Source organism: Dama dama, chromosome 21 (genome assembly GCF_033118175.1).
Source record: "Dama dama isolate Ldn47 chromosome 21, ASM3311817v1, whole genome shotgun sequence".
Lineage (NCBI taxonomy): Eukaryota > Metazoa > Chordata > Mammalia > Artiodactyla > Cervidae > Dama > Dama dama.
Window position 1 is genome coordinate 73,834,058 of NC_083701.1, and position 55,097 is coordinate 73,889,154.

At 40.4% G+C, this 55,097-nt stretch overlaps 1 protein-coding gene across 1 annotated transcript; it reads left to right on the forward strand.

Moving 5' to 3' along the window:
- Positions 1-284: 284 nt before the first annotated feature.
- SLC7A13 (solute carrier family 7 member 13) lies at positions 285-29,930 on the forward strand. Its single transcript, XM_061122767.1, is given in 6 exon segments — positions 285-471; positions 5,052-5,109; positions 13,819-13,907; positions 16,628-17,185; positions 23,504-23,632; positions 29,908-29,930. Coding segments are annotated over 6 exon segments (1,044 nt in total).
- Positions 29,931-55,097: the final 25,167 nt, after the last annotated feature.

Here is a 55,097-nt window from a genome sequence, read left to right on the forward strand (position 1 = left end):
AGCTCAAGCCATCTCCTTAGACAAGAAGGGCCACTTAGTATACAAACAAGAGAAACAAAACAGAACATCTTTTCCAGTTTTTACCAAATTCCAGAAAGGTAAAATAATGTATTGAAACACCATTTCTCTGTCCATATAAGTCTGAAAAAAATCTGAACACACAGTAATTTAACCAGAATCCAAAGTTCAGGGGCAAGACTGCGGAAAGCTCTCTCAGTTGAAAATCACTGTTTGTAGAAGTAAACCTTTGTTCCTGGTCTGTAAATTATTAAAACAAGTAAATAATGAGCTCCCGGGCGTCCTCGTTAGGTCTCCTTGCAGGCACTGACGCGCTCACCCCGCGCAGGCTCCAGCCCTTGGCGTGCGGAGGCCTTGCCGGCCCCAGGGCTGCGCGCGCATCCTCGCGCCACCTGCGGTCAGCCCTTCCTGCCGCCTCCTCTAGAAGTCCAAATTTGGGGAGCTCAGTGGAGGGTAGCGTTCTTGCTCTAGAAGCTTGTCTAATGCCTGTTCCTTTCTCTTCTGTATAATTCACTTTGATTTTTGCCTCAAAGTTCTTATTTTGCCCGAGGCAGAAAACTTAGTCATGTCTAAGTAAAAATAAATTGTTATTTTCGGTCCTTTAGCTTTGAAGCTTGATTACATTCACCGTGTTTCCCCCTGTTCAGCCTTTTCCTTTCTCCTGGGTTGAAATATTAAATTTTAAGCCCCTTTTAAATTTTTAGGAGCTTATGCAACTGCCTCTATGGGTAATTTGAGAGAAGGGGCCTGACCTCATGCAGGTCTTGATTTATTAAGTCCTACAGTGGATCCTTGCCTTCCATGTAATTTATCCTATTAGACTCTTGGCAACAGCACAGTATGATGCTTTCTCAAATGGCAACCTGGACAAAATGTGGCCTTGTCTTGGCATCCGTTCTGCTTCATACCACTGGTGGTCCCTGACCCTATTCTAGCCCTTCTGTTTTGAGGATGGCCCACAAAGGGCCTGTTGGTTGTGTATCTCTTTATCCCAGTTGTAGGACCATTGGCAAAAGGGAAACATGCTTTCTCCCAGTTACTGTTTACGCCACAAATGAGACCCAAAGGACCTCGCAGACCCCTTCTGCACGCCACAGGTGTCTCTGGCGGATGTGTGTGTGTCTTGCCCCCCCAAGTATGTCCCACTACCACCCCTACTTTCCCACAAACTTGATGTTGAGACACTCAGTTTCCAGTGAGGGGAGGAACCATACTTCATACGTGCAGTTCTGGTGTCTGTGAATTCAGTTCAATTCTGACACTACATACCTGGAGATAGAATCAAATTTCAAGGTAAAGATCCAGCCCCAGGAGACTGCTCTCCATTTCAGATGCCAGTTGCAAACCCAGGTTTTACCTGTATTTGTGACTAACTGGCTGCAAACAAGAGGTTTATACAACCCTGTCCGTCCTTGTTTGGTTGCTCAGCTGTGTCCAACTTTTTGCAACCTCAAGGATGGCAACACATCAGGCTTCCCTGTCCTTCACTATCTCCTGCAGTTTGCTCCAATTCATGTCCACAGCCCTCTTTTTGGGTTTGGTTAATTTGCTAGACAGCTCACAGAATTCAGGAAAATCCATTTACTCATGAGATGACCAGTTTATTACATGAGTCAGCAACCTGGTGAAGAGATACATAGGTGGGGTCCCAAACAAAGAAACGTCTGTCCTTTTAGAGCTTGCGACACAGAGCTATGTGGAAGAATTCTGGCTTCTCCAGAATGTGGAAGCTCTTTTTCAAAATGCCTGCACTACCTTACACTGTCACTGACAACATCAGAAGGTTCTTATTTGTCCACATCCTTGCCACCACTTGCTAATGTCAGTCTGATTTATTAGAGCCATTCTGGTAGGTGTGAAATGACATTTCATTGTGACTTTAATTTGCATTTCCTTAATGGATGATGGAACAAGGGATTGGTTCAAAATTGGTAAAGCAGTACGTCAAGGCTGTAAATTGTCATTGTCACCCTGCTTATTTAACTTGTATGCAGAGTACATCATGTGAAACACTGGGTTGGATGAAGCTCAAGCTGGAATCAAGATTGCCAGGAGAAATATTAATCACCTCAGATATGCAGATGACACCACTCTCATGGCAGAAAGTGAAGAGGAACTAAAGAGCCTCTTGATGAATGTGAAAGAAAAGAGTGAAAAAGCTGGCTTAAAACTCAACATTCAAAAAACTAAGATCCTGGCATCCAGTCCCATCACTTCATGGCAAAGAGATGGGGAAACAATGGAAACAGTGAGACTTTATTTTGGGGGGCTCCAAAATCACTGCAGATGGTGATTGCAGCCATGCAATTAAAACACTTGCTCCTTGGAAGAAAAGCTAAGACAAATCTAGACCGCATATTTAAAAGCAGAGACATCACTTTGCTGACAGATGTCCATATAGTCAAAGCTATGGTTTTTCCAGTGGTCATGTACAGATGTGATTGTTGAACCATGAAGAAGGCTAAGTGCTGAAGAATTGATGCTTTTGAACTGTGGTGTTTGAGAAGACTCTTGAGAGTCCCTTGGACTGCAAGGAGATCCAACCAGTCCATCCTAAAGGAGATCAGTCCTGAATATTCATTGGAAGGACTGATGCTGAAGCTGAAACTCCAATCCTTTGGCCACCTGATGCGAAGAGCTGACTCACGGGAAAAGACCCTGATGCTGGAAAAGATTGAGGGTAGGAGGAGAAGGGGATGACAGAGGATGAGATGGTTGGATAGCATCCATGGATCAATGGATATGAGTTTCGATTCAATTCAATGGATATGGGTTTGAATAAACTCCAGGAGATAGTGAAGGACAAGAAAGCCTCGAGTGCTGCAGTCCATGGGGTCGCAAAGAGTCAGGCACGACTGAGCGACTAAACAACAACAACGGATGATATTTTTGAGCATCTTTCCGTGTAATGTTTTACATCAGCCATTCATGTATCTTCTTTCATTAATGTATGTTAACATGTTTAAACATTTTTGATGGATCATCTTCTTCTTATTGAGTTGTCAGCATTCTTCATGGATATAAGTCCTTTATTGGGCATGTGTTTTGAAAATGTTTGCTTCTTGTCTTTTGCTTATCTTTTCATTTTTGTAATGGTGCCTTTTGAAATCCAAAAGTTTTAAATTTCGATGAGGTCCAATTTAACAATTTTTTTTTTTAATTTTATGGATTATGCTTTTGGTCTTTCCCTAACACGAGGTCTTGGAGCTTTTCTTTTACATATTCTTCTAAAAGTTTTATTGTTTTAACTCGTACATTCAAGTATATAATCCATTTTGAGTTAATTTTGTGTATGTTCTAAGATGAGGTTCAAAATCGATATTTTTTGTGTGCATCTAATGAATCTAGTCCCAGTTCCGTTTGTTGAACAGGTTATCCTTTCCTCCCAATGAATTGCTTTGCCATTTTGTAAAACAAATCAGTTGACTGAAATATAAGACTTTATTCTCAGGCTCTCAATTCTGTTTCATAATCTACATACAATTGACCTTACACAACTTAGAGATTAGGGGCACTGGCTCTCCTCACATTTAAAAATCCACATAAATTTAGTCTGCCCTCCATAACTGAGGTTCCATCATAATTGCATCTGTGGATTCAACCAACTGCAGATCATGTTGTGCTGTATTATGGTACTTACTGTTTAAAAAAAAAAAAACTGCCTACATGTGGACCCTCACAGTTCAAATCTGTGTTTTCAAGGGTCAATTATATTTGCATGTCTATATGCCGATACCAGGCTAATACTATTGGCTCAGATGGTAAAGAATCTGCCCAAAACACAGAAGACTCTGGTTCAAGCCCTAGATTGGGAAGATCCCCTGGAGAAGAGAATGGCAACCCACTCCAGTGTTCTTGCCTGGAGAATTCCATGGACAGAGGAGCCTGGCAGGCTACAGTCCATGGGGTCGCAAAGTCAGACATGACTAAGAGACTAACGCGCACACACATATGCCGTTACCAAATTTTCTGATTATTTTAGCTTTTATAGTTAGTTTTGAAATTAGAAAATATGCGTTCTGTAACTTTTTGTTCTTTTCAGAATTATTTTGGCTGTCAGGTGTTTTGCATTTTCATATAAATTTTAGAATTTTTCAGTTTCTGTAAGAAGTTTTTTGATAGGAATGTGTTGAATCTATTTGGGAGAGAATTATCATCTTAACAATACTGAGTTTTCTAATCCATAATCACAGAATGCCTATTTATTTAGGTCTGGGGCTTCCCTGGTAACTCAAACAGTGAAGAATCTGCCTGCAATGCAGGAGACCAGGGTTCCATTCCTGGGTCAGGAAGATCCCCTGGAGAAGGGAATGACTATCCACTCCAGCGTTCTTGCCTCTTGGACAGAGGAGCCTGGCAAGCTACAGTCTATGGGGTCACAAAGAGCTGGACATGACTGAGTGACTAACACTGTTTTAAATTTACCTCAGCAAAGTTTTATGATTTTCAGTGTATGCTTTGCACTTTTCTTGCTAAATATATTCCTAAGTATTTCATTCATTTTGGTGCTATTGTGAGTGAAATTGTATTCTTAATTTCGCTCATGTATCAAAATACAATTGATTTTTGCAAATTGATATTATATCCACCAAACCTGCTGTACCTTTTGAAAAAAATTAATGGACTTAATTTTTTTAGAGCAGTTTGAGGTTTACAGAAAAATTTAGTACAGGAACTTCCCACCTACCCCTCCTCCCAGCACTCTCCTCTACCCCTTCTACACAGTTCACCCTATTATTAACATCTTGTTAAATATGTTAAATGATACTAAAAATTGGCTTACCATGTGACCCAGCAATTGCTGGATCTAGTGCTAGAGATACACTTGATGAGCCAGTATTGCATTAAGGTTCACTCTATGCTGTATGTCCTATGAGTTTTCACAAATGTATCCACAATTACAGTGCCATACAACTTGCTTCACTGCCCCCCAATTAACCTCTGCAACACCTGTTCATCCATCCTTCCCTCCTTCTGGAATCCTTGGAAGCCACTTATCTTTTTACTGTCTCAGTAATTTTTGCCTTTTCCAGATGCCAACTGTTATGCCTTTGTTCAACTAGCTTTTGTTGAGTCTCGTGATGACAGATGGTGAGCCCTGGTTCAACAACAGGCCACAAGGGAATTGAAATAGAGAAGTTTATTGCTCATAGATCATGGAGGAAGTACACCGCATACGCTGGGGGAGCTCATGTGGAGGTCAAGGCAGGGTGTAGGCAGAGAGAGGGACAGGATGTGGGGCATGGGCTTTTTTTAAGGTCCATGGGTGGAGTGCTTTGGGGTTTCCAGCTAAGCCAGATTGGTCAGTTCAAACCAAGAGGAATGGGGCTTTGATAAGCTCCAAACCTGTCTTATCTAAGGAACACGCAAGGGGAAGGCCCTGGGCGGAAGGCTGAAAGTTTATCACAGGGGCTTTTGGGGAAGTCATATTAGGAACTTAGATTTTCTTGTGCCTCTGCAGGCTGTTATCTGGGCAATGTTCTTGCATGTGGAGCTGATGTCAGTTTAAGGCCCCTGCAAGTTTCTTGACCCCCAAAATGGAGGTCAAAGCAATGCTACCATGGAGTAGCTTAGCTAAATTTTCAACAGTTGGACTCAAGGAGCCTGTAGTGTCTTTGAATTGATTTCTTTCACTTTGCAATATGCATTTAAGAAGTCTCCATGTTTTATCATTTATTTTAACTGCTGGTTGGTATTCCATTGTGTACAACATAATAATATTCCATTAATATTATCACAGATGTTTATTCTTTCACCCTTGAAAACATCATGGCTGCTTCCAAGTTTTATTTAAGCTATGAATAGAACTCTGTGTGCACGTCATTAATTTCAACTCATTTGGGTAAATACCAAGGTGTGCAATTGCTGGATCATATGGTAAACCAATGTTCAGTGTTTTAAGAAACTGCCAAATTGTCTTCAACATTGCTATACCACTTTTGCATTCCCACTAGCAATAAACAAGAGTTCTTATTGCCCACATCCTTACTAATATTTGGTATTGTTAGTGCTGTTGTCAGTAACTTCAGCTATTTAAAAAGGTGTGTAGTTTTACTTTAATTTGCAATCCCCTCATGATGTATGATGTGGAACATCTCTTCACATGCTTATTTGCCATCTGTATATCTTATTTAATAAAGTATCTTATCAGGTCTTTTGATCCCTTTTTGGTTGGGTTTTTTGCTTTCTTACTGCTAAGTTTTAAGAGTTCTTTCTATATTTTGGATACATGTACCTTATCAGACACGCATTTTGCAAATGTTTTCTTTCAGTCTGCAGTTAGTCTTTCCATTGTCTTAACAGTGTCTTTGCAGAGCCAAAGTTTTTAAATTAGGAAAAGTAAAATTTATCACATTTTTCCCCCCCAAATTGTGCTTTTGTTGTTGTGCCTAAGAAGTCATCACTAAGCCCAAGGTCACTTAGAGTTTTTCTTATGCTGTCCTTAAGAGCTTTGTAGTTTTGTGTTTTATGTCTAGGTTTGTGAACTGTTTTGAGTTAATTTTTATGAAAAATGTCTACTCTGTGTCTGGATTTATTTATCTTCTTCTGCATTTGATGTTTAGTTGTTTCAGTACCATGTGTTGAAAAGATTCTGTTTTCTCCATTGAATTGCCTTTGCTCCTTTGTCAAAGGTCAGTTGACTACATTTGCGTGGGTCTATTTCTGGGATCTCTCTTCTGTTCCTTTGATCTATTTGTCTCTTCTTTTGCCAGTACCACACGGTCTTGATTGCTGTAGCTTCCTTCTGTTTTTGATTTCTAACTTAGCTACATTTGTATGACTTAAGTCCATTTAAATTTATTAATGCTTATTTCATTACTTAACATATTATCTATCTTGTAAAATGTTCCATATGTGGTTGAAAATAATTTATGAATATTGCTGATGATGGGTGTTAGATTAAGTGGGTTGATGATATTTTTTAAGTTATACATATTCTTGTGGATTTTTGTTCCAGTTTTTCTATCAATTTTTTGAGAGCAGCTATTTACTTTTTTAATTATTTTTTTTTTTTTTGGCCACGTGATGTAGTCTGTGGGATCTTAGTTCCCTCGGCAGTGATCATATCCCAGCCCTTAGCAGTGACAGCAAGGATTCCTAACCACTGGACCCCCAGGGAATTCTCAAGAGCAACTATCATTGAATTTTCTGTTCCTACCTCTAATTCTATCGATTTTAGTTTCATATATTTGGGACTCAGTTGTTAGGTTTTTGTAATTATTATTTGTTCTTGTAACTCAACTCTCTTATTTATAAAATGTTTCTCCAGTCCAGTAGCAATTTTTTCTTAAAACTTTGTCTTTTATTAGTGTAATCTCTCCAGCTCTTTTTTTGCATACTATTTGTATTATATATCTTTTTCTATCTTTTAACTTATTTGTGTCTTTGAATTTTACTATCTTCTATATACCATATTTAATTGGATCATTAAAAAATTCCATCCTACCTGTCTCTACATTTTGGATCATAGCATTTAATTACATTTACTATAAATGCTGCTAAGGTAAGAGTTATGTTTGAAATTTTGCTATTTGTTTTCTATGTGTCTTTTTTATTCATCTGTTCCTCCGTTACTTCCTTCTCTTGTGTGAAATAGATATTTTCTAGTGTACCATGTAAATTCTCTTTTCTGCTTATTCTTTTTAAAAAGTTGTTTTTGTAATGTTTGCCCTGAGGATTACAACTGGCATCTTAACTTAAATCAGTCTGATTTAGATTAATATTAATATTAACTTACTTTCAGTAGCGTATAGAGATTTTGCTTTAATGGAGAAACTTGGCTTCATCTCTTCCTTTTTTCTGTGTGATATTATTGTCTTACAAATTATACCTTCAAACGTTATAAGACCATCAACAAAAATTTATATTAATTGCAGTATGTAGTTGTCTTCTAAATCAGATAGGAGAAGAAAAAAATTACAAAAATTGTGTTATATTGTATTTTATATTTATCTGTGTAGTTACCCTTACTAATAATCTACTTCTTCATGTTGATTTGAGTTTACCCCCTAGTGTCTTTTCATTTTAGACTGAAAGATTCTCATAGAACTGGTAATTGTGAATTCCCTCAGCATTCGTTTGTCTTGTAGTATCTTGATTTCTCTCACAATTTTGAAGAATAGTTTTCCTGAATATAGAATTCTTGACTGACAGTCTCCCCTGCCATTCCCAACATTTTGTATTGTTCCACTGCCTCTGGCCTCCATAGTTTCTAATGAGAAATTAGTGTTAACTTTACTGAGAATTTCATATAGATGATGAGTATTTTTCTCTTGATGGTTTCAAGAATCCTTTGTTTATGTCTTTCTAAGTCTGAATACAGTGTGCTAGGGTATAGGTTTAGCTAAGTTTATTCTATTTGGGACTCATTTGTTTTTCATCAGTTTGAAAGTATATTAGTCATACTGGATTAGGGCCCACCCTAATGACTTCATTTTAAATTAATTACCTCTGTAAAGACTCTATTTCCAAATATTGTCACATTCTAAGGTACCAGGTATTAGGACTTAAACATGTCTTTTGGAGTTACATAATTCAACCCATAATATGAATTTTATAGAATTAGACTAGGAAAGTGATTAAGCAATCATACACACACACACACCCCAGAAGCAATAACAATAACAACAAACTTTGGGGAAGAGGGATCTAATTTTCAGAGTTGTGACATTTATTTTATCTAAAATGTCCAGTTTCAACAAAAATTTATGTGTATTATGAAGGAACAAGAAAGACACAGAGGGAAAAGAAGACATGGGGAGAAAAGAGCATGGAACCGTTGTCTTGAATCTACAAACCAGGATATGCTATAGATTGCCAGAAATCACCTGGAGCTGGATGAGATGAGGAAGGATTCTCACCTAGAGTGGTCAGAGATTATGTGGCCCTCCTGAAATCTTGATTTTGAACTTCTAGCCTCCAGAACAATGAGACAATAAATTTCTGTTGTTTTAAGACATCTCAGTTTTGGTACTTTATTGTGGCAACCCTGAGAAACAAATAAAAATTTGTATTCCCCAGTGTGCAGACACTGAATTCTTTACTAGGTATGTTTAGTAGTCAGCTAATGACTCATCTCACACGCTAGCAAAATAATGCCCCAAATTCTCCAAGCCAGGCTTCAACAGCACGTGAACAGTGAATTTCCAGATGTTCAAGCTGGATTTAGAAAAGGCAGAGGAACCAGAGATCAAATTGCCAACATCTGCTGGATCATTGAAAAAGCAAGAGAGTTCCAGAAAAACATCTACTTCTGCCTTATGGACTATACCAAAGCCTTTGACTGTGTGGATCACAATAAACTGTGGAAAATTCTGAAAGATATGGGAATACCAGACCACCTGACCTGACTCCTGAGAAATCTGTATGCAGGTCAAGAAACAACAGAACTAGACATGGAACAACAGACTGGTTCCAAATTGGGAAAGGAGTACCTCAAGGCTGTATATTTTCACCCTGCTTATTTAACTTATATGCAGAGTACATCATGAGAAATGCTGGGCTGGATGAAACACAAGCTGGAATCAAGATTGCCAGGAGAAATATCAATAATCTCAGATACACAGATGACACCACCCTTATGGCAGAAAGTGAGGAAGAACTAAAGAGCCTCTTGATGAAAGTGAAAGAGGAGAGCGAAACAGTTGACTTAAAACTCAACATTCAAAAAACTAAGATCATGGCATCCAGCCCATCACTTCATGACAAATAGATGGGGAAATAATGGAAACAGTGGCAGACTTTATTTTGGGGGGCTCCAAAATCACTGCAGATGATAACTGCAGCCATGAAATTAAAAGATGCTTGCTCCTTGGAAGAAAAGTTATGACCAAATTAGACAGCATATTAAAAAGCAGAGACATTACTTTGCCAACAAAGGTCCGTCTGGTCAAGGCTATGGTTTTTCCAGTGGCCATGTATGGATGTGAGAGTTGGACTGTGAAGAAAGCTAAGCACAGAAGAATTGATGCTTTTGAACTCTGGCGTTGAAGAAGGCTCTTGAGAGTCCAGTTCCTTGGACTGCAAGGAGATCCAACCAGTCCATCCTAAAGGAGATCAGTCCTGGGTGTTCATTGGAAGGACTGATGCTGAAGCTGAAACTCCAATACTTTGGCCACGTCGTGCGAAGAGCTGACTCATTTGAAAAGACCCTGATGCTGGGAGGGATTCAGGGCAGGAGGAGAAGGGGACGACAGAGGATGAGATGGCTGGATGGCATCACCGACTCAATGGACATAGGTTTGGGTGGACTCCGGGAGCTGGTGATGGACAAGGAGGCCTGGCGTGCTGTGATTCATGGGGTCGCAAAGAGTCAGACACGACTGAGCGACTGAACTGAACTGAATGACTGATCAGAGATTCCCATAAATGATTGGGACCAGTAAGTTTTCTAGTCTTTGCTAAGGAGCCCTCTGTGTAGGTTAAGGCATTCCTTCTATGCTCAGGCAAATTATTCATCTAACTTAGGCTTCATTTCTAGTTTTCACAGGGCTTCAGCGTCAGACGAAAGTGAGAGCTTGGGGCCCTGTCAGGCCTTCTCTGGGCATTTGTACAGCCCTGGATGTGCACATGGTCTTCGAGATATTTGTGAATGCATCGGCACTTTTCAAAGGCCCTCTGGACGTCTCTTCTCCCGGATCTTCCTTTTAAATTTTAGGCTGGGATTTCCCCTGTCCCCCTTGCCGCCTAAACTGGCATTGCTGCCTTAGGCTGTTGCCGTGTTAAACAAAATTGCAGTTGATTGTTTTTGTTAGATATCCTGCTGAGAGTGCTTTTTTCAAGACCTGCATATGGAGTATTTTCAAGGAGCCAAGAGATAGGTCCAATGAGGAGAATGCTCTGGAGATGGTGCCTTTTGAGGAGCTCATGGTCTACCACTTTCCAATGACTGCAACACTGCTTATTGTTATGGTGGCAAGATTTCAGAGCTGTTGGTTTTCAAGGCTGGCTTGGAGCTAGGGAAGGAGGATGGGAATAGGCCAAATTTAAAACCCACAAACTCAACTGTATTAATTAAAGCTCAGAAGTTTTTCTTAAATAAATTCTCCCTAGATTGTGACAGTTGTTGACTTAGATTCTGAAGTACAGAAAAAGTTGATTTTGACAAATTTTTCAGTATCTTGTTGCTTTTATGGAAGAATAGACATATAGGGTCTTCAATCTGATAATGTGACTACCATACTTATATTTAAATCAGGGGTGAAACAGGGAAGCCTGGCGTGCTGCAGTCCACGGGGTCACAAAGAGTTGGCCGTGACTGAGCAACTGAACTGACTGATACATAAAAAGAAAAAATCTAGTGCGATCTGCAGAGATGTGGGTGGTCCTAGAGATTGTCATTTAGAGTGAAGTAAGTCAGAAAGAGAAAAATAAATGTCTTATAATATCATGTATATGTGAAATCTAGAAAAATGGTTCAAATGAACTTATTTGCAAAGCAGAAATAGAGCCACAGACGTAGGACACCAAGGGGGAAGAGGAGTAGGGTGAATTGGGAGATTGGGGTTGACGTGTATATACTACCATGTCTAAGACAGCTCAGTAAAGAGGACGTACTGTATAGCACAGGGGCATCTACGCAGTGATCTGTGGTGACCTAATGGGAAGGAAATCTGAAAATGAGTATATGTATGTATATGTATCCATGTAACCGATTCACTTTTGTGTACATCAGAAACTAACACAACACTGTAAAGCAAATACATTTTAATCAGTTCAGTCACTCAGTCGTGTCCGACTCTTTTCGAACCCAGGAATCGCAGCACGCCAGGCCTCCCTGTCCATCACCAACTCCCAGAGTTTACTCAAACTCATGTCCATTGAGTCAGTGATGCCATCCAACCATCTCATCCTCTGTCGTCCCCTTCTCCTCCTACCCCTAGTCCCTCCCTGCATCAGGGTCTTTTCAAATGAGTCAGCTATTCACATCAGGTGGCCAAAGGATTGGAGTTTCAGCTTCAGCATCAGTCCTTCCAATGAACACCCAGGATTGATCTCCTTTAGGATGGACTGGTTGGATCTCCTTGCAGTCCAAGGAACTCTCAAGAGCCTTCTCCAACACCACAGTTCAAAAGCATCAATTCTTCTGTGCTCAGCTTTCTTTATAGTCTAACTCTCACATCCATACATGACCACTTGAAAAACCATAGCCTTGACTAGACGGACCTTTGTTGGCAAAGTAATGTCTCTGCTTTTTAATATGCTATCTAGGTTGGTCATAACTTTCCTTCCAAGGAGTAAGCGTCTTTCAATTTCATGGCTGCAATCACCATCATACACTTCAATAAAAATTAATTAAAAAATTAATAAATCAGGAATTTACTCTACAAACAGTAAATTTATTCTACAAATAATTCTACAAATAGTAGAATTTAGATATTAAGAACATAAATTTTGGAGTAACACAGAGTCATATGAATTTCACAAGTCCCTTCCCTTCTATGAGCCTCTTTTTTTTGCATATCTGTACAATTAAGCTAATGATACACATTTAACAAGACTGACACCATTAGATCTGTCATCATGACAGATCTTCTCTTAGACTGCAATGAAAGAAAAAGAAGAATAAACAGGAAAAGCATTGTAAACCTTTCAGGATGGCATCTCACTATACAATTTAGTCTTTCAAAATGTCTCTTCTTTGCTTCCCTCTTCTCTGATTCTCTGCTTTTTGCAACTCCCGTTGCTGTTTCTTGAGTCACGTGTTGAAACGGCATGGTCATGGAAGTTTCTCACTTCGCTTTGCAGAGTTTTTGTCCAAGGGCTGAGCTCGCCTGCGTGCTGTGGGAAGGTGGTTCTCAGGGTGCCAGAGGAGCTGTGCCAGTGACCCCGATACTGGCTCACTCACCTTTTAATGGAGTAGCCCCACCTGGAATCTTGGAGTAGGGATCCCGTTTCAAAGGGCGCTTCCCCTGTATTTGGAGAATCTCTGATAGTCCTGAGAATGCCAGGAATGGGGGTTGACACCCCAGCCCTAGTCTCTCGTTTTACACACTTATGTTTCAGTGGCACAGACAGTTGTTGCTGTTTAGTTGCGACTTCATGTCTGACTCTCCTGCAACCCCATGGACTACAGCCCACCAGGCTCCTCTGTCCATGAGATTTCCCAGGTAAGAATACTGGAGTAGATTGCCATTTCCTACTCCAGGGGATCTTCTTGACCCAAGGATTGAACCCGAGTCTCCTGCATTGGCAAGCAGATTCTTTACCACCGAGTGACTGACATACTTGAATACTACTAAACTCAAGGGATACATGAAATGGCATATCCTTTTGCTCCTTGTATCAGTAAGAGCAATAGAACCTCTAGGAAACTGTATCTACATCTACATCTATTTCATCTATGTATAGATCTGTCTATAGCTCTCTATCTGTGTCAGTATCTGAATCTCTGTTTCTATTTCTAGCTATGATGGGATGGGGAGGGAGGTGGGAGGAGGGATCGGGATGGGGAACACATGTAAATCCATGGCTGATTCATATCAGTGTATGGCAAAAACCACTACAATATTGTAAAGTAAACTAGCCTCCAACTAATAAAAATAAATGAAAAAAAAAAAAAGAAAATGAAAAGGATTTGCTTGTTAAAGAGATTTGACTTTATTTAGTTGTGGAAGCTGATTATGTCGTCTCTAGTAAGACTGATTATGTAGTCTCTAGTCCTCAAGTCTGCAGCTGGAAGTTGAAGTTCAGGTCATCCAGAAGGGATAGTGGATGTAAAAGTGAAGGAGAACAAGAACAAGCTGGAGCTCACAAGGATAAACTGAAATCTGTCAGTTTTATTACCACTTACTTTGACAGTGTGAGTATCTCACCGAAGCTGAAGCCCTTCCTGGTGGAAGTAAGCATGCACCAGACCCAGAAGTTGGAACAGCCAAAGGAGGACTTTGGTGAGGGTGGGAGAGTTACAAGTTTCCTTACCACCTCATGCTGATGAGATAAGCCAGCAGATATGCAATTATTACAGCAAAAGGGTGGGCCATCATCTATAACACAATGTATACTGTAAAAGAAAAATTGCTTAGCATGCTGGTTACAAATGGCAAGGCAGATTTTATTTGAGCTACTGTAGTAGGGGAAACGCACTTCAGTCTAGAACTGAACTCGACTCCAAACACAGCGAAGGCATGTGGGGATTTGTAGCCCACGCACAGTGAGGGGGTCAGTGAATGGAGAAAAGCTAAGAGGAACCTGATTAGATAGCAGGAGTGTGGGTATTCTTGCTAAACTGTGCTCAGCAAACCAAAGGATGAGGGCTCAAAGGAGTCTCGTTTAAGTTTGGTCAAGGAGGGCTTCCTTGTCAGTGTGAAACATCAAAATGATTGCTGCTTCACTTCTGTTTTCTAAATCTTACTCAAGAATATTCCTTGTGGGGACTTCCTGGGTGGTCCAGTGGCTAAGACTTCACACTCCCAGTGCAGGGGTCCCTGAGCTTGATCCCTGGTCAGGGAATTAGATCCCACATGTCGTGACTGAGGAGTTCAAATGCCACAACTAAGACCCAGCACAGTCACCTAAACAAACAAGCAAAAATTAGGGGGAAAAAAAGAATTCTTCCTTATGGTTCATTTTAACTGAGAAATTCGGGAAATGTAGTTCAGCATAGTCAAATGTGTAGTTAACACATTGCAAACCTACCACACTGTTATGTGTGGGGGGTGTGGGGGGGGTCTTGCTTCTTTTTCTAGTCTTATTTTCCTGCTGTGAAATCCAGGACACGGGGAGTGGGCTCACTCACTGTCTCTCCTGAAAACAGGTAGGTAGGAGACTGAATGGCAGGATGTCGGCTAACTCTGCCCCCTGCTTCTGCTCTGTTTTTGCCTTTTTCTCCCCATCAGTTAAATTATATTTTACCCTCATTTAAAATATCTTCTTGTGATAAGAACATAACATGGGATTTATCCTCTTAAATCTTCAGTGTGCACTATTGTTGACTATTGTTATAATGTTGTCCATCTCTAGAGCTTATTCATATTACTTAGCTAAAACTTTATGACTTCTGATTATTAATTACCCACTCCCCCCTGGTCTCAGTCCCTGGTAACCACCATCCCACTCTTTGACTTTATGGATTTGACTATTTCAGACACCTCATTTAAGCACAATCATGCAATACTTGTCTTTCTGTGTGTGATTATTTCACATACTGTAATTCAATTTTTTTTTAATTTTTGTAATTCTATTTTAAGGTGAACATTCTGGTCTCCTTCCCTCACTTCTAAGTCCTTCTCTCCAGGACAGAAGGGGAGGCATACTTTCATTTGGGTTGTGAACCTGCTCGTATTTATTGAGATCTATATAGCATTGTTACTGGGCTTTCTGGTGAATCAGATGCAGTCTGCCAGAAAATAGCCATTTACTGGCAACCAAAGCAAAAACATAAACAATTTTATGTTCATTTACTCTTAAAGGATAATATGGAAATAATTTACATCTAAGGCAGGGAATGTCCTCTAAGCTTAAGAGACGTTAGAGGTGCTCAGGACGACGTTTTGCATTGTGGAGTCAACATATTTAAGAGCTTGCCTTAATCAGGCCTTGCTCAGATGTTCAAGACCCTCGCTCCTTCTGTGCAGGGGGTCAGCTCCTCCTGTCTTTCCTGACCTCATCTTTCTGCACGTGATCCAGGCCACCAGAATGGGGGCTGGTTAGGGGACAGGCTTATGTTGCAGGGTCTTTCACACCCTCACGTTGTTAATTTGTTTCTTAAAATGAATGAAAAGTAGATCCTTGGTCGCTTGAAAGCGTGATGGAAAAAATGGGAGGAAAAGCGAGTAACTTAAGTGAGAGGATAGTAAGTGACCCAACTCCTCAGTGTTCATGGGCTGAAGTCAACAGACACTGTCTTATGTTGAGATATTTATGAATAAACATTTCCATATTGTTTAGAGTTGTGGAAAGAAAGTATTACTCATTCAGTCGTGTCCAACTCTTTGTGACCCCAGGGACTGTAGCCCACCAGGTTCCTTTGTCCGTGGGATTCTCCAGGCAAGAATACTGGAATGGGTAGCCATTCCCTTCTCCAGGGGATCTTCCTGACCCAGGGATCAAACCTGGGTCTCCTGCATTTCAGGCAGATTCTTTGCCATCTGAACCACCAGGGAAGAGTTGTGGAAGCAACCAATAAGAAGAACCAGAACCATAAATACTCTTAAATGGTTGTTTCCAGAGGAAAAAAAAACTGGGAATATGTTTGGGAAGGAGTGAAGTAGAGTGGAAAACCCTTGCTTTTTGCTGTAATACCTGTCTCAATGACATTTTTCTTCCATCTGATCATATTATTTTGATGATAATTTTTTAAAAAGTCAAACTAAAACCCTTTCAAGTAATCTTACACTATTTTACCTGGATGCATCGCATGCATTTTGTTAGTGGTTGAACACAGGCTCTATTTAACAAAGGTGGAACAAAAAAGGCAGCACTCTTTTGTTTCAGAGAACCCATGAACATCATTTCTACCAATATAGGCAGGAAAAGTCATCAGCTGTCATCTATGTAGAATTTAAAAATTCTGTTACAATGGATAAAGAGAAGAAGACACAGTTCAAGAGAGTATTGGGATGTTGCTGGGCACGAGGTTTCTGACTGCTGACGTTTCTGACTTGAGCAGACGTTTTTGTGGCCCTCGAAGGGGTGTTGAAGTCCACGTGCATGAATCCGGGGTTCTCCCTGAGCACCCAGGTTGACTGGGCCCCGTGGTCCTTTATGACCCCTCTCCGCTCAGCAGACGTAGGCGTGACCTTCCCATGCAGTGGAGCTCACTACTGTTTTCTCAAGAGGTGCTTTGGCAATGTGATCTCTTTCCTGAATCTCTGGACCACCTTTCTGGGCCCAAGGCTCGCTGCCAGGCAGGCTCCGCTCCTTGCTGAGTACAGCATCCAGCCTTTTTATCCCAGCTGCTCTGCTCCAAAGCTGGTGAAGAAACGTCTGGCGCTAGGAGTTCTGAGTTCTCGTGGTGTGAGAGAGGTGACTCGGCTTCAGATAGACAGCGTGATGCTGAAAATGGCCACGCACGGCCTTCTTCCCTAAGTGCGGTAGTGTTGCCGGTGAAAGGGAGAAGGGAGAAGGGAGAAGGGAGAATTATTTCAGAACTCTTTCAATGCTGACTTTCCAGAAGCCTCCCAGTTGACAGAAGCCATCTTCCAAGGATATTTTGCCTATTCAGATGGGAGATGATTTATGTATCCAGCAGGTAACCCACAATACCTTGAGAAAAACAAATCTCAAGCCATGACTTGTTGCATGCAATATGAAGTGCACATCTTTTATTATACTTTATGTCTTATTTAAATTAAATAATTTTTTCTTCTTTATTGTTTTCTAAATCAGATCAGAATATGCCAGCTCTGCATTTATCACCAACTCTTAATTTCCCCCAGTTATTCCGAAGTACTTATTTTCTTGAATAACTTCTCTTTTTCATCTTTCTTTTCTGGGACAGCAGATAGGGGACCTATGTGCCAATCTAGTTTTTATTCTATTAATGGATGAATTCTCAGAGTGTGGAAATAGTCCTCTTTCATGAAACTGTGAATCTAAGAATAATCCAATGCCAGACTTTGCTTGTGTTATTGGTGGGTGTGACACATTCAGGCTTTTAAGTGTTTTTAAATAGAACAGAATCATAGATTTCCTTGATTGCTCTAAGGTCAGATTCGGTACTCTTCCCTTCAATGTCCGGATACAAGTTCTGTCTCCATTTTCAAAGTCAGCCTCTCCCCTTGACCCCCACCTGTATGCTTTCCCTCTCACGTCCTCAGGAAACATTCACACTTACTACATCATGTTTCTCAACTTCAACCTTTTTATCGGTGTTTTTCTTGGGCATTTAAACATTAAGCAGACTCTCTACTACTGAAAAAAATGTTTCCTTAATCTTAGGACCCCCTGTAGTCACTGATGTGTCCATCATCTATTAACTGTCTTGTCAGCAGGTATTTTTTTGAAACATGGATGATTTTTAAAACCCTGTATTAGTGCTGTAAGATCAGTAAGATGTATTCTTTCCACCAAAGAGGTCTGCAGCAGTAGAAGAGGCTCTCCCTAGATTTGTGGCCTGACTTCTGCCACTTCCTAGTTGTGGTAAGTGTCTTTATCTCTCTGCACTTCACCCTCCTTCATCTGAAAAATAGGCAATATTGTTTAAAGTCACCATGATTCTGTGACTTACGAACAAGTGATGATATGATAGTATGTCATAAGTGGCTGTAAGGGAACAATACTTACAATGGAAATTCTGTGGAAGGTAAAACCACCTTCTGCTGTCTCATCAAGTGGAAAAGGTAGCAATTTTAATGGGAACCCCCCCCCCCCAAATTCCAGCAGTAGAAAAATCTGGGTGAAGCTGTGGAGACCAGAAGTGTGCAGATGTGTGTAAGACATGGCACACAATCTTAGGTAACTGCTAGATTGTTTCCACCTCACCAGCTTGATAATCAATCCAGTTGTTAGGTCGAGCACCTAGAGTGAGGAAGAGCAAGATGACATAGGATTGGAGACGGATGACGGAGAATGTCAACTTTTAGGAGGTAGATGGAGAAAGAGGATTTGATAAAGAAGCCAGAGGCAGTCTAGAGAATTATGAAAGAAAATCACCAAGTTTCCAAAGGAGAGACTGTAATCCACATGGTGAAATGCTTCAGAAGCTGAAGAGTGTGAGAAATGATCAAAAACAATTTTATTAACCAAGAGGTCATTGGTGGATTTTGAGCATGAGAGGAAAGTCACTCAGCATTGAATTTAACATTGAGATATTGAGAAAAGAAAACTATGAGAGATCAGTGTTTTATAATTAAATGGGCCACTGCCATTTGAGAGGATAATGAGCAAAACTTTCTTTTCCTCTCTCTCTCACACACATTGTCCTTTTCTCTTTTAAAAACAGGAATCTTTGGCTTCTGTTTGTGCCAATTTCATCTTGTTTCTTTGCCAATGGTGTTTCATTGCTAGACGACTCTGCTGTAAACAAATTAACAAAATTTGCTAACCTATCAACTATTACAGAACTCTTCAAAACCAGCGAGCAGTAAACAAAAGCTGGAGGAATTTGGGCATATGCTGGGATTGTTAATTTACTTAATAACTTTTAAGCATAACCAAATTCTAAGTAACACTTTTACCAGTAAAATGGTAATTTGTAGGCAGCTGCCTTTGCCTACTGTGGGAACATTCATCTTTTAAGTTCAAAACCAAGGATATTCACCACTTGTATAGCTATTATATTATATATTTTATTGTATTATATTCCTTATCTCTGATGTAGCAATCTAATACATAATGAGAAAGAGCAAAAGGCCCAAAGGAAAGAACAGGTAATCCTAAAAGTTGCCCTTTAGCTTGCTCAAAAGCTTTAACTAATAACCGTAGTCATTAATAACTTATTAAGTGCTAGGGATTTGATTGGAATTTTATTGTCTCTATATTTTCCAATTACCCCCAATATACAGGTAAGGAAATTGAAAGCTTGACGGTCAGTAAATCATCCAGAAGCCCATAGGAATAAGTGGGTGAGGCAGCACCTCAGTGAGAGCTTTTTAAGTCTTTACTCTTCAGGCCTCAATCAGCCCATATCGGTGTGTGCCAGGGACAGTGCATTCAACCCCCGGATGGATGTAGACGGAAGGCATTTGATATCTGTCAAAGGACAAATATTTATTAGTCAGAGGTATTTGGCTTTAAGTAACAGAAACTCACGCACATTAGCTTAAACAAGCAGAAGGAAATGGGCTGGAAGAACAATGCTGTATTTCAAGGAAGACCTGAGCAACCAGTCTTCAGGAACAACAGAAATCAAGGAAGCTCTAGGACTTAAAATTAAAGTTATCAGTTGCCTATTACGCAAACACTGAGTGCTTTTTTCCTGCTTCTCTCAGCTTTGTTGACATATGGTTCAAATCTTTGCAAGAAATCTTGTGTACTGGCAAGGATAGGCTTCCAGGGAGTCAGAGGTCTGTGCCTGGTGCTGTTACCTATTACCAGGGCCCAGGGTCACATTGTGTACACATAGCTATAGTGCTCAATTCTTTATGTCAGGGAGAGTTCTCAGAAAATGGTAAGACTGGGGAAAATGGTGTCATAAATGGGACAATATTTAGAATAAGACTATCCTGGAAAATCACTATATATATAAATGCTAAATCATGATCTCTTCTGCACTGAATATTGGTGTAAAGGAAAGGTTAGGAGTCTACAGGCAAAGAGTACTTCTGACGGACTCTTCTACTCTTTCCACAGATGCTGTGAGAATGTAATAGGACAATTTTGTTGGCCTAGGAGAGTTCTGCCTATGGACAGAGGTTCATGACATTATACAGGAGGCTGTGACCAAGACCATCCCCAAGAAGAAGAAATGCAAGAAGGCAAAATGGTTGTCTGAGGAGGCCTTAAAAATAGCTGAGAAAAGAAGAGAAGCAAGAGGAAAGGAGAAAAGGAAAGATATATCTATCTGAATGCAGAGTTCCAAAGAATAGCAAGGAGAGATAAGAAAGCCTTCCTCAGTGATCAGTGCAAAGAAATAGAGGAAAACAATAGAGTGGGAAAGACTAGAGATCTCTTCAAGAAAATTAGAGATACCAAAGGAACTCATGCATATGAAATGGGCACAATAAAGGACAGAAATGGTAAAGACCTAACAGAAGCAGAAGAGATCAAGAAGAGGTGGCAAGAATACACAGAACTGTACAAAAAACATCTTAATGACCCAGATAACCATGATGGTGTGGTCACTCACCTAGAGCCGGACATCTTGGAGTGTGAAGTCAAGTGAGGCTTAGGAAGCATTACTATGAACAAAGCTAGTGAAGGTGATGGAATTCTAGCCGAGCTATTTCAAATCCTAAAAGATGATGCTGTTAAAGTGTCAATATGCCAGCAAATTTGGAAAACTCAGCAGTGGCCACAGGACTGGAAAAGGTCAGTTTTCATTCCAATCCCAAAGAAGGGCAATGCCAAAGAATGTTCAAACTACCACACAATTGCATCATTTCACATGCTAGCAAAGTAATGCTCAAAGTAGGTTCACTTTGAGGTAGGTTTCAACAGTATGTGAACTGAGGACTTCCAAAGGTACAACCTGGATTTAGAAAAGGCAGAAGAATCATCCATTGGATCAGAGAAAAAGCAAAAGAATTCCAGAAAAAAAACCTACTTCTGCTTCATTGACTATGCTCAAGTCTTTGACTGTGTGGATCACAACAAACTGTGGAAAATTCTTAAAGAGATGGGAATACCAGATCACTCTACCTGCTTCCTGAGACACCTGTGTGCAGTTTACGAAGCAACAGTTAGAACCGGACATGGAACAATGGTCTGGTTCAAAATTGGAAAAGGAGTACGTTAAGGCTGATTATTGTCACCCTGCTTATTTAACTTATATGCAAAGTACATCATGCAAAATCTTGGGTTGGATGAAGCACAAGCTGGAATCAAGACTGCCAGAATATCAGTAACCTCAGGTATGCAGATGGTACCACCCTAACCGCAGAAAGCGAAGAGGAACTAAAGAACCTGTTGATGAAGGTGAAAGAGGAGAGTGAAAAGCTGGCTCTTTTAAAACTCAGTCTTTGGAAAACTAAGATCATGGCATCATGGAAAATAGTAGAGAAAAAATTGAAACCGTAACAGACTTTCTTTTCTTGGGCTCCAAAATCACTGCAGATGGTGAATGCAGACATGAAATTAAGAGATGCTTGCTCCTTGGAAGAAAAGCCATGACAAACCTAGACAGGGTTTTAAAAAGTGGAGACATCACTTTGCTGACAAAGGTCTGTCTAGTCGAAGCTATGGTTTTTCCAGTAGTCATGTACGGATGTGAGAGTTGAACCATAAAGAAGGCTGAGGGCTGAAGGATTGATTCCTTTGAATGTGGGGCTGGAGGAGACTCTTGCGAGTACCTTGGACTACAAGGAGATCCAACCAGCCCATCCTAAAGGAAATCAATCCTGAATATTCATTGGAAAGACTGATGCTGAAGCTGAAACTCCATTACTTTGGCCACCTGCTGTGAAGCGCCGACTCATTGGAAGAGACTCTGGTGCTGGGAAAGATTGAAGGCAGGAAGAGAATGAGGCAACAGAGAATGAGATTCAGTGGACATGAGTTTGAGCAAACTCTGAAGATAGTGAAAGACAGGGAAGCCTGGCGTGCTGCAGTCCCTGGGGTCTCAGAGTTAGACATGACTGAGCGACTGAACAACAAGGAGAATGTTAGCTCCTCTTTTCCCAGAAGAAGCTATGGTTGCTGAAGGAAGGGTTAATGTCAATTAGGCAACTAGAAAAGGCAGTGAGAGAACAGGCTGAAGGCAGCAGGGAGTACATTTTTGAGGAACTGAAAGAAATTTGGTGTGCCTGTAAGGCAGATAGCAAAAGGGACCATCAAATTATCATATATTTCCACAGCCCTTTCTCTTTTATATGGACACTTATCACAGTCACTATTTTAACTTTTCTTTATGTGATCATTGAGTTAATTATAGCTCTTCTCATAATCTTAAGGTAATAAACATATATTTTAAAATGAGTAACAGATTCAAGGAATAAAAGGAAATTTGGGGAAAAATGAGGAACAGGAAGTAGGAGAGGTTGAGCTTCCTGTTTGTTTTTGCTTACCACTGTATTCCCACTGCTCAATCTCAGCGCCTAGTACCTAACAGAGAAGCCTGAAGACGCAGGTGGACTCTGAACCCACAGGGTCTTAGGGGCTCAGCTTCCACTTTCATTCTTGTGCCTTTAATTCAGAAATTTTACCATATTGTTCACTTAGCACCAAGCTCTGAAGGGAGGGTGTGTGTGTAGTGGTTACTGTTGTGGGTGTTTGTGCATATTAGAGTGTGTGTGTGTGGTAGTGGCCCCGGTGACTAGGAAGAATCCAGCCCAACACTTGATACATGGAACTGTTATAGCCACGCGTTCCGGGAAACAAACTCACTCAGGACAATGCAGATAGTGAAGAACAGTTTATTACATCAGCAGGCCCAAGGCAGAGCCTCTTCTTAGCCAAGGACCCTGACCAGTTTTTGTGAAAACCTTATATACTCTAAGTGTACGTGTCCAAACCCATCTCCCCAAATTTCCTGAAACTAGTCTGAACAAAGGAAAAGAAAGATACAATCAAAGTTAACCCGTGATTTGTATGCCTTAAGCCTAGGTAGTTAACAGTGGACAATTATCAATAGGCCTGTGGTCATACCCCAATAAGCATAATAGAATTTATGATTCTATAAGTTTACACAGATAATTAGGGTATTTTTTTTAGGTGATGGAGAGTCTAGGTATGAGCCCTGGGGCTCATCCTTCTGAAGGGTCTGATTTTCCAGTTTGTATGCCGTTTCCATAGATACTGAGCATAGAGCTCAAAGTCCACAGTCCAGCCCAAGATGGAGTCCGGCTTTCAAGATGGAGTCTGTTTCCTCCTTCAGAACAATTTTAAAGATAAATTTAAGACATAAGATTTACCAGTTGTGATTTTGTTCTTTTACGTCTTTCAGAGAAGCTAAAGAAACCCAGAAAAGTAATTCGAAAGTACTTATTTCTTGCATTCTCTCTGGTAACTCTTGTTTATTTACTGGTTAACATTTCCTACCTGACTGTTCTGACCCCCAAGGAAATGCTCTCTTCAGGTTTGTATGTAAATTGCTAAGACAATAAATAATAAAGACAGCATATGTAAGTATCCCCTTACCAGTTGGAACTGTTGTTTGCTTTTCACTATTTTATAGAGAATCTATTGTAATTTTTGAAAATGACTGAGGTGACAAAGAGTATGATTTGGTTAAGAAAAAAGTTTCACATTTAAGCATGGTAATGTGTTTTTTGCTAATATGGAATAGTACACATAATGCTGGCCTATGATGCAGACGGATTCAGTACTAGTATTCCTTTCGTGATTTCCTCTCACCAGAGTGATACTGTGTAATCAGAGCTTATATCTACTAAAACTTTGACAATGTGAATTTTCCAAGTATTCTGCTAGGTGACATAAAGAATGATAAACTTGAAATGTAGGACATTAGCAATGAAAAGAATAGATGCTAGTGGATGCTAATGTATATAGTTAATATGATAAATATTAATATGCAATATAATCTCATTATTTATCATAAGTAACTCTAAACTATATGGTGGCAAAGGGCCCTGAACATATTGAAAAGTTGACTACAAGATAACTATTTGAGATCCCTAATTGTAGAATAAAAAAATGAAATAAGAAAATCTTAAGGAAATAAACATATATTTAAAAATGAGCAACAGATGCAAGGAATAAAAGGAAATTTGGGGAAAAAAAAATGAGGAACAGGAAATATGAGAGACTAGCAATTTCCTCAAACCAGCATTAGACTTGGAGCAACCGCCTTCTGTGATAAGCTATCAGCCAGTACCTTTGGAACTAATCTCTTTTGAGTAGTTATTACTGCTTTAGTAAATCTTTGGAGCACTGGAAACAAGCCTAGGGAAGGTTTAATATAAAAGTCCTAAAAAAAAAAAAAAAAAGTCCTAACACACTTTGCCTGAGGTCTTGAGTTACTGCCATGTAGGAAGTTGCCATATGCATGGTATCAGCGTTGATTCACAGCGGTCTAGCTCTCTTAGGGAGCTATATGCTAGAAATAATCAAGATTCTGAGAATTTATAAGAACAACCTGACTGCTAAATTGGATAAAACAAGTAGTGTGTTAGTTGCTCAGTCATATCCGACTCTTTGCAACACCATGGACCGTAGCCTGCCAGGCTCCTCTGTCCATGTAATTCTCCAGGCAAGAATGCCGGAGTGGGTAGCCATTCCTTTCTCCAGGGAATCTTCCCAACCCAGAGATCAAATCCAGGTCTCTTGCATTGAAGGTGGATTCTTTACCATCTGAGCCACCAGGGAAGCCCTCTACTTTCATTATGTAGAAAATAAATTTACAAAGGTAGCTAGCTATAGATGTGGTCAGGGCTGTTGGTCAGCTGGCTAGCTGTAATGGTTCACTGAAGCTAACATCTGTTATGGCCAGTGCTATGGTCGTAAAGATTGTGAAAAATAATGAATATCTCTTCTCAGGTGTCATAATAGTTGCAGCATTTTTGTGGGTGGTATAGTAATTTTGGTATGTGTGGAAGACTCGAAGTATTTTGACTATATTTGATATGATTCTTTCAGACATATCCTCAGATCTTGTTTAAATTCTGAAATAATATTTTTATTGCAAATATCTATTTTTATTGTATTATGAACTTAAATTAAGAAAAAAAAATCAGAGCTATACATGAAAACTGTATGTACAAGGACAACCATCATAACATTATCTGAGGGAGCAAAAAATTAAAGATCACCAAAATATTCAATAAACTTGAAATAGATAAATAATTTCTAGGAAGTCATATAACAGACCGTCCCGAGCTTTTCCGAAGACTGTATTTTTGAAGAATGCTTAAAGTAAAAAGACAGTAATGAGAGGATTTCATTGTGTCTACCACTAGCACCACCTGAGGGCTTCCCAGGTGCGCCAATGGTAGAGAACCCGCCGGCCAAAGCAGGAGACTTAAGAGAGGTGAGTTCGATCCCTGGGTTAGGAAGATCCCCTGGAGGAGGGCAATTGGCAACCCACTCCAGTGTTCTTGCCTGAAGAATCCTGTGGACAGAGGAGCCTGGCGGGCTACAGTCCATGGGTTTGCAAAGAGTTGGACACAACTGAAGCGATTTAGGAATAAGAGAAAAGGCAGGATCTACATTACAATATATAACAGAGAGTAAACAGTTAATACTGATCTACAGGTGATATTTGTTTATTCTTTACTAAATTTTTGGTCATGTCTGACATCGTCGAGTCTGTTCAGCAGAGGTTCCTTCGTTTACTTACATAGCCACCGCTGCATTCCAGCATCTTCCACAGTCAGGGTCGGATTTAGCAGGTGGGAAATAAGAACGGGCAAGGGCTGCTGTGGGTCACAGGTTATACCATCTGCTGTTCTGAAACGTCAGCCTAACTTGGTCACCAACAGATTCCATCTTTTCATCTTCACTTACATTTAAACTTACTTTCAGTCTGGATGAAGAAGAGTTTCACAGGAGCACCCTTTAGTTGTAGAAAAGGAAAAGGGCAACGACTTGACTGCATAAGGATACTATTGGAGAAAGCTGGCCTGATGCTCTAATTATCAGAATAGTGAAATAGTCTTGGTTGGCTCAGCATGCTAAAAGCTTTCCTTGGATTATCATATTTAGCCCTCTCGGTCATACAGAAGGCAGATACTACTGTTATCTCCATTTTACAGAAAAGGAACCCGGTTTATACAAGTTGAGTCACTTGCCCAAGGTCACACAGCGTGAAGTGGAAACCAGCCTCAAGTCTGGGCAGTCTCTTTGGGATGTTTGTCTCTCACTAAGTACAAAATATAAGAACGAACACTCGGAGGAAGCAGCATTTTAATCACCATCAACTTTGGTTGACTTGCAACCAGCCCTTCTTTTCAGTTCTTCCTTCTACTTCCATCTAATAATGTAATGAAAGTCGCTCAGTCGTGTCCGACTCTTTGCGACCCCATGGACTATACAGTCCACGGAATTCCCCAGGCCAGAATACTGGAGTGGGTAGCCTTTCCCTTCTCCAGGGGATCTTCCCAACCCAGAGAGTGAACCCAGGTCTCCCACATTGCAGGCAGATTCTTTACCAGCTGAGCACCAGGGAAGCCTATCTAGCTATCCCCTAATTGTATCAGTTATTGAGTAGCCACTAGGATTTGAGTATCTAGCGAGGTGTTCTGGGTGTAGAAAGGAATAAGGCTTGGCTTCTGCATTCATGCCGAGTTTAGTCTACCTGGATAGTCAGGTGCGCCAAAATCATAGTAAGATCCCTGCCACACGGGGGCCTCCAGAGTACTTAGGGAGGGCACACAGGGAAAGACAATCTTCTTTTTTTAACTGCTGATCCTCAGTGTTTTCAGACCTAAAATGGGAATAAATAATGCTCACCTCCTAAGAATGTGGGGATGTATTAAATGAGCTAAGGCATGCAAACAGTACAAAGCCACAGTGTACTTATTATTGCTTATATTATTATTTGATGTTCATTTGCGTCATAATGGGAGGCAGGGACTTCCCTGGTGGTCCAAGGGCTAAGACTCTGCGCTCCCAGTGCAGGGGGCCTGGGTTAGGGAATTCGATCCTGTGTGCTGCAACTAAGACCCAGCACAGCCAAATAAATAAATATTACCAAAAAAAAAAAAAAAAGGAAGGCAAGGGTAACCATAACACAAGCCGTTGAAATTTGTCTCTAATACCCACATGCATGCTCTTCTTTCCTCTCTCAGTTTTTGGATAATTGATAACAGGCTGTGAAATGATAGGTTATCTTTCTCAAGGGTATTTTACCCATTAAAAGGAGTTTTCTTAATGATTTAAGCCCCAAATGAGTGACCCTCTAATTAAAGGGTTTCATAAATTGTAACTTGCTGTGTTATACTCTGGGGGCATAGACATCACAAAAGTGACTGACTTTTCTCCCTAGGACTTTTCTTTATGTGAATTGCTTACATTAACTTCCTAATATTTTATGGTTTTGTTTTTAAAACCTAGCTCTTTGGTTTATATAAAACTTGCTTTTATGTATATTTGAAAGAAGTCTTCTAAATGTATCTTCTTTTTTTCTGAAATGAATAGCCAATTACCAATCTGTTTTGTTTTGATAGTCTTTAATTTTAAAAAATATATGGGTCTATTTCTGAATGATTTATTCTGTTCTATTAATCTATTCTGTATTAGTATTCAGTTTCTTAAAAATAGCAATGTTTTAGTTACCCTATTGGGTTGAATATTGTCTCCCCAAATTCATGTCCTTACCTGCCGGGGTCCAGCCCCAGCAGGATCCAGGGGAACCCTCAGGATGAACGGCGTCGGCAAATGAGAGAGAGAGTGAGACAAAGCTCGGGGCTAAGTCTGAAGTTTATTTTCGCACGGCCCCTTTATACCCTTAACAACATCTTTGGGGAAGTGCATATTGCTTACACACAGGTCATCTCAAAACATCACAGCAACTTGACCTTCAACAGAAACGGGATGTCACCCACATACTTCTTCGTCACAAGAGTCTTTCTTATCATTTGGCCTTCAGGCCTGCTAACATTTTATGGCTTGCACCTGGTGTGACTTAAGCAACTTCAGTAGCCGACCCTGTTTTTCTTATAATTAATCTATTTTCTTTCTAATAAGCATCCTCTCTATGGGACTAGATAGGATTACAGAAATGTGAAGGACTGCAGAAACAGCAGATATGGCACAAAACAGGCTCTTAGTCTAAAAGTTAACCACCTGCAGGAAGTCGCCAGCTAATCTCTATCTAAAGTATTTTCTATTAGGCACATTTGTGGCTATCATATTTGTGGAGCTTTTCTCACCCCGTGGAGGGGCCTATGCTTAATAGTTTCTTTTGTTAGCGTACTGTGCTTAGGATGTTTAGAACAATCAAGAGCATTTTGTGCAATGAGATCACACATTTATCAAACAAGCCAGAATGCCAGCAAAATGTTTGAATGGAAGCATTTCCTTCATCTCTGGCCCCTTCATAGGGTACCAGCGTCCAGAAGATTTATTAATTAGGGTTTTAAGTTGGTCCTCATTCAGTGAAAGAGGGGCAGGAGAGCGCTCGGCAGGCAACACAAGAATCTGCAACAGGGTAAACAAGAACAACAGCAGAAAAAGGGGGGAGGATACGGGGTGGGGTAGAGGCCGAGGCCAACTTGGAGGGTCCCTTATCCTAGACGGCCTTGCCTGTCAGGTTTTTTCCTCGTGACCTCGTCATGGATGGGGTCCTGGACGGCCTTGCCTGCCCGGTATTTTCTTCATGACCTCGTCACGAGCGGGACCTCCCATAATGGCTCCCAGCACTTACCTGAACCTCAGAATGTGAATCTATTTGGAAACCATGCTTTTACAGAAGTAGTTAAGAAGAGGTTGTACTGTGTATAGGATAGGCACCTAATTCAACAAGATGATGTCTTTGTAAGCAGATGAGCAGAGCCGTGCAGAGGGAAGATGTGTGATGGGACACAGAAAATGCCATGGACTTCTGAAGCAGCGATTGGAGTAATGTATCTGCAAGGATATCCAACCAGTCCATCCTAAAGGAAATCAGTCCTGAATATTCATTGGAAGGACTGATGCTGAAGCTGAAACTCCAGTACTTTGGCCACCTGATGCAAAGAACTGACTCATGTGAAAAAACCCTGATGCTGGGAAAGATTGAAGGCAGGAGGAGAAGGGGGCGACAGAGGCTGAGATGTCTCAACGGCATCACCGACACGATGGACATGAGTTTGAGTAAACTGCTGGAGTTGGTGATGGACAGGGAAGCCTGGAGGGCTGCAGCCCGTTGGGTCACAAAGAGTCAGACACGACTGAGCGACTGAACTGAACTGATCTGCAATTTGGGGGAAATGCCAAGAGTGGCCAGAAACTTGACCTTTCAGAGAAGGCATAGCCCTGTTGGACTTCTAGCCCACAGAACTGTGGGAGAATAAATTTCTGTTTTTTTCATGTCACCCGGTTTCTGGTACTCTATGGCAGCCCTAGGGAACTTACACAGTTTTTAATACTCTTAAAGAAAAGTCCTGTTTGGTTATCTGGTAGTGAATGCCAATTTTCCTTGTCTTGTAAAAAATGAGTATTAGTTATTACTGCCTTTTCATACGCTGTAGCAAATTCTATTTGAATTTTTATTTTTATTACTTGGTTGTACTGGTTACTTCTGGAAGAACTCACATTTTCCAATACTGAGTCTTCCTTTTCAAGTCTTTCTTTTCCAATCTTGCTATTTATTAGGTTATCTTTATATCTTCAAAGAAGTTTTATAATTTTTTTATAAAGATCTTGCAAATTTTTGTTTATTCCTATATGTTTCATATTTTCTTTTTTTGACAGTGATTATGTTCGGGATACTTTAACCCCTCATTATTTTTTCCAACTGGTGATTGTTGGTATTTAGGAAAGCCATTTTTATTGTGGATGATCTTGTATTTGGCTACTTAACTGAACTCTCATTATTCAAATAATTTTTTAGAAGAATATTTCTCATTTACTAGGAAGATAATTGTCATCTTCAGAAAGAGAATTTTGTTTCTTTCACTTTAGTTTTTAGATATCATTTATATGTTTTGCCTTGTGGCGATGACAAACACCTCCAGAACAAGGTTGAAAACTGTAATGATATTTGCATCCTTGCTCTGATCTTAACTTCAGTGGAAATAATTTTTAATGTTTTGCAATTAAAAATAACTAATGCAAATTTATACATATGTGCAATCACATAGATATTTATAGGAAAATTCTTATTCTAGCATATCTTCCTTTCCTTACAGTGATAAGCTTTTGTTTAGTTGAGTAAAAATAAACATGAATTCCCTTCCTCAACAAAAAAAGGAAAAGAGAGACATGAGGCTTTCATGAACCCTTAAGAGTAGATGTAGATTTCTACATTGCACCATCTTTCTATCTCAAGCATTCCCATCATCACTGCAGGCTCATCAAAAGAGATGATGGTTCCAGCGGCTTTCCCTGTGGTTATCTGCTCACTCTGGAGGGTAAGACGGCTCTACATATGGGCCTCTGCACTTTTCTAAAATAATTTCTAAGGTGATTCACCTGAGATTTCCTTTGTCAATGTTCTGGGGAATTCTCTTTACCTCTTACCTCCACCTGTTTCTTTTGTCCCATGTATTTCTCTTTTTCAGCTGATTCTTCATTTTGAAAGGGCATGTTATTTTGTAACTTCATGTAAAAGGTAATGGGAGAAAAATTTCATGAGATATTGCAAGTATGTAAGTGTCTATTTTATGTCCTTACTTGAGTGATAGCTTGCAAGTAATAGAATTCTTTGGAAATAATTTTCCTTCAGAATTTTGAAGGCATTTCTCCACTGAATTCTAACTTCCAATATTGCTCTTGACATTTCAAAATCATTCTAATTTTTAAAATTTCTTGTTTAATTGTTCTGGTTAGACATTCTAGTATATTCTAATTCCTAATCCTATATATGTGGCCAAAGCCCTGTTTTTCCCCCCAACCTGAAAAAATGTAGCTACATTTTTGGTCTTCAGTATTTTACAAAAATTAATGGTAACGGATTTTTATGTGTGTTTATTTTCACCTATTGTGTCAGACCTTCACAAGTGTTTTCAAAATGGAAAATATTTTGGTTTGGGGAAATTTTCTCGGATCATTTCATTGATATAATGCCTCCTCTATATTTCTGTTGGTTTTTCTGGAATTTTTGTTATTTTTGTGTGAACCTCCTGAACTTGTCTTTTGATTTTCTTATCTCTTGTTTCCTATCTTTAACCTCTATTTGCTTGTTGTTACTTTTTTGTTGCTTTTTATTGTTCAGCTGAGTCCAACTCTTTGTAACCCCATGGACTGTAGCACGCCAGGCCTCCCTGTCCTTCACCATCTCCTGGAGCTTGCTCAAACTCATGTCCATCCAGCTGCTGATGCCATCCAACCATCTCATCCTCTGTTGTCCCCTTCTACTCCCACCTTCAATCTTTCCCAGCATCAGAGTCTTAATGAATTGCTCTTCACATCAGGTGGTGAAAGTATTGGAGCTTCAGCTTCAGCATCAGTCCTTCCAATGAATATTCAGGACTGATTTCCTTTAGGATTGACTGGTTTGATCTTGCTGTCCAAGGGACTCTCAAGAGTCTTCTCCAACATCACAGTTCAAAAGCATCAATTCTTCAGCACTCAGTCTTCTTTATGGTCCAACTCTCACATCCATACATGACTCCTGGAAAACCAGTAGTTTTCAGATGTTTTGTGAGCCTTAACTGTCTGCTCATAATTAATAATAATGGACCAAAAAGTTGATTGGAAACTCCAAATGTATACATGCTATATATATGGTGATCTGAGTGAACCAATTGTTAAGGCATCATCAAAGTCAGAATCTGTACATCTTTCATCTCGGGTAGTCAGGTTCCCCAGAGAAGTCTTCTAATCTTCTTAAAGTCAGGACTGACTTTCGGGTATTGGGAGCTGAGCTGGGGGATGGGACTAGAGAGCACAGTCTCTGCAGTTAGTAATCAATGAATATAAACTCATCTCATTTTCACAGAGTACCTAGAACTTCAACTGTGCTGACATCTCCCATCAATAAATCTGCAGTTATTTGCTATGGCAGCACAGGAGCAGTTGCCTAGGGATTAAGACTAGAACTGGATTCTAGATCATTTCCACATAATCTTCTTTATTTAAGTGATGTAACTGCCCCGGCCCCAGTCAGACCTAATTCCATTAATTTACATGATGCTTTTGAGCATTCTGCAGAGTAAATCACCTTGTTTCTCAACTTCTGCTGCTTTAAAGACCCACATTTGTAATGCATCTTTAATGCATTTGCTTTCCAACTTACAATATTTTGGAATATTTTTCTCAAAAACAAAAAAAAGCTTTTCTCTTTTCCCCCTTCCTCATGGGGTTATTTATTTAAAATTTTTCTTCATTCTGGTTTTGCTGGGATTACATAAGAGTGAAAGTACAGCGTTTTGGGCAGAATACTGGAGTGGGTAGCCTTGCCCTTCTCCAGGGGATCTTCCCAACCCAGGGATCAAACCCAGGCTCCTCCATTGCAGGCGGATTTTTTTTTTTTTTTTTTTTTTTACCATCTGAGCCACCAGGGAAGCCCAAAAATGCTGAAATGGGTAGCCTATTCCTTCTCCAGTGGCTCTTCCCCACCCAGGAGTTGAACCAGAGTCTCCTGCATTGTATTGTAAAACATGTTGCATGGCTTAACATATTTGTTGTACATAGCTGAATTTAAGAGGCTTCCTTGGTGGCTCAGATGGTAAAGAATCTGCCTGCAATGTAGGAGACCCAGGTTTGAGCCCTGGGTTGGGAAGATCCTCGGGAGAAGGAAATGGCTACCCAGTCCAATATTCCTGGGGCTTCCCTGATAGCTCAGATAGTAAAGAATCTGACTGAAATGCAGGAGATCCAGGTTCGATCCCTGGGTCAGGAAGATACCCTGGAGAAGGGAATGGCAACCCCCTCCAGTGTTCTTGCCAGGAGAATCCCATGGGTGGAGGAGCCTGGTGGGCTACAGTCCGTGGAGTCCCAAAGAGTCAGACATGACTGAACGGCTAACACACACACACACACACACACACACACACAAGAGTAGCTTAAATAGGGGCTTCCCAGGTGGCTCAGTGGCAAAGAATCTGCTTGCCAGTGTAGGAGATGCAGGAAATGGATTTGATCCCTGAGTTGGGAAGATCCCCTGGGGAAGGAAATGGCAACCCACTCAGGTACTCTTGCCTGGAGAATCCAGGGACAGAGGAGCCTGGCAGACTACAGTCCATGGGGTCACAAAGAGTTGGATATGACAGTATGCACTCACAGCTTAAATAGATGTTTCTTCAGTCTGACATGTTAAACCTAAGACTTTTTTTAAAAAAATGTGTTGCAAAGATTTTTTTAAACAGGTAATATGTCCATCAAGAAATCTGAGTTGATCAGACTCATTGTTCTGAATAAAGTTTAAAGGAAATGTGTTCAAAGATGTTTGACTTAAAAATCTGTGTCTCAGTGATATAAATTGTTTTAAAACAAGAATGTGATTAGTCTACATTGTCTAGTTTCATGGTATAGTGCAATATTTTCTTCCTTTTAATGACAGGCCCCATTCTCAGGCTGAATTTGGTGTTAGTATGTTTACATATGGCACACAAGGCCCAACTCTACCAAGATGTCCTGTAGACTTATCATGCTTCAGGTCCACATGCTTAGGTTAATGGTATATTCAAAATTTCAGTCTCGGTTAAAATCTTGTGGAGGATGATGTGTCTAATGGCAAGTGAGAAAATTCCTTATTACCTGGAATCTTTGAGCACTTTAATATATAAGGGAGATCCTACAGGTTGTCCACTTTTCCCTTCCTTTACCTGACTTTATTCAGGTAAAAGGCAAAATTATACTCATCTTCAAGGGGATGAATCATAATTGATCTTGGCTGACCCCTGTAATCTCATGCTCCTGGCCTGTGATTTGTTTAGGAGTGGGTCTGAGACCTAGTTTTTGCCAAAGAAATATAAGAGAGAGTCCGATGCAGGGCTGATGAGGAACGGTGTTCTCTCTGATAAAAAAGCCAGAAGAAGCTGTCTGTGCTTTCCTTTCTCAGATTTGATCATGTAAAGGTGGGATGCTTGTAGCCGTGCTGACTCTAGTAACCCTGACATGCAAGTCAAGAGACCACAGAGAAATGGAACGCTCTTCTTGTGAAGCTGGAAACATAACCAGCCCTAGAACTGCTTCCCTCCAGACTTCTTCTTCTGACTTACTATGCTATGATTCAAGATACTTTTATCCAGTCTACTTTAAGCCAAAAGCATTTTAACTGGAAAAATGGGAAAATGCGAGGTGTTTGGTGGTCATCAAGTGATGAGATGGTAGTCAGTATCTTTACATCTGTTTTATCATTTAAAATTGGAGTTAACACTCACCACTTAGGGGTTTATGAGAGTTAAATGAGGTAATTTAGATTTAAAATGTTGGGAGGGGTGGGAAGCATGTCACAAGGAAGAGGATCTATGTCTACATATAGCAGATTCACTTTGTTGTACAACAGAAATTAACACAACATTGTAAGGCAATTATACTCCATAAAAAAGAATAAAAACATTTCATAAAGTAAAATAAGGTGCTTTTCTCAGTGTCTGCTTACCTGGTAATCTTTAAATAAATAATAGTAAACAGTATCTTAAATTAATTAAGACGTTTAACTTCTTTCATTTTAATAATTGTCTTAATAACACTCATTTTTTGGCCTAATGAGACTATATACACTTTGGAAGCAAGCCCAACCTTATGTGTATCTTTTCATGTCCAATATGAGGCACAGGATAAATGTTCCATAAAATTAATGAAACATAGTGAACATAGTAGGCATGCAATGCCTTTTTATTAAATTAATGAATAAAAGGGTGAGTGAGTGAATTAGTGTGAATTGTCTGTAGTGTCTATTGATTACCCTAAATTGTTAGAAGGAAAGGTATCCAAATAAGTTCTGTGAAAAATTGGATAGAGTTCTTGGTGAGAACATGGGGTGGGATGGCAATGTGAACTCTATATATACAGAATGTTGGGTCGTGTCCCTTACCACTGATGAAGCAGTTCACTGCATCGTGGGGGAGTATCCTGGAGCTGCTCAAGCGAAATCTCTTTGAACTGTGTTAGGACAGAGCTTGTCTCTCACCCTATCTGGGATTTTATCTTAGAATCTTACAGGCTTATGCAGCATTAAATTGCACTTTATAGAATACACATTTAGCATTTTGCCATAAACAGAACTCATTAAAACAAATGGAATGGACCAGAGAGGTTTCTACAGAACAAGGTGTTCCTTGTTAAAAAACACCCAATGGCCTCTGTAATTCTCTTCCCTTTCTGAACGGATGGTTCATTCTGGGCACCAAGCAGAGTTCCAAATCCAATGTCATCATCTGCTCGTCCCAATCTTATCACAACAGTTTGTGTTTTTAAAGGAAATACATAAAACTGAAAGATAATATTCTTTTCGTTTGCTCACAGGAAACCAGCATTGTGTTTTTCACGAAAAATTCTGGCTCGCACAACCCTTGACATCACAAATGATCTCAAAGCCCATTCTTGTTTTGGAATTTTTTGAAAGTTTGATTGTAAGTCCTGCAGAAATCATGATTTAAAAGACAAGAGCTCAAGCCATTTTTGATGCTGGTTCAACAGGATCCAAGGTACCTCAGGTCAATGTGGAGGAAATGACTTAAACCAATGATCAAACTCGTGTAATGTCCTCGAGAAAAAAGGAAATGATTTATGTCTAAATATTTTATGAACCTAAAGGCTGAATCTGAGCGAAACAGTTTTGAAAAGCCAAAGTCCCTGAGGAATGAATGGTATCGTTTCTTTGGTGACTCTTCTGGAAACGCACTGAAAGAGTCTGGGGATGGTGTCTGTGGTTAAGAGAGGAGAGTCACTAACGGGGCAGTGCCGAACGATGTCTTCCCCTTATAGACAAGCGGAAAGACGACCCTTGCTGAGTCTTCAAACCCCAGTCATCGGAAGACTCCTCCTGTGGTCTGACACAGAATGTCTGTTCACAAATTTGTGAGTCAGTGATGACAGAAGGGAGAGTATGGTTGACAGGTGGAACCTGACTTCATTGAGGAAATTTTCAGCTGTGGTAAAACTGGTGAATGGAGGGCTTAAACTCCAGTGAGAGACAGGATTCAGTGAAAAGTCGGTAAAGCAGGGTGTGCAAAAAGTTAGAATGACAGTGTCACTCTGTCCTGAGATGGAGATTCTGTTTGTATGTTTAACACTGATGATGGAGGCGTGCATGACAATATCTCATCCTTCTAAAATTGTTGCTTAAACGAAATTATGCCAATAACAAAGACAATTCTTGTCATTATACATGCAGCAAAAGTAGCTATCAAGCAGAGGCAATTATTTAGATTGTCTTCAGATACTACTGTAAATCAGATAGCTATGATAGGAGCAAGTCAACCATTCTATCTCAGACATCCATGATTTACTGATTCTGATTTTTATAGCAAGAGAGAATGGACAAAAGAATTTCTGACATGGAAAGAGGGAATCACCTTTCGTTCCACATCTATCAAGACGCCTTTAAAAGCACTAGAAAATGTCCAGCAAAATTGAAGCCAGTGCTGATCTTTAGACTCAGAGTTCATTGACACATAGTATGTCTGAGATTGTACAGAAGTTACCTGGTGGCCAAGTCTATCTCAAAAACTCTCCCTTCCATTCACCTCCTCCCTGTTACAGATGGCCAACTTTCTATTGACTTCTTTCAAAATTTCCAACAGAGGTTAGAGATGGTTAGCTACTTGAGAAAAATTGAGTATATTAAAGGACGTGGCTAAGCTACTTACTATTTTCAAATTTTGAAGAAGTATATTTCAGACAGAGCAGAGAAAAACAGAAAGAAAAGGAAGTCTTTTAAAGTTGCATCGAGGGGCACAGGAAGATAAGAACCCATCTGCAGAAACAGGAAGATGTGGCACATGGATTTTTTTTTACTGGTATTTGAAACTCTGCGTGTACAAGATTGAACTTCTTGCTAAGCAAGCCTTCTCTACTTTTACCTCTCAGTAAGTGGCATCAATATCTTCTCAGCAATGTAGACTCACACGTAAGAGCCTTCTTGGAGCCCTTCTCCCCCTCCCTCCCCAGTGTTCAACAGGCTATCTAAAATTCTATTGATTCTATCTTGACAGGGTTTCTCACATTGCGTCTCTCTTTTCCATTGCCATATCTACCTTCTTAGTACAAGTCCTTAACTTCTGACCACCAATTCTAGAGTGTTTGCCAATATCAACAATTAATTCTTTTCTTTTTTTTTTTTTAAGCAGTTGCAATACCTTCTTGTGGTATCCCAGGCAGATGTTTAGTCTTTGGCCCACATCCCTGGCACAGAGCTCCTAAAACCCTTGGATTTTTCTGAGTGACAAGGGTGAAAAAAAAAAAAGCTTCTTTTGTTCTAATGAGGTGACCCTTAGGGATCCCTAGATACCTTCAGGATGGTGTTATGTCCTCAGAAAGCCCAAGCCTTGATTAGAAGCTTAGAAATTTTAGCCCTGCTTTCCCAGTCTCCAGGAAGGGGAGGGTCTGGAGATTAAGTTAACCACCTATTATTTCGGTTATTATAATAACCTCCTGTTATTTAATCAATCATGTTTATGTCACGAAACTCCTAAATGATGGGGTTTGGAGAGCGTCTGTGCTGGTGAACACATCTGTATGCCAGAAGGGGGCACACCCCACCTCTAAGGGGACGGAAGCTCCCGCACTCAGGACCCTCTGAATCTTGTCCTGGCTGCCTCTTCGCCTGGCTGTTCATCTGTATCTTTATAATACATTTTCTAATAAACCAGTAAATGTAAGTGAAGTGCGTTCCTGAGTTCTGTGAGTCATGATAGCAACTAATTGAACCTGAGGAAGGGATTGTGGGAAGCTCTAATTTATAGCTGGTCGGTCAGAAGTATGAGAGACCGAGAATTTGCAAAGTGGAAATGGTCCTGTGGATTTTGTGGGTTTTCTGGATCTTCCTAATATTCATGACCCCCCTGAGAGGGCACCCAGACAAGTTTTCCACATATTATCCATCTTCATTTCACATAAAATGCTAGGAACCAGCACCTCGGGAATCAGTTCAGTTGCTCAGCTGTGTCTGACTCTTTGCAACTCAATGGACTGCAGCACGCCAGGCTTTCCTGTCCATCACCAACCTTGTGAATATCAGACTGGAAAATGACATACCATGCAGTATGTATTATTATATCATATATATGTACTATTACTGCCATTTAGAAATTATAAAATAAATCAGAAATCTGAAAAAAAAATAATTAAATAACCCCTAAAAATGTGTTTATTATATGTTCTACTAAATCTAGGCCATATATTGAATTCTAAGCTTATACAGGCTTTAACTTTCTTTGGCAGAGTTATTTGAAAATTCTTTAAGTCTCTGAAATAGGCAAACTAAGATCATCTGGTTTTAATTAGCTTATCCAAGACATAGTGAATTATGATAGCCAGTGGAAATTAACACCAGTTTTTAGGGAATAAAGTAAATCATGCTCTGGGCATTGCCAAGATATATTATTTTGATTGTTTTGACCTCAAACAAGCTAGTTCTCTCAAATGATTCAGTAAATAAACTTGATCTTACTCCAAGCTTCCCCAAAATTTTAACCACAGAAATCCTTTTAATTGTACTACTTTGTTTTAAAACAAGTGGTATAGAATTTGGAAACCCTACACACAAATGAAAATAAATTATCTTACAAAGTAAAAAAGAGACGATTTTTGTATTTAAAGACTGTTTACACAGTCACTATTTGCCAGGCAAAAACTTTTCAAGATTCCAAATGTAATTTAAGGATGAAAATGGGAGATAATCTGATAAACAGGAGGCTACAGCATCAGAGCCCGTTCAATGCTTTCCTGGTACCCAGAGGAAAGGCCGGTATAGGCTTTACCTGATACGATTTCAACTGAGATTAAAGACAGAATTACCAGAGAGAACAAATCAACTTTGTACCTCATGTAGGACCAAACATCTCTATAAATGGCCCAGTTAAAAATTCCTTAACCTGGGTTTCCCTGAGAGCTCAGTTGGTAAAGAATCTGACTGCAATGCAGGAGACCCTGGTTCGACTCCTGGGTTGGGAAGATCTGCTGGAGAAGGGATAGACTACCCACTCCAGTATTCTTGGGCTTCCCTTTTGGCTCAGCTGGTAAAGAATCCACCTGCAGTGTGGGAGAACTGGGTTCAATTCCTGGGTTGGGAAGATCTCCTGGAGAAGGGAAAGGCTACCCACTCCAGTATTCTGGCCTGGAGAATTCCATGGACTGTATAGTCCACGGCGTCTTAAAGAGTTGGACACGACTGAATGACTTTCACTTCACTTTACTTCATTTCAACCAACGGATTTACTTAATATGTTTATAAAAAGATAATCCAAGGTTATTAACTTTAGGAGGAGAACTCAGATTAACTGGTTTCAGATTAAGAAACTTTTCACAACTGGCTTCCTGCCAAATTGTTAATAAATATGCAGACCTGATCAAGTACAAAAGTGTGTTTCTTTTGTGCAACTTGGCTTGCATTTTCCTGAAAGTTATCAGTGAGGGCACGGCACTAATTTATCTGTCGAACCATTTTACGGGCCAGAGGGCTTTTCAAGGAGATGTGCCCACACGCTACCTTCACAAGCCTGAGTCTTGGGAACTGTTTCTGACTGATGTTGACAGTGGGGCTGTCCATGGTCCAGCCCTGCTGGCTAACCCACTTCCAAACAGCAGCCGAGGAGCTGCAGCCGAAGTCCTCCGCACAGACCATTCTGCTGACTGCAGGAAGCCCTGGGAGAAGGCTTGGAGCAAAACGGAGAGAACTCCAGGCTGACGAGAAACAAATCTGACTGTCGAAGGCTTGAGATCTCATCACTGCCCCTGGAATTCTGCCATGGGGGGAAAATTCATTCCTGCTGGATGAGAAGAAAATAGTGAATTTAACTCATTTTATGTCCTCCATTACCATTAGCGTGGTCATCATCAATGTGTAATTACTGAGTGCCTACTGGGCGGTAGTGAAGGGCAGGGAAGCCTGGCGTGCTTCAGGCCATGGGGTCTCAAAGAGTTGGACACGACTGAGCTACTGAACAACTGGGTACATGCCCTTTAGCTAGGGAATATGCAGCTCTTATAAACCATGGAAAGACAATGGAGAATTTGTAGGCGATTTAACAGAGAAATGAGTAGTCATATATTAAGCATAAAAGTTTTAGGTAAATACACACATCTGTGTAAAATGAATGAATATTGATAGCCAAATGGCTATTTTGGCTTCGAATTAGTCTCCAGATTGGAAATGACATGTTCCAATTGAGAACAGGTGACCGTAAGTATATAGTTAAAGCAATATAATATTTTTAAAGCATTTGGCAGTCTTTTTCAGTAGTTACTGAATGAACTACTATCACATTAAGCTTAAAAAATAAGTGCTACTTAATAAAGATAAGTTGTGAAGCTATTTTAGGTCCTCAGAGTACTATGGTCTTTAAATCCAGAGCATTATTGGGACACGTCCTTCCCATCAGTGATCCTATGAATTCTGGGACCAATCAGATAACAGAGATAAGCACTATTTCTTAATATCTGTAAGCTCTCTGGCCTCTAACATATTTCTCTGGAAATGAAAATATTAAGGACAAAGTGAAGAACAGTTATGGTCCCCTCAGAGTTCTGGATCTCTAAACTTCTAGGTAAGTTAGATCGGATTCAAACAAGGAGGAGGTTAGAGAAAAACTGTCTGTCTTTTGGGGAAGGAGATGTGTTGTCTTTAATTTGAAGTTCTGCCTCCCTTCTGTCTGGGAGTGGTCCTCTCACAGCAGCCCTGCCCTGCTCTGGCTCTATCCCAGGACTGATTAAAAGCCGTGGGCCTCTTCCCTGGTCACCAAGGTGAACAAGTTTACCTAAGGGCAGGCTCACGCTTCCTTCCTGTGGCCCACCATTCAATACCCAGAAGAGTTTTCTCGAACCTTGTTACACAGCTCAGCACAATGTAAGAGTTGCTAAAGGAAAGTGAAGTTGCTCAGTAGTGTTTGACTCTTTGCAACCCCATGGACTGTAACCTATCAGGCTCCTCTGTCCATGGGCTTTTGCAGGCAAGAATACTGGAGTGGGTTGCCATTTCCTTCTCCAGGGAATCTTCCCGACCCAGGGATCGAACCTGGGTCTCCCACATTGCAGATGCTTTACCATCTGAACCACCAGGGAAGCTACCAAGAGTTACTAAATAAACAACAAATATGACTTTCCCAAGGTCCAGAGAGACAGTCACCCAAGAAGCTCAAGTCTTCCTGAGGGAACCCCTGTTGGACACATCCATCTTCCTAATCTGGCTCCTCCCATTCCATGCTTCGTCTTTCTGACTTCTGCTTTGCAAATCTATCCCCTCCCTTTTGGGAAATGTGCCTCTTAACCACAGCGGTTGGTCTTCCACAATCCATGCTTCTCTTCCACAGAAGTACTTTTTTTTTTCCCTATCTGAGACATTCATGTCAAAGTAACATACTTGGTAGGTTAGGGAGAGAGTCAATGGTCTGCGCTGACATTTCCTAAGTAGCTTGGCAGCAGCCAGGATGGACATGAGTCCTCCTGTCCTCTGTCACCCTGAGATCACACTGGGAGTCCACAAATGACAGCTTTGTGCAGTGAGGAGTATTTAAAGTGCACACGCACGGGCACACACACTCCCAAAGCACATCTCAATTCTGATACACAGTGAACTCCAATCCTACAATAGAATCGAGAAATTTTTTTCTCCTTCATAACCAAACTTCACATTTTTTTCAGTTCAGTTCAGCTCAGTCACTCAGTCATGTCCGACTCTTTGCCACCCCATGAACCGCAGCACGCCAGGCCTCCCTGTCCATCACCAACTCCCGGAGTTTACTCAAACTCATGTCCATCGAGTCGGTGATGCCATCCAGCCATCTCATCCTCTGTTGTCCCCTTCTCCTCCTGCCCCCAGTCCCTCCCAGCATCAGGGTCTTTTCCAATGAGTCTTAGGCTATACCAAAAATGCTATTTCCTTTCTTTCATTGTTTCCTTTTAATGATTAATGCCTTTTCTTCACAAAGACCCTATGGAAGCTTAGAAATTCCTTTAGGTTTTCTTGAGGGTAGAGGAGGTTTTATGCTTCAAGTTATCTTTTTTTTCCACTTACATTTTTAGCACAATAACTCAGGAGATTCATTAATCCCTCATTTATTCATTGATTCATTCAACAGACGTTTGTTGAGTGCCACTTAGTTCTTGGGGGGAAATATTGTATAAACATAAACAAAACATGCTTTCAGTCCACAAACAGCTCACAGATTAAGTGTAATACCACGTGGAAAGTGCCTTAAAAGGTGCTAAGCGGACATGAAGAAAGTTCCAGTTAAATTTTCCTTGGAGAGTCATGGCTCTATTTCTCATTTATTTTGATAATGTGAAGTGGTGATCATTTGTGAGAGAACCGTTTCTTTTTTCCTTATTATATATTGGTACTGCACTACCTCTCAAAACTTACATCTGGGTTTTGGAGATGTATGTGCGTTCTCTTCCTCAGTCCTCTGTGTTCCATTGCAGGAGTGGCCATGCCTTCAGCTTAGGAGTGATGGGCGGGATCACAAAGGGTGACTAGACCTGAGAGGCCCCAGTGAGCTGGGTACATTTTGAAATAGTTTCATTTCATCTTAAGGATCAATGATTCTTACATCGTAAGTATCAACTAATTTTGTCAACTTCACCCTTGCAGAAAAGATAAAGGCTGTGACCCGTGGTGCACACATAGCTACTCTCTCACCCTGTAGCTCTCCTAGGCCTCCTGCTCTTCTGGATTCACAGCTTTCTCAGGTCAGGGGAGAGGCAAGGGTCAAATGTAGGGGAAGGTCAGTGATGGTGTGAATCTAAAATCCATTCGTCCATTTACCCTTTGAATAGCTGTCAAGCACTTTGCTCTGGAGTGGGCTCTGAAGACCCAACGTTCAGTAACAACAAACACAGATATTGTGGCACGCTGCTAGTCGTCCCCCTAGGTTCAATCTCCTCGTCTTTCCTAGTAGAGATAGTTGCAAGTTAACTCCTACATTTCCCAGATTTTTTTTTTTTTTTTTGCAATTATTAGGGACCATGTGAGTAAGCTGTGGCTGATAGGTTGAACGTAGAAGCAACATCGTCTTCTTCAGGGACTCTGACCTTTTAAAGGACTAACAAACACACGCTGCTCTGGTCCTTTCCTCTTCTGACAGAGAGGTAGTAGGACACTGGCAGCCCTCTTCAGTCAGGACGAGGCCCGTGCTGAGGAGAGCAGCCATCCCACCAGCAGTGGATTGCCCTCAGCTGGGATGTTACACGAAAGAGAAACAGACGTGCAGCCTGTATAAGCTGAATTATTTGTGGTTTTCTTTCTTAAAACATTTTAGTCTGTTTCTGTTTCTTCATTAGCATAGTCTCTGATAGCTCAGCTGGTAAAGACTCCACCTGTAATGCAGGAGACCCCGGTTCAATTCCTGGGTTGGGAAGATTCCCCTGGAGAAGGGATAGGCTACCCACTCCAGTTCTTGGGTTTCCCTTGTGGCTCAGATGGTAAAGAATCTGCCTGCAATGCGGGAGAACTGGTTTGATACATGGGCTGGGAAGATTCCCTGAAGTAAAAGGCTACCCACTCTAGTATTCTGGCCTGGATAATTCCGTAGACAAAGGAGCCTGGCAGGCTACAGTCCATGGGGTCACATAGAATCAGACACGACTGAGCGGCTTTCATTTTCACTTTTTCTGCCTTCATGGAGTTTACAAACTACAAGAAAATTTAGATGTTAATCAAGTAATCTCAAAATAGCCATGAACATGTTAATATTTCTTTTCTATATTAATGGAAAATTCTACCAGTGGATATAATCCTAATAATTATGATGATGATGCAATTTTAACTTCATTAGAAGTCACCGGAACTGTTTTCCAAGAGAGTTCTGGTCATTTAAACAAATTTCTTTTGAGAGGAAATAGATTAACATTATGTTTTAACTACTCCTTTGTATAATAAAGAAGATTATGTGTTTTTGGAAAGCTAAATTTTAAAATAGGAAAGAAGAAATTTCAAAGAATTCATTAAAAATATCATCCTTATCTGTCCTGATATTTTATAATGATCATAGAAGTTGTATCTAATTCAAGTTAAATAACATTAATATCGAAGCTCAGTTACAACTCTTTTATTGGAATAAAAATTCATCGTTTTGAAAATGAATTGCAATACTATCCTGGGAGGAAAAGGCTAATAAAAATAGAAAGAAATACATTTGTTCAAGAAGCAAAACATATTTTAATCTACTGTCATATTGATATATTATCATTTTTGAGGCATTCTCATAAGCGTCACACTGTTTTGAGACAAAAGTTCCACATGAAAGGAGGTGTTTATTCAGTGGCTGTTTATGGAACATATACTCTGAGCCTGGTAACTTGGTCGGTAAAGAATCTGCCTGCAGTGCAGGAGACCGGAATTCAATACCTGGGCTTGGAAGATCCCCTGGAGAAGGAAATGGCAACCCACTCCAGTATTCTTGCCTGGAGAATCCCATGGACAGAGGAGCCTGGAGAGCTACAGTTCATGGGTCGCAGGAGTCGGACATGACTTGGTAACTAAGTCATGAATTTACTTAAGCAGGAGGGAGATTTTTATTATAAGGATCTTGATGATCTCACACTTCTCAAGGGAAAGTTTGTTGAGTCTCAGGAACAATCAGAAGCAAGAATCTAAATGTTGCTAAGACCTTGACTTTCCCTTTCTTTCTGCCTTTAATCTCTACCTTCCTCTTAATCCTGACTTCATTTGTCTTTCTGACACATGATGAAAAGCATGGCTGCCAACTTACTTTTATAATTTATAGTTTCAACCACTGGAATAAAATTGATAAGCTATTTTTTTTCTAGTAGGAAACCTAAAACTTTCACTGTAGGAATCCTCTGGCTCAGTTTGGTAAATTAGCCACTCCTGATTCATGCAAAGGATTTGTAGGGCTGAGTTCTTTGGATCAGATTGGACCTAGGTTTACCCTTGAAGCCGTTTCCAGGGGCAGAAAGTCGCTCCCTTGTCCCGGTTCCCAAGGCTGCCGCCCTCTGCTGCAGCTTTCACGGGGCTCATCCCAGTCTGAGCCCCGATCCTTTACTAGCTCCATCCAGTGACAGGCCCAAGCTAACTGATCTCACCTCTCACCTTCCTCTTCACAGTCGCATTTGTTGAAAGCAAAATCCATGTACAATTTCATGTCCCTTAAGATCGGTTTTCTATTTGCAATTTGACTTCATTTTCATCGCTCCGAGAAGCTTCTTTTGCCAAGGTTGACATTGATTCAATGAATACCTTTCAATCCTTGTCTCGCAAGAACCCTCTTCAGTTCGTGTCACTCTTCACCAACTCTTGTGTGGCAGAAATTTCCAGTTTGCTTTCACGATTCGTTTTCCCCTCCTTAGTAAAACAGAGCTCTATTTTCAGCTGGACTTCCGGTTGCCCCAAGTTTGATATGCATTTCCCAGCCTCCTTTAAAGGCAGGTGTGTTCACATGTCTAAATTCTGCCAGAATTTAGACAGAGGGCCGTGTAAAGTGGAGAGGAAGTGTCTTTAGAGGGAAGACTCTCCCTTCCTCAGCATGGCCTCCTTCCCCTGAGATGAATCTTGAGGAACCAAGTCAGATTATCAAGATCCCAGGTAAAATGTAGAAGGAACTGGATGATAAAGAAGCCCCCATACTAGTACCAGAGGCCAAGCTCCACATCCAGTCTACCTGAGAAAGAAGTGCAACCTGCAGTGGTCTCATCCTAACGTGTATATACTCTTTCTTGAAACTCCCTTTCCTTTCCTCCTTCTACTTTCTGTTATATCTGCGCTTTACTGCTCTTCTTATTATTCTTGAATTTCCAACTCAGTTCTTTCTCTTGATCCATCCATTAATTATAGTCTCCAAGGTTCCATTCTCAGGTCTGTGTTTATTCAAAATATTCTACTTATGAAACTCATCAATATCCACATTTTGAATGGTTATCTTGTCCTGTTAGCTCAGAAACATCTCTCTTCTGACTGCAGACCTGTGTATGCACTTCACCTCTGATTGGCTTCAGCAGTCTCTCTTCTCAGCTGGCGACCCCGCTGTCTAGTTCGCTACCTGAGAAAGAAGATTGAATTTCCCTGGACCTTCCTTTTCTGCTCTATTGCAAGTTCCATGTAGCCGGTCTTCTTCCCTTGTTCATACTCTTTCCCACTGCCACCAAAGTGGTCTTTCTATAAACAACATTGAACACGTCACTCACCCAAATCATAAATCCTTTACTGACTCTCTGTTGCCCAAAGCATCTGATCCATAGACCTTCATGTTACATAATAGAAACTTCAGGGGTGTGCCTCTTCCTTCAGACTTATTTTCAGCAACTTCCACTTCAGATCCCCAAACCCCAACAACACTGAACTGTTCAAAGCTCTGCAGAGACCACGCTGTCTCTTACTTCCACCCTTTGTAGGTATTGTGTGCTTTGAAACTGCACGTTTTCTAGAGGACACGCCTCTCATCTTCATTTCATAATAAATTCCCACTTATCCTTCAAGACTCAACTCATAACCTATAATAGAAAATAATCTGGAAAAAAATGAATAGCTGAATCATTTTGCTATATACTTGAAACTAACACAATATTGTAAATCAAGTATACTTCAATTAAAAAAAAAAGACAAAATAAATAAGACAAAAAAAGACAACTCAAATATTCTTTCCTTTGAAAAGATTTCCCTGACATCTCAGGTGTATGTCAATTGATATTTTTTAAAGCTTCTAGTGAAGTGAAAGTCACTCAGTTATGTCCGACTCTTTGCAATTCCATGGATAGTCCATGGAATTCTCCAGGCCAGAATACTGGAGTGGGTAGCCTTTCCCTTCTCCAGGGGATCTTCCCAACCCAGGGATCGAGCACAGGTCTCCCGCATTGTAGGCAGATTCTTAAAGCTTCTAACAACTTCCTAAATATGCACAAGCCTGAATTATATCTATTATGATGCTACTCATTACTTAAACATCTGCATCTCTTACTTGACCGAGAACTTTTTTATACCTGGAGTTTTGTCTTCTCCCTGGCACACTATAGGTATTTAACAAAGTGTTGAAATTATTCCCAGAAAACCAATGTTCTATTTGTAACTCCATGAACCTAGAGCCTGATTATGACTTCAGCAATAACAGTGGATAGAATTGGGGTTGCTGCTCAGCACACAATGATTCTCCGAGTGGCCTTGATCATTTTCCCTTCCCTTCCACTCTATACCCTTTATCCTTGGCAGTGGCTGTTAACCCAAGGATAGATATGCCTCCCAGGTGGCGCAGTGGTGAAGAATCTGCCTGTTAATGCAGGAGATGCAAGAGACGAGGGTTAAACCCCTAGGTCAGGAAGTTTTCCTGAAGTAGGAAATGGCAACCGCTCCAATATTCTTGCCTGGAAAACTCCATGGACGGAGGAGCCTGACGGGCTATAGTCCATGGGGTTGCAGCAGAGTCGAAGACAACCGAGGGACTCAACTCAGGCACACACAGAGATGCCGACTGTGCCTGGGCCGAGAGGACAGTTCTTCCCCAGACATTGACGATGAATGGAGATCTGCAGAAACTGAAGCTTCTCAGAACCGAGTCACCGGATATGCGTTCCCTAGAGAGAATGTTCATGAGCAACCAGCCCCAGTGATTTCTCTGGATCCGCTCTGATTTCTGTCCTCTGCAAGGTCTGTACTGCCCTTCCTTTGATATTGTGAGCAACCCTTTAACACACTCTCCTAATTTATTTTGGATTAGCCAGAGTCAGTTTCTATAGCCTGAAAATTAAAGAATCTTAACCAAAGTGCCAATTATAAAAGCACTACAGGACGGCAAACATGATTGGCAGGTCCTCTGTTCTGTGGGTTAGTCATTTGATTCTTATAAACCCACACGTTAAGCTCTTGGAGCACACTGATCTAATAGCCCTCTAACAGATTAAAGAGAAACAGAAATGGACAAATACACAATAATCTTTTCCACAGACATAATTTAAATCTTTTTTTCCTTTTCAGGTGTCCTATTCTCAAGTTTTTCATAAAAATATATTTTTCCTTTCAAGAAGTTGACTGTTCACTTCAAATTCAAAATGCTTCATCAAGTTAGTAAAGAATTTTGGCTTACGTTGTTCCTAGAAATTAGGTCTACTCTCCCTCAATGCCAATTAAAGTGACATAGTCTGACAGAATGGAGTACTGACGTTTCGATAGCATCTGGCACGAAGCAGCTTTGCTTACTAATTAGTCTCCTGGTACAGTCTGAAATTCCCTTAACCCAAAGACCAGAGGTTAGAAGATATGGCCTTTGTTGTAAACATAACCTTATATGACAGGAAACCAAAAAAGCAAAATTTCTCCAGATGAAACAGAAAGGGGAAATGTGTTCCGCCAAAGTGTTAGATTCAAGCTGAGAGTTGGCAGAACACTGGGAAGAAAATACCCTCTCCTGGTTCGTTATCACACACATACTCAGTGGAATACTTAATAATTAGGCTTGTTTTGTAATGCAGTTTGGCAACTGGCATCTCCAGTACCCAAGGTCTTTAAATTTCGTCACAAGACGTGATTTAACACTGCTTTAGAGGACATGTCGGTCTGCTGATTCAGCTCCACCACTTCCTGTCAACAAGAACACCAATATTATGAAGAACTCTTCTCACGTACTCAGTGGTGATTTAACAAAGTAATCTAGCTCTCAGGAAATAGAGAATAATCCATCAGGCCAAAGAGTTTACTGGGAATTCAGAGCTGCCTTACAACATCCAGGTACTCAAATTTACCCTGAGTTCTATTTACGTATCTTTTGGACCCAATTCTAACTGGTATCAAAGTATGGTTTTATTGCTCCCCTTCGGTGGGCAGCAAATCAGACGTAATAGAAGGAAGCCAGAGAAAGCTAATAAAAAAGAACTTCTATTACACTGACAGTTATAGAAGGGGCAAGAAAATTGCAGGAAAAGCAATCATAAAACTATAAAACATGTACTTGTCTGGAGTCATTTCAAAGACAGGCAAATGAGCTTATTCAGTTTAGTAGCCCTTGAGGCAACTCTATGTTATTATTATTTTTGGTCTTCTCTACCCCCTTTTATATTCTGAAATTATAAGGAAAAATATTTTCTAACAGTAATAATTTTAGAATGGCAGCTATAAATTTAACTCCAGGATACAAGTATGTACTGTGCACTGAAAAAAAAAAAAAAGAAGTGTAACAGACTCAAAGGGAGGGCTGTGGAGAGGTCAGTTGCTCTTGGTGGGTGCTGGTTTGGGGCTGCACTGAGTCAGGTGAGAGCATCAGGGTACAGGTGGGTACAGCGGGGCACGCTGCAAATGCTGGCTGTTCTCTGGATGCCCTCACCCCTCCTGGTGTGGGGAGCTGCCCTCTGTCCTTGAAAACTAGGCAAAGGCAGGACTCCAGCTGTCCAAGTCCCCCAGGACCATTGTTCACCTCAGACTTTGTGATCCCACAGACACTTTCTAAAAGAGAAGGCAAGTTATTAAACTATAAATTATGAAGACAAAGCAATGAAAAATGGAGACGTGAGTGGTGGCAAAAAGGATCTCAAGCCACCAAGAAAAGCTTCCATCCAGTGTGGAGGCTTCTAGTTAAGAAGATAGGGACATACTGATCTAACTTTCTGTTAGAATTTGCTATAAGACTCAGTTGAGGCTTGGGGAGGGGAGGAGACTGCAAAAAGAGAAGCAATGAGTCCCCCCAAAAATCACAGGAGACATGACCCAGGCTAAGAGGGATTGCAGCAGACATGCAATGAAGGACTTGGAGAGTAGAGGGCAGAGAGAGCTGGGAGCAGTGAGTAGACTTGTAAGACCAAAACGTGAACCACTCGAGGAGTTTGGGGAAGGGCCGCCATGGCCTGGAAATGGAAAACATTACTGTACAAAAGAGACCGTACAGAGTTGTACAAGTTTATATGGAAGGCAACAGTTCTCGTTCATTAGAATTAATCTGCAGCCAACATGGGATTTCAGTAAAATTATTTTGGTCATAAATCTATATTATATCAATATCCAGTAGCGGATTTTGATTCTATTTGAAAAGCACGTATGATTTGAACTAATGGAGACACAAAAGCAATTAACAGATGGTCTTCCCTTTCCAAATACTTTCAACCTAGTGACTGGAACAGAGGCACGCACCAATTATTCAGATGCAAGTCTGTCCAGAGGAGGTATAACAGGACATTTATTGAGCTCCTACTCTGTGCCAGGCTGTGTACTAAGCATTTAAGCATATGGTTTAATCTGAATTTTGTAGCAATCTTAAGAAGTAGTTGTAATTCTGTCACTCATACAGATAGGGAAGTTCAACCTTGATGTATTGATTTACTTTTGGCTGCACTGGTCCTTGTTGCTGTGAGGCCTTCTCTAGTTGCAGTGAGCAGGGGCTGCTCCTTGTTGCAGTGTGCAAAAGTCTTTGACTATGTGGATCACAATAAACTGTGGAAAATTCTGAAGGAGATGGGAACACCTGACCTGCCTCTTGAGAAACCTGTATGAAGTTCAGGAAGAAACAGTTAGAACTGGACATGGAACAACAGACTGGTTCCAAATAGGAAAAGGAGTACATCAAGGCTGTATATTGTCACCCTGCTTATTTAACTTATATGCAGAGTACATCATGAGAAACGCTGGGCAGGATGAAGCACAAGCTGGAATCAAGATTGCCGGGAGAAATATCAATAATCTCAGATATGCAGATGACACCACCCTTATGGCAGAAAGTGAAGAGGAACTAAAAAGCCTCTTGATAAAAGTGAAAGAGGAGAGTGAAAAAGTTGGCTTAAAGCTCAACATTCAGAAAACTAAGATCATGGCATCTGGTCCCATCCCTTCATGGGAAATAGACCTGGAAACAGTGGAAACAGTGTCAGACTTTATTTTTTGGGGCTCCAAAATCACTGCAGATGGTGATTGCAGCCATGAAATTAAGAGACGCTTACTCCTTGGAAGGAAAGTTATGACCAACCTAGATAGCATATTGAAAAGCAGAGACATTACTTTGCCAACAAAGGTCCATCTAGTCAAGGCAATGGTTTTTCCAGCGGTCATGTATGGATGTGAGAGTTGGACTATAAAGAAGGCTGAGCACTGAAGAATTGATGCTTTTGAACTGTTTTGTTGGAAAAGACTCTTGAGAGTCCCTAGGACTGCAAGGAGATCCAACCAGTCCATCCTTTTAAAGGAGATCAGTCCTGGGTGTTCATTAGAAGGACTGATGCTGAAGCTGAAACTCCAGTACTTTGGCCACCTCATGCGAAGAGTTGACTCATTGGAAAAGACCCTAATGCTGGGAGGGATTCAGGGCAGGAGGAGAAGGGGACGACAGAGGATGAGATGGCTGGATGGCATCACCAACTCGATGCACATGAGTTTGAGTAAACTCTGGGAGTTTGTGATGGACAGGGAGGCCTGGCGTGCTGTGATTCATGGGGTCTCAAATAGTCGGACACGACTGAGCGACTGAACTGAACGGAACAGGTGGGCTTCTCACTGTGGGAGCTTCTCTTGCTGTGGATCACAGGGTCCAGACCCGTGAGCTTCAGCAGTTGCAGCACGCGGGATCAGTAGCTGTGGCTTGTGGGTTCTAGGGCATGGGCTCAGAGGTTGTGGTTCACAGGCTTTAGTTGCTCTGCAGCATGGTGAATCTGCCTAGATCAGGGGTCAAACACGTGTCTGCTACTTTAGTAGGCAGATTCCTATCCACTGTATCACCAGAGAAGTCTGAGAAGCTCAGTCTTAGAAGTTCAGTGATTTGCCTAAGGCTACAAAGTTCTGGAAAATAGATTCAAATTCCTAACTCATACTCATTTTCTCAAAGGCTTTTCCTGCTGTACTCAGTTAATTTCCTAGAGTCTAATTGTGCCTGTTTGATGCCTAACAAGACTGAGGTATGTATTTATGAGGCCCTTATCTGCTAGAGGAGAGTAAAGGCCTTTGTTTTGAAAGATGGAGCAATGATATTAGGAGGGGAGGACCTCCATGGAAGACAGGCTCCTCTCTGCTGTCTTGAAGGGTGACTATGGAGGATGAGGTTAACCTTCAAAATTATTTCACATTTTAGTTTTTAAACCCTCACCCGCTGCTACCAGAAAACTACTAGAGCTCATCAATGAATCTGGTAAAGTTGTAGGTTACAAAATTAATACACAGAAATCTGTTGCATTTCTATACACTAACAGTGAAAGATCAGATAAAGAAATTCAAGAAACAATTCCACTTACCACTGCATCAAAAAGAATAAAATACCTAGGGATAAATCTACTTAAGGAGACAAAAGACCTGCACTTTGAAAACTATAAGACCCCGATGAAAGACACTGAAGGAGACACAAATAAATGGAAAGATACATAGTGTTCATGGATTGGAAAAATCGATATTATCAAAGTGACTATACTATCCAAGGCAACCTACAGATTCAATGCAGAACTGGAACAAAAAACATTAAAACTTGTATGGAGACACAAAAGATCCCAAAGAGCCAAAGCAATCTTGAGAAAGAGAAATGGAACTAGAAGAATCAGGCTTCCTGACTTCAGAATATACTGCAAAGCTACAATCATCAAAACAGTGTGGTACTGGCACAAAAATAGAAATAGAGACCAACAGAACAAGATAGAAAGCCCAGAAATAACCCCATGCACCTATTGTCAATTAATCTCTGACAACATAGGCAAGACTACATAATGTTGGGAAGACACTCTCTTCAGCAAATGGTGTTGGGAAAACAGGACAAACACATAGAAAAAAATGAAATTAGATCATCTTTTAACATCATACACAAAAATAAGCTTAAAATGGATTAAAGACCTATATGTGAGACTGGACACTATAAAACTCGTGGAGGAAAACATAGGCAGAACACTCTATGACATAAATTCAGCAATATCCTTTCTGACCCATCTCCCAGAATAATGGAAATAAAAACAAACAAATGAGACCTACTTAAACTCAAAAGCTTTTGCACAGCAAAGGAAATACCTGACTCGCTGCATCTGGCTTACGGCCGGCATCTTCACACTGGTCTCTCCTGCACTGTGCACTGAGCCAGCCCTATAAACAGATCTGAGCATGTCTCCACCAATGTAAAAACATTAACTGGCCTTTCAGTGGCCACAGGGTGAAGGCCACACTTCTTGGCAGAGTCTGTAAAAGCCCTTGTCACCTGGTGTCAACCATCCCCTCCAGCTTCCCACACACCATCCATGCCATCCCACGCACATACACATGCTCTGCTCTGCGTCTCCAGGCAGGGCCTTCTCTGCCTGGATTCGTTCTCCTCTCCAATGCTGATCTATTGCATAAGACAGTCTGAACATCACCTCCTCCGGAAAATTTGGCCAATGCTCCAAAAATCATAGCACTGCATTTTGGTGGGTTCCTTTGTCAATTTACAGATTTCTTAAAAAAAAAAAAAAGGTATTGTTCTTAAAAAAAAAAATGCCAAAGACATTTTTCACAGAACTAGAACAAATAATCTTAAAACTTGTATGGAATGCAAAAGACAATGAACAGCCAAAACAATCTTGAGAGAAAAAGAATGGAGCTGGAGAAATCATGCTCCCTGACTTCAGACTATACAACAATGATACAGTCATCAAAACGGCATGGTAATGACACAAAGACAGACACCTAGATCACAGGAACAGAGTAGAGTGCCCAGAAATAAACCACACACTTACAGTCAATTAATCTATGACAAAGGAAGCAAGAATATACAGTGGGGAAAAGACAATTCCTTCAACAAGTAGTACTGGGTGGGACAACTACATATAAAAGAATGAAACTAAAACATTATTTAACATCAAGTACAAAAATAAAGTAAAAATGGATTAAAGACTTACTTGTAAGACAGAATACTATAAAACTCCTGAAGGAAAACATAGCATGCTTTCTGACATAAATTGTGACAATATTTTTTTGGATCCATCTCCTACAGTAATAGAAATAAAAGCAAAAATAAACAATTGACCTAAATTTTAAAAGCTTTTGCTCAACAAAGGAAACCATCAACAAATCAAAAAGACAACCTAAGGGCTGGGAGAAAGTATTTTCAAATGATGCCGCTGACATGAGATTAGTCTCCAAAATATACAATTAGCTCATACTGCTTAATACAGAAGACCAAACCACACAATCAAAAAACGGGCAGAAGATTCCAATAGATATATTTCTTCAAAGAAGACAAACAGATGGCCAAAAAGCACATGAAAAGATGCTCAATGTTACTAATTATCAGAGAAATACAAATCAAAACTACATCACCTCACACTGGTCAGAATGGCCTTCATTAAAAAGTCTACAAATAACAAATACTGGAGAGGGTGTGAAGAAAAAGGAACCCTCCTGCACTGTTGATAGGAATGTAAACTGATACAGCTACTATGAAGAACAGTATGAAGGTTCCTTAAAAAATGAAAACTAGAACTACCATGTGATCCAGAAATCCTACTTTTTGGCATATATCTGGAGGAAACTATAATTCAAAAAGATACATGTACCCCAAAGTTCATTGCAGTGCTATTTACAATAGCTAAGACATGGAAGCAACTTAAATATCCATCAACAAAGGAATAGATAAAGAAGATATGGTGCATATATACAATGGAATATTACTCAGTCATAGAAATCAAATAATGTCATTTGCAGCAACACCGTTGAACCTAAGATTATTGTACTAAGTGAAGTAAGTCAGACAGAGAAAGACAAATATCATATGATATCACTTATATGTGGAATCTAGAAAAAAATGTTACATATCAACTTATTAATATTTACAAAACAGAAACAGATTAGCAGTCATAGAAAACAAACTTATGGTTGTCAAAGGGGAAGATGTTGGGGAGGGAAAAATTAAGAATTTGGGATTAACATATACACACTCCATTCAGTTCAGTTGCTCAGTCATGTC